Source organism: Nicotiana attenuata, chromosome 8 (assembly GCF_001879085.1).
Source record: "Nicotiana attenuata strain UT chromosome 8, NIATTr2, whole genome shotgun sequence".
NCBI lineage: Eukaryota > Viridiplantae > Streptophyta > Magnoliopsida > Solanales > Solanaceae > Nicotiana > Nicotiana attenuata.
Genome location: NC_031996.1, coordinates 26,500,177 through 26,572,265, shown reverse-complemented (window position 1 = coordinate 26,572,265; position 72,089 = coordinate 26,500,177). Strand labels below are relative to the sequence as shown.

The 72,089-nt window shown below is 37.8% G+C and overlaps 4 protein-coding genes and 1 pseudogene across 4 annotated transcripts in view; 2 read left to right on the top strand and 3 right to left on the bottom strand.

Annotated features, from left to right (window-relative positions):
• On the bottom strand, window positions 24,957–25,969 carry LOC109231589. The gene is made up of 3 exons (XM_019397239.1): window positions 25,744–25,969; window positions 25,491–25,651; window positions 24,957–25,268 (listed from the first exon to the last, which is right to left on the bottom strand). Exons 1-3 carry the CDS (start codon window positions 25,967–25,969, stop codon window positions 24,957–24,959), a joined length of 699 nt encoding a protein of 232 aa, XP_019252784.1.
• Window positions 29,770–31,174, top strand: LOC109231822 (actin-depolymerizing factor 10-like). Its single transcript, XM_019397454.1, has 3 exons — window positions 29,770–29,938; window positions 30,387–30,652; window positions 30,826–31,174. Exons 1-3 carry the CDS (start codon window positions 29,804–29,806, stop codon window positions 30,977–30,979), a joined length of 555 nt encoding a protein of 184 aa, XP_019252999.1. The 5' UTR covers window positions 29,770–29,803; the 3' UTR covers window positions 30,980–31,174.
• On the top strand, window positions 41,505–44,425 carry LOC109231821 (remorin-like). The gene is made up of 5 exons (XM_019397453.1): window positions 41,505–41,760; window positions 42,903–42,950; window positions 43,253–43,340; window positions 43,789–43,870; window positions 44,051–44,425. Exons 1-5 carry the CDS (start codon window positions 41,589–41,591, stop codon window positions 44,243–44,245), a joined length of 585 nt encoding a protein of 194 aa, XP_019252998.1. The 5' UTR covers window positions 41,505–41,588; the 3' UTR covers window positions 44,246–44,425.
• Window positions 45,143–55,849, bottom strand: LOC109231588 (annotated as a pseudogene).
• Window positions 68,799–72,089, bottom strand: part of LOC109231587 — a 5,519-nt gene continuing 2,228 nt past the window's right edge. The window contains exon 3 of the mRNA XM_019397238.1: window positions 68,799–69,751. Within this exon, the coding sequence (XP_019252783.1) occupies window positions 68,799–69,751 (953 nt within the window). The remainder of the gene's footprint in view (window positions 69,752–72,089) is intronic.

Below are 72,089 nucleotides of genomic sequence, written 5' to 3'. Positions count from 1 at the left end.
TAAAACTGAGGCTTATAAGCCCGGCCCAAGTCAACCGGCTGGCCCTTCAGGCTTGATCGAGGCTGGGCCTGGACCGGCCCGTGGGCTATAAATTAACAAATTAATTAACTATAAATATTTAATATTTATAAAAGTAAAAACTAAAAAAAACTATTAACTATAATCCCATTCCCCAACCCTAGATTGCTCATTTACCCTTCCATATCAACTAGAATTTACATTTTTTACATGCATGTAATATGACAAAATTAGTTTTCTTTTGCCTAATTAATAACGAACTCGAAAAGTTTTAGTTGGTTAATAATAATCATTTTTCAAAAGAAAATATTACTTTAAGTGGCCAATGATCAGTTTGGATTACTTTAATATACTATTAATATTTAAACTGCTCTTTAGTATAGAAAAAGATCAATTTTGAATACACAAAAAAACAATTGACGACTAGCAAATTTCAGGAATTTTAAAAATTTTATGGACTATAATGATGAAATCAGCAAACGATATTAAACCTAAATAAAAAAACCTCACCATTTAAACTTATTGAAGCAATCCCTGAATCTGAGGAAAATGAAAGAAAATCATTAAGAAAATATTCATGTAACTTTAAAAAAGAAAAGTTAGAGATATAGAGAATTTGCATTTCAATTACGAGATTTCTCGTCAAATATCAAGCTTTTTTACGCTCTAAGCAAACAGAAGTTATTTACATGACTAATCGACTATGTCACGAAAAAATATTTAAGGATTTAAAGAAATTCTTTTTTCTTAAAAACAATTGAAGGGCCGGCCCGTCCTAGCCCGCGGCCCTCTTAGGGCTGGGTTGGGCTGGCCATTTTAAGGCCCGTTCATATGGCAGGCCGGCCCGACCTAGCCCACCAAATTCAAAAGCCTGCGAGGCTTGGGCTGGGCTGACCCGTTTTGATAGCTCTACTAATAGGTTATAATATATATTCATTCAGTGAGAAAGCATAGCATCAGTTAATGCCATGCAATTTAAGCAAATAATGAGCTCCTAATATTACTCTATCCAGTTTGACCTTATCAATGCCAACATACCATTGCAAAAGTGATTTCATCATTTTCCTACAATATTGATTTTGTTTAATATCAAAATTATCCATAATGGGGACCCTATCATCAAAATCTATCTAATTGTAACTCTTAATACTCCAACTGTCCCAATTTATGTGATGAGAGCGTTAACATTTTTTAACATAAGCAAACATTAACAACTCCATTTCTTAGTTTTCGAATCAATAGATTAGACAATTAATTCTCTCCCATGAGAAGGTAGCAAAATGGTATTATCATCTTGCTAAACAAAATTTTGTAATCCGTACCTCATATATGACAGTACCGCTAGAAGTTGATGGTTGGCGAAGAGTGACAGTAGATATGACACCATTTGCTGATAAAACACATATCGATCTTGACCCTTGTTGTAAAAAATAAATTATCTTTATATAGATATCCTGCAGGAAAAGGACCATATAAATTACCAGCATTAAATCAACATGTACAGTGACATATCTGTTCTGCTTAACCACAAAGACTTGGAGCATGCTAAACTTCTTAAAAAGAGAAGAGTGAAGAGAATCTAACGCTAAGAGGGTGTTTGGCTAAGCTTATAAGCTGGTCAAACTAGCTTATAAGCACGTTTCGGTTTATCTACGCGTTTGGTAAAGTTAAAAGTGCTTATAAGCCAAGTGCTTATAAGTCAAAATAAGCCACCTTATGAATTTTTAGCTTATAAGCACTTTAAGTTTGACCAAGATTTTTACTATTTTATCCTTAAAATATTTCTTTTTAGAAAAAAACTCCTACATCGATACTCACAGCCTCAAGTATTCAACCTAAACCTCCCCCCCCCCCCCCCCCTTCAAGTCTGCAATTCTCATTGACTATTTAAGATAAGCAAATTCTCTATTCCATTGCATACTTATATTTATGTGACTGTGTATCAATCTTTGAACTATATGTAATAAATGAGGACATATCAAATTTTTGGTGTAATGCTTTCTAAGTGTTGTGATGATGAAGATAATGTCTGTTTCTCTTCAAATAATTTGTCCTATTTAGGTTTATTTTTTACTGAGAAACTTTTGTCAATTTATTAGTTATTACTATAACTTATGATTATATACTTATCATAAAATAAATTATATTCATCATAAAAATTATCTTATCTAAGCACAATTGTATTTAAAATAAAATGACAAATAGAATATTTTGTATATGAATCGATCTGGAATCTAAAATTTTAAAGAAATTACGCCCTTATAAGTGTAAACAGTTCTAAAGTTATTTAAGTCATTTTAAAAGAAAAAGAGCTTATCAGCACTTTTTTATCAAATACTGCAACAACTTATTATCAATTTTAGCACTTGTACCCAAACACGTAACTGCTTATTTATTAAACCAGCTTCAGCACTTAAAAGTGCTTTTCAACCCCTAATACTTATCAGCTACTTCAAATCAGCTAATCCAAACGGGCTCTAAATCAAGTTTACAGTCACATTCTACTGGTCAAGCGAAACATAATATGTGCCTTCACTCCACATTTAAAGTCTATAACCGACTCCATCCCCTCCCACACATGCAAAATCAGATATCCAGGCACAACTCTGAGAATGCATCGTGGTCAGTGCGATGACATTCTTATTTAAAGTTTGGTATTTGTTATTTATAGAAGCAATGATATGTAAACGGTATATATATAAATACACTAGGTTCTAATTAATGAAAAGAATAAAAAGGAGATATCCTAAGAATCTGTACATATTTTCTAGACTAAAAGTATATAGCACTAAAAGTAGTTTATATTCAAAGTAGTCTATATTTATTCTGTAACACTCCCCCTCAAGCTAGAGCATAAATATTTATTATGCTCAGCTTGTCACAAAAATAATCAACTCGAATTTTATTTAATGCCTTTGTAAACCAATCAACTTGTTGCTCTTATGTCTTCACATAGCTAGTGAAAATCACATTTTCCTAAATCTTCTCACGAATGAGATGCCAGTCCACTTCAATGTGTTTAATTCTTTCATGATATACATGATTTGAGGCAATATAAAGAGTAGCTTGATTATCATACCAGGGTTTTCCTGGCATTGGATGATCCAACCCAATTTCAAATAAAAGATGATGTATCCACAGAATCTCACACGTAGACTGTAACATAGCTCTATACTTGATTTTGCACTGGAGCGAGATAGAATGCTTTCCTTCTTACTCCTCCATGATACTAGGTTCCCTCAACAAAGACACAATAGCATGTGGTAGATCTTCTATCATTTTGTATCCAGCCCAGTCGACATCTACAAAAACACTCAAAATGTGTATGGCCTTGTGCAGGAGCTCCTTTAAAGTAACATAGAATTTGTTCCAAAGCTGCCCAATAGTTGACCGTTGGTGCAGACATGGCGAGTCACAATGAGGTAGTTTAACTTCGCAACTAACCTCTTGTATCTCTCTAGATCATCAAAAGGATCGCCGTCATCTTTAATAAGTGTAAAGCCCCACAAATTTTTATAATTTTGGACTAATGTTAGGCCTGGAAATTTTAATTCTTGAAGGATGAATCATGGATTAACCTGCAAACAAAGATGTTAGAGTGCAAATGAATCAAAAAGTGAAGTTAACGTTAACTCCCAAAGCAGTGAATCAAAGTGAAAAGGAATAAAGGAGGGGAAGAAAATTTGGTATCAAATGGATTACATTGGCATTGGCAGATCATTGCATCAAGAGGTAGCTACAGGTGATGCTCGCCGAGGTTGGTGCGACGCATCCCCATCACATCCAAATTTCTCAGCTGGGCTCGGTTGGCAATGACCTCTAGCCATAGCGCCAACCTTGGCATCTGCACAACTGAAGGGACTGGGACGCACGCTATGAAGAATACGACGTGTCCCATGCAGCGTCCGAGTTCTGAAGCCTTTTTAATGGCAATTACGAGAGGAGATTGGTATTTTATTTTGAGCATTGTCTTTGAAGGCTTAAAGAGAGAGAGGAGTTCAATACCATTAATGCATCTTCAAGATAAGAATTAAATGCCTTTCTTTGGTAGATTTGGTTCATTTATTACATCTATTTACCCTCCAACATCATGGAATTCATAGATCTTTGAAGAAAATCCCAAGGACTGTAACGACCCGGCCAGTCGTTTTGAGAATTTAAGTTCCGTTACGCGACATAAGATCTTGAGCAACTTCATATTATGTGTATCGACTTGCGTGCGTGATTGAATTCAGTTACCGGATAATTCGGAGTCGAATTGGAAGAAGGAATCTAGTTTTGGAAGCTTAAGCGGTGAGAATTTGACCGGAATGTGACTTTTGTGTAAAAGGCTCTGGAATGAGTTTAGGATCATGTCAGTAGCTTGGTAAGATAATTTTGGACTTAGGCGCGCGTCCGGATTTAGATTTGGAGGTTCGTAGCGTAATTTGAGGCAAATCGGTGAAAGTTGAAAAAGTTGAAGTTTGGAAAATGGAAAAGTTTGACCCACAATTGACTTTTTTGATATGGGGGTCAGAATGCGATTCTGAGAGTTGGAGCAACTCCATCATGTCATTTGGGACTTTTCTGCAAAATTTGGTATCATTTCAAGTTGATTTGATTAGTTTCGGCACGAGTTTTCGAAGTTGGAAGATTTGGAAGTTCATAGTTTGATTCATGGCGCGATTTGCATTTTCGGTGTTATTTGAAATGATTTGAGACCTCGAGCGAGTCCGTATTAGGTTATGGAACTTGTTTGTCTGTTTAGACGGGGTCCTGGGAGCCTCGTGTGTGTTCCGGGTGGGCTACGGGTCAATTCCTCCTATTTTTGAACTGCTGATTCTGTCTTCTGGTGTCCTTCTTCGCGACCGCGAAGTGCCTTTCGTGTTCACGAAGTGCTTCTGCTGACCACCCCAAATTTCTTCTTCGCGTTCGCGAAGGTCTGTCTTTTCCTTCATCGCGTTCGCGTTCATCTCACGTGTTCGCGTAGTTAGGCCATTCCACTCTTCGCGTTCGCGTACTGCTTCACACGTTTGCAAAGAGCAATCGTTGGGCCATCACACTTTTCTTATTCGCGTTCGCAAACGTGTGGTCGCGTTCGCGAAGTAAAACTGGGCAGCTTTCATTTTCCTTCTTCGCGAACGCGATTGTTCTTCCTCGTTCGCGAAGCATAAATACCTGGGCAGGCAGAATATTTTCCCAAATCGAGGGTTAGACCATTTTTATCATATCTTGACTTGTAGAGCTCGGTTTTGAGCGATTCTTTATGGGTTTTTCAAGCAAATCGATTGGGTAAGTGTTCTTCACCTAGAATTTAATATGTTCCATGATTTTATCTTTGTTTTTATCATTTAATTTGTGTCTTGAGTTAAGAAAAATATTGGTTTTTGAAGAAAGTTTTCAAAACAAAAAATCATGATTTGAAGGGCGAAATGGTATCGGATTTTGATAATTTTTGTATGGTTGAGCTCGTATCGTAATGGGTATTCGGTTTTTATAAAATTTATCGGTTTCCGAGGTGCGGGCTCGAGTGTTGACTTTTAGACCGATTTTTGGATTTTATTAAAGATTCAAACTTTATAATCCGAAATAGTTTCTTATGAGTTTTATTTGTGCTTTGAAGTTATTTTGGTTAGATTTGAGCAGTCCGGAGGTCTTTTCACCCGAGAGTTCATTTAGAGTATCGGTTTGTCTTCTTTGAGGTAAGTATCTTGCCTAACCTTGTGTGTGGGATTTCCCCTTAGGATTTGAGTCTTCTATGTTGATTATAGTTGGTGTACGCGAGGTGACAAGTGCGTGCTCGGACTTATTTGTGGGAAATTGGCCTTTTAGGGTTCTTAGGTCCTTATATTCACTGTGTATGAAGTTGTTCTCGGTATGACTGAGTTCCTATTTACTGGTTTCACCTTTACTTGCTTAAATTAGAAGTAATTGCTTTAGGATTCACTCTTATTGCCTATTTGACTCTTAATTGACTTAACTGAATATTTTACCTCTTCTATTGTCATGTTATCTTTTCATAACTGCTTATCTTTATTTGAAATTATCATCATCTCACCTTATAATTGTTTAGTCTGAATTGAGTTTATGATTATCTTTCCGCTGCTTATCCTTAATTGAATTGTCGAACATCCTCAAAATTGTTCAACCTTAAAAGAAGTTTAGACATCCTATATCTTAGTTGACTTGCCTTTATTTGGAACTATTTGACTCGTGTTAGCTTCCTTACTGTTGAATTGTATATTGTGGGATCGTTGCTACATATTGGTTTTTCCTTGTTGAACTGTTCTCTTTACGCCTAGCAGTCTTTACTCTGGTTATTCCTTGTTAACTGGTTCTACCGTTCCTTTGTGATTTAAAGTTCTTGAGTTGATTTACTTGTCGTACTTTGTATTATTGTCATTGTTGTTGTTGTACTTGTTGTGGTGATGCACGAGGTTTCTGCCATGCTGTAACTGTTATCTCTGTTGGTTGCCCTGCATATTTACTTTGGGACTACGGGACGGTATTCCGAGAGATCCCCCTGTACTACATATTTACTTTGGGACTACGGAACGGTATTTTGGGAGATTCCCCAGCACTGCATATTTACTTTGGGACTACAGAACGGTATTCCGGAAGATCCCCCTGCACATTTACGTTTGGGACTACGGGACAGTATCCCGGGAGATCCCCTATTGTTATCACTGTGTTCTGAGTTGTTGCCTTTCATTGATTCTATTCCTATGTAAACATTCGACGTGCTGTCCGTTCTTTTCCTTATGCTTACTAGCTGGTATGAACTATGTTAGGACACTTGAACAAGCATACACGTGGCTAAGCATATGCAGGGTATGCTTCCTCAAGAGGCTCTCAAGGTCAAGGTTCTGGTGGAATGTCTATAAGTAACTTGCCTAACTACCAGAAACCAGTCACTGCAGCTTTTGATAATAATAGAAGAAGGAGACTAACACCAGCAGAAATGGATGAGAAGAGAGCCAATGGGATGTGCTTCTTTTGTGATGAAAAACTTGTGCCTGGCCACAAATGTAAGGCAAAAAGGCAAATCTATTCTCTGAAGATAGGAGAAGAAGGCTTCACTGCACAGGAAGAACCGGAGGAGGAGGAGAAAGAATTCCTTGAGGTTCAAGAGCTTGAAAAGGAACCAACTGAGAACTGTGAGATTTCTCTGCAAGCCCTCAATGTCTCAAAGGGGTATAGGACACTCAAGATCCAAGGATTCACTGACCAAAGACCAATCAATGTTCTCACTGATTGTGGTTCTACCCATAATTTTATCAATGAGAAGCCAGCTATGAGGATGGGATGCAAAATTCATCAAATCAATCCACATGATGTCTCTGTGGCAGATGGGAGGGTCATTCAATCTATAAAGGGAAATAAGGAGTTCACACGGTTAATGCAAAGAGCCATGTTTCAGGATGAATTCTTAGTACTTCCTATAGGAAGTTGTGATATAGTACTTAGTAGGAGTGTACATAGATCAGGTTGGTTCAGATTTTGCAATTACCAAACCAAACCAATTGTATCGGATTTTTAAATCTATAGACCAAACCAACAAAAGTCGGATTTTTCAATATTGGATTTTCTCGGATTTCTCGGGTTTTTCGGATTTTTCGGGTTTTTCATTCCGATAAACTTGTGCTCCAAATATTTCTATAGTCCTAAATACAATTTTACCTCTAACAACCATTTTTTTATTTTTTAGCATTGACCTCAAGTATGCTAGTCAATAGGTTGTATGGTTCCAATTTATGTTCTAGAAAAATGATGGAAGCTTTAATCAATCATCTCTCCTTTTCCAAAGATAATTGAGCTTTCCAACTAATATTTCTTCTGCCAACGCAAAAATACCAAAAATATAAACAGAATATCATATTGCACTCTACATAAGAATTATCACCAACTTTTTACGAGTAGACATTACACCCAAGAGTCCTAAAAGATAAACAAAAAGAGAATATATTAAATTCTAAGAAGTTGGGCATCCTAGTAGACATTACAACCAGAGGAGCATGTTTCCAAATACTTGTAAAGGCATAATGACCTCACTTCCAGCCTTTGGGAGATATGTTGCAATTTTATCCTTTCCATTAGGATAATTTTTGCAATACCTGAAATATTTATAAATAATTAAATATTTTAGGCCCATGAAGGTGATAGACAACTTTTTGTCTTTCATGAACAAAATCTCATTACAATAAAGGTCCCTACTTTATAAATTATTTTCCCATGAAGCTTCTACTATTTTTGGTGATAAAGAACTCCGATAAGAATCCAGAATTCGATCACCTGTACTAAAAGCCGACTCTGATGCAATAGTAAAAATAGGAATAGAAAGAATATCCCTTGCAATCTTTGAAACAATTGGATATTTACTAGATGAAACTTTCCACCATGCCAAGATATTAAAATCCTTGATCTTCACCACATCAACCATCAAATATATCTCAAGATCAGACTTTTTTTTAATATTTCTCTCATCTTCCAAAAGTTTCTCCCACTTAGATTGCAACAAATCACCAACTTCACTCATACTAGTATCGCCTCCAATATTGTCATTAGAAGCCTCAAAAAAAGAATCATTGTAGTTATTATGCAAGCGAGTTAAAATACTTACCACATCTTCAGACTTCAATCTTCCCAACAAAGAACCAAATGCATCGGTAAGAATGAAGTTCACATACTTCACCTTGTATCTAGGATCCAACACAACAGCAACAAGCGATGACATATTCATATCCTCAAACTTACCTCAATATTTCTCAAGCTTACTTTTTATTCTTCCTGCCATATCATTCAAAGTACGATCTTCGCTTTTGGTATACTTCATAGCATTTTGAAGATTGAAAAATTCATGGAAGAAAGAGTTGGAAGTAGCATATAAACTGCCTGAAAATTTTAAAGTTGTCTGATAGAAAATATTAAGAAACTTGATAAAAGCTTTTACATTCTTCTAGTTGTCTGCAGATGGATTTCCTCTTAATACTTTTGATACTTATGGTTATCCACATACATTTTAGTAAAGGCTTTTTCAAATTTTAGAGTTATATCCAACATTATATATGTGGAGTTCCATCTTGTTTCAACATCAAGACTCACAAGACCATGAGTATCTATCTTAGCTTTCTCAACAAATGACTTGAAAGAAGCAAACCTCGAAGGAGAAGACCTAACATATTTCACCGTATTTCTTACACGATAAATAGGCTCAATTTGTTCATCTAACCCTTCTTTTACAGTCAAGTTCAAAATATGAGCATTGCATCTAACATGCAAAAACTCATTTCCAAGTATTACCCCTTTTCAATCATCAATACGCAACTTCAAATGCTTAATGGCAGCATTATTAGCACTTGCATTATCCAAGGTCACTGTAAACAAGTTCTCAATGCCCCAACCAAATAAACATGCTTCGATTCCCTTTGCAATAGTCTCACCTTTGATCCGGTGTTGGAAAAAAGTTCAAAATTTTCTTTTGTAGATTTCATTGACCATCTATCCAATGTGCAGTGACAATCATATAAGTTAAGTTTTGGAGTGATTTCTATGTATCACTAGTGAGACATACACGTTGGTTCTTAATAAGATTTTTAAGTTTTTCCTTCTCTTCATAATAAATCCTCAAACAATATCTAGCAACTGTTACACGAGAAGGTAATTCAAAATTAGATAAGGCTTTAGCCATTAATTTCTTAAATCCTTCTCCCTCAACAACTCTAAAAGGTTGCTCATCAAGAATTACAAATTCGGCAATCGCCCTCCTAATATCATCCACATTATACACTACCCTTTCAGTAGCACCCGAACCACCTTCTAGCCACCCTTCTTTGATAGGTTTTAGTGTTGATTGTCTCTTATCAATGACTCTAAAGGGAGATTTGTGACATGTATAATTTAAATGCGACCATAATGTAGTAGTCCCATTCTTGCTACCTGCAGCAAATGTTTAGGACAATAATTGCATTTTGCCTTATATTTACCTCCTTTAGCAATAAATTTGGAGAAGTGATTCCAAATCTCGAACTTCTCTTTGCCACTATTCCCAGATTTAGAATTTTCTGATGGACTCGTTCTTTTTTGCTTCTTAAGAGGAGAGCGTCGATGAGGAGTGTCTTCACTTTGTTTTTAAGTTGCCACTAGCGAAGGATTATTGACAACCACCTCCGCATTTGCTACAGAAGTTGTAGTGTCCATTCTTAGAAAGAGTTCCGGCAAATAGAACATATTCAGTTACTATTTAACTCATGGACTTTACCTTCGCATTGTGACAGCAAATGACAGATGCAAAGAAATACTCCAGCTCACACATTGAGGAATAAGACAAAATCGCATAACAATGTAAGAAATACATCACTCTTAATTTTACACAGTCCATATTATTTAACCAAATAATTCAAAATATAAGTAAAAAAGCTTCAATATATTTTTAAGTAACAATCAATTACTCATGTTAATCATCTAAGAGAAACAAAATAAATAAATGAATTCAACAATAGGGAGGAATACAACAGATTTGTAAAAAAAAAAACTTGCTAATAGAAAAAAGAAAAATCTTAGTTAGTTGGAAAAAAGCAAGGTATACGTATACAGCTAAAAGAAAACATGTAAAATGAGAAAGGGAAGAGCCTTACCGATGAGAGCAAAAGAGAGTTGATAGGGTTTGAGCTAATTTGGTTTGAGCTAATTGAGGGGTTTTGGAATGGAGCGTAGGTTTCTTACTTTTGGAGAAGAGGCAAGATGATTTCAATTGTTTAAGTGTTTTAGAACAGCTTTATGACTAGTCTAGTTCTACTTTAGGATTAGGTTTTGGTTTGGGCTCAATTATTTTTTTTTTGGGCCAAACAAAAACAAACATTTACATGAGCTATAAAACGAACTTAAAATATTGTGCTAAATACAGAAATTATAATAAAAATTAAGAAATATTTATAACTTACATTCTAATAAATATTTTTATCTATCTAATATATAAAATATGTATACAAGTGATGTCGGGTTGGTTTGGTTTCGGTTTGACTTTTTTTAGTTAATACCAACCCAACGCTATTGTGGTCGGATTTTATTTTTCAATACCAAACCAAGTCAAACCAAATCACTAGTCGGTTTTTTTTTTCGGGTTGACTCGGGTTTTCGGGTTGGTGCGGGTTATCGGTTTGGTTTGTACACCCCTAGTACTTAGTATCCAATGGTTGAGAAAATTGGGAGACATTAAGGTCAATTTTGAGAAGCTCTGGATGCAATTTGTGTATCAAGGGAATACTGTGACATTGCAAGGGATCCAACCTTCTTTTAAAACTATAGATGCCAAGGCACTTCATAAGATATCAGTGGCTACTGCTCCGATTTTCATGATCAGAGTTTGCACAGAGAAAAATGCTGAGGCTGACCAACCAGACATAGCTGTAGAAAGGACAGTGGAAATTCAGCAGCTGCTAGATGGATATAAGGAGCTATTTGAGGAGCCTAAACAATTACCTCCTTCCAGAGGAGTATTTGACCATCATATTCCCTTGTTAGAAGGAAGCAACCCTGTGAACTCAAGACCTTACAGGTACTCACCTATACAGAAAGATGTGATAGAAAAGATGGTGCAGGAAATGTTAAATCAAGGCATAATTCAGTATAGTTCCAGCTCATATGCATCACCTGTGGTTCTTGGGGGGGGGGGGGGGAGATGGCTCTTGGAGATTGTGTGTGGATTATAGAGCTCTGAACAAGGTCACTGTGAAGGATAAATTCCCAGTACCCATCATTGAGGAGTTATTGGATGAATTAGGGGGCTCACAAGTCTATTCCAAGATAGATTTAAGAGATGGTTATCACCAGATTAGAATGGCTCCCTCAGATGTCCACGAAACAGCATTTAAAACTCACTCAGGACGCTATGAGTACCTGCTAATGCCCTTTGGCTTAACCAATAATTCTTACAGCTTTCAGGGGCTAATGAATCACATTTTCCAAGAGTATCTAAGGAAATTTATCCTAGTATTCTTTTATGATATTTTGGTGTTTAGCAGGAGCATGGAAGAACATCTACAACACCTCAGAGTTACCTTTGATCTGTTGGTTAAACATCAGCTATTTGCTAAAGAGAGCAAGTGTGTCTTTACAGCTGATAGGGTGGAATACCTGGGGCACTACATCTCTGCTGAAGGTGTGGCCACAGACCCAAAAAAGATAGAAGCTATTCAGACATGGCCTGTGCCCATCAATCTCAAACAGTTAAGAGGGTTCCTAGGTTTGGCTGGGTACTATAGAGGGGATTAAAGGGTATGGATCAATCGGTAAGCCACTCACTGAGCTGTTAAAGAAGGACAACTTTATATAGACTAATCAAACCACTAACGCATTTAACAGACTGAAGGAAGCCCTGACCTCAGCACCAGTACTGGTGTTTCCTGACTTCTCAATACCAATTGAAATAGAGACTGATGCATGTAGCATGGGCATTTGAGCTGTATTAATGCAGAATGGACAGCCTGTTGCATATCTTAGTAAAAGGTTATCTCCCAAGCATCAATCATTGTCAGTATATGACAAAGAGTTGTTGGCATTGGTCATGGCAGTCACTAAATGGAATCAGTACCTAATGGGCAGATCATTCACAGTGTAAACAGACCAAAAGGCATTAAAGTTCCTTCTTGAACAAAAGCTACACACAGGTTCTCAACTAAAGTGGATCACTAAGTTGATGCAATATTACTTCACCATTGAGTACAAAAAGGGAAAATAGAACAAGGCAGCAGATGCATTGTCCAGATTACCTTTGGTGGAACTAGCTGCTTTAACTTTGTCCACAATCAAGACACACTTACTGAGCCAAATTATGCCGAGCTGGTCACTAGATGATGAACTCATTAGCTTAATCCAAAAACTCAAAGAAAAGAAATCTGACATGAAGGGGTACTCATTTGTACATGAACAACTGAGGAAGAATGAGAAGCTGGCAATAGGACCTGTTGGGAAGTTAAGGAAGGAGATCGTGAGATTGTGGCATGAATTAGTCAGTGAGTGACACTCAGGAATTGACCATACTTACAGAAGAATTGCTGATCTCTTTTATTGGAGAGGTTTAAAAGAGGATGTTCAAATATATGTTAAAGAGTGTGGAGTGTGTCAAAGGCACAAGCATGAGACAGTACCTTACCCAGGCTTACTGCAACCCTTCAAGTTGCCTTCTATAGCATGGAGTAGCATAACTATGGACTTCATTGAGGGGTTACCAAAATCAAAAGGAAAGTCAGTTATTTGGGTAGTGGTGGATAGGCTGACTAAATACGCTCATTTCATAGGGCTCTCACATCCTTACTCAGCTAAAGATCTTGCAAAGATATTCATGGAGCAGATTCATAAGTTGCATGGGATGCCAGAGAATATAGTAAGTGATAGAGATCCTATCTTTACTAGCAAATTATGGCAAGAATTGTTCTCTATGCAAAGGGTCACTCTTAGTACTTCTACAGCATACCACCCTCAATCAGATGGTCAAAAAGAGGTGGTAAATAGATGTCTAGAGACCTACCTCAGATGCTTTTGTTCTGACTCTCAAAAGGATTGGTATTCTTATTTGGTAGCAGCTGAATGGTGGTACAACACTACATTTCATTCTTCAATACTGACCACTCCCTATGAGGGATTATATGGACAGCCACCACCTCTCCATTTTGCCTTATGTGGTGGGAGACTCAACTGTAGAAGAAGTTGACAGAAGCTTACTAACAAGGGAGTTTAAGTTTCAGCTGCTGAAATACCATTTGCAAAGAGCTCAATAGAGGATGGTTGAGCAAGACAACAAACATAGGCTTGACATGCAATTCAAGGAAGGCGAATGGGTATACCTCAAAATTCAACCCTAAAGGCAAGTGACCATGTCTGGTGCTCATTTTCCAAACTTTCAGCCAAATATTATGGACCATATCAAAAACTACAGAAGGTAGGAGAAGTAGCCTACAAGTTATCATGGTCTCCTCAACTCCTCATACATCCCACTTTTCTTCTATCTCAGTTGAAGCCTTGTTACAATCTACCAGAAACAACATCGCACCCCCATGTGCTTGACCTCTCCAGTCCCTATTGTCCTCACCCTCCACAGATCCTAGACCGAAGAATGGTACAAAAGGGAAACAAGGCCATCACTCAAGTGTTAGTCCAGTGGGATCAAACAGGTCCAGAACAAGCAACATCGGAGGATTACCAATCTCTTATGACTCGATTCCCTTCTTTCCTTCCTTGGGGACAAGGAAGATTTCAACAAGGGGATCTGATACGAGCTGAAGAGTGTGTAGCTTCCGGAGGTTGTACGTTAAGCTTAAAAGATAAGATGTGTATGTTAAGTAAGTTATCTTAGAGATTGGAACTAAGTTTTGAGTTGTTCACTGAGGTCCCTTTATAATTATTTTATCGTTAGCAGTAAATGCACATTGACCCCAGCAATTGCCACATAGGAGCATAGGACAATTGTAGATTCCCTTTTCTTCTTTCCTTTATAAGCATTGTACTGGAATCTCTTCTACATAATGAATTAAACCCTATCTATTTTTTGCTCTGTATTTTCCTTTCCATAGCAGCTTTATCTTTTATTTTCTTTATTTAATTTACTGTTCTATTACAGTTCGTATCAGTATTTATGATCTAAATTTCGGATTTGTTTCATTTTTTTTAAATACAGAAACAAAAAATAGATACAAGACGCGAAAGTGAATTTATCTGGACAGCGCTTTTGTTTCTCTTTCTGTTTGTTTCCTTGCTTTTACAAAATCGGACGCTTTTGAAGTGCAACATTGATGAAACGTGACTCTAGTTTATAGCGAATTTTATGGGGTTATTGGAAGATTTGAGAAATGCTCGGCGATGGAAAAAGGGAAGAAGATTGGTAGTAAGTGAGTTGTCTAAGTCGCAGCTCAGATGTTTGATAAAATGCCCGAAAGAACAATAGGGAGTTCTTTATTGAAAGTGGAAGTTTACCATTCGGGATCGAGATTGATATATGTCGCCGGTTTCTGATATGATAATTGATGCAGGAAATAATTAGAATACTATAGGAATTGTAAAATAGGTTCCATAAATGTATACTTTTAAGAAGGTATAATACTTAGGCCTCATTTGTTTGCACTTAATGAAGGTCTGAATCTTAATCATTCAGATCTCATACATTAAGTGCGTTTGTTTTTGAATTTTGAATCTTGATTATTCAGATCTTAATCATTAAGTGTGTTTGTTTTTTTTACTTCACAACCACTTATTGGGTCTGTTAAGTTCTGACTTGGATGTGAGCTTGAAGCTCGATATTGAGCTCCAATGGAGTCGTTCTAGAAGGTTCTGAGAGAGAGAGAGAGAGAGAGTTCATCAGAAATGAGAGCAGAAGATGCAGAAAATAGAAAGCTTAGTCTTTCCCATTACTGTTGTGAATATATACACGTGTGTAACAGCTAATGCTGAGCTGGCCACTAACTACTCAACTAACACTACTCTAACAACTAACATACAAATAACACATAACAGTATACATATATAATCAACATAATTACACAACTCTCAACACCCCCCCTCAAGTTGGAGGTGTTATGTACACTGCCAACTTGCGCAATGTTGCTGAATGTTTCACTCTTGTTAGAACCTTGGTAAGGACATCAGCCAACTGGTTGTCTATTGCTACATGATGAAGTGAGATCAACCCCTCTTGTAACTTGCTTCTGACAAAGTGATAGTCCACTTCAATATGTTTTGTTCGCTCATGAAACACCGGATTTTGTGCTATATGTAGGGTTGATTGGCTGTCACAAAAGACTTCTACTGGTTTGTTAAAGGGCACATTGAGTTCTTCAAATAATCTGCATAGCCACACCAGCTCCCATACTACTTTTCTAAGTTCCCTGTACTCTGCATCTGCTGATGACAATGAAATTGTCTCTTGCTTCTTAGATTTCCAACATATAGGGCTATTCCCTAGTAGAACTAAGTACCCACTCACTGATTTCCTTGAATCTAGGCAAGCAGCCCAATCAGAGTCACAATAGGCTCTAACATTATATGTTGGATCATCTGACATGAATATTCCCATTGAGGGATCACCCTTCAAGTATCTAAGCAGGTGAAAGGCTGCTTTCAGGTGGGGTTCTCTTGGGTCTTGCATGAATTGGCTGAGGTGTTGTACACTGTAGGCTATGTCTATTCTTATGTTGGTGAGATAATTCAATTTCCCAACCAGTTTTCTGTAGTAAGTGGGATCAGGTAATGCAATCCCCTCTTTGGCTCTCAACTTCGCTGATGGATCAAGTGGTGAAGCAAGACTGCTATAATCCATGCAGTTGTATTCTTTCATAAATCAAGCACAAATTTTTTGTGTGTTATTACAATTCCATCAGCTTTATACAATATTTCCAGCCCCAGAAAGTAGTGGAGTTTGCCCAAGTCTTTGATCTTGAAGCTTTCATGTAGGAATCCCTTCAGTTATTATATTTCTTCTTTGTTAGTGCCTGTCAGTATTACATCATCAACATATACTGCCACATATATTGTTGACTCAGTTGTTTTCTTGTAAAAAAGTGAATAGTCATACATAGAGTGAGTATATCCCTTGCAGCACAGTGCTTCACTCAATTTTGCATACCACTGTCTACTTGCTTGTTTGAGACATACAAGGACTTCTTAAGTTTGCATACTAAATGTGTGTCCTCTACCACCAATCCTTGTGGTACTTCCATGTATACCTCTTCATGGAGGTCCCCATGAAGAAAGGCATTGTTCACATCTAACTGAAATATGTCCCAGCCTTTCTTGACTGCTGCAGCTATGAGAGCTCTTACTGTTGTAATTTTCACCACAGGACTAAATGTTTCTGTGTATTCGATTCCAGCTTGCTGGGTATACCCTTTGACCACCAACCAGGCCTTGAACCTTTCTACACTACCATCTGCCCTATGCTTCACTTTGTACACCCATTTGCACCCTATGGCTTGTTTCCCCACTGGTAATGGTACTAGCTCCCAAGTATTGTTAGCATGCAATGCCTCAAACTCTTGTGTCATTGCTGCTTGCCAAGCAGGATACACAGCTGCTTCCTTATATGAATTAGGTTCCTTGTCACTGCAAGTGCTTCTCACTGGGCAGGGCTGGTTGTTCTGATTTGGATACTCAGTAGGTGTGTGAGTATGGGGAGAAGATAAGGCATTGACAGAAAAGGATGCAGTAGTGGTATTGGTGTTTGGTTTGAGTTGAGGTAGTCTGTGAATATAATCTTTCAGGTATGTGGGAACTTTGTGTGTTCTATGAGATTGCCTTGGTATTAAGACATGTTCAGGTGTGCTATTGATCTTATTGGTGAGTCATTTGGTGAATATTCTGGGGTATGTGAATGTTCTGGAGTATGTAAATCTATATCGTTGGGAGAAAAGTGATGTGTGTCTATAATTCTATAGTTTCGTACATTATTTGCCTTGCATTATACATGCTTTAATGATAAATTACACTTTATTTGCGCATAATAGAGTCTATTTTATGTGTAGGTGCATCGGTAATGAAACTAGAGCTAAAGGGATACTTAAACGTCGAAAGTGCGCTCGAGAACGGTGAAAAGGAGAAGTCGGGCAAAAGCCAGCTCGACCAGGCTTTATCTAGGTGAGGCCAGCTTAAATCCAGGCCTAACCAGGCTTTATCCAGGTGAGGCTAGCTTAAAGCCAGGCCTAACCAGGCTTTATCCAGGCGAGGCCAGCTAAAAGCCAGGCCTAGGCTGGCGTTATCCAGGCGACGCCAGGCCTAAGGCCAAGCCCAGTCCGAGTTTTGAAGGTTTTAATTATTTCCCGGCTTGACTAGGTGTTGACCTACACGTTTAGGGCTTGTCCCAAACATATAAATAGACCCAAAAATGCCACTTTGAGGGACTATAGAGAGAGACGGAGAAGGGGAGATCAAGTTTGGACACACTTGAGACCTACGGAGGCAAGAACACACTAGGAGCAAGGCGGAGAATTCTTCTACGAGTTTTTCAATTCCTTCTTCCTATTTCTATTATTGGTTATGAATTCTAGTATTGTAGTGATACATACTATTATGAATAGCTAATTTGTTATCTAGGGTTTTGAGGGAACCTATTGATGGATGATTTTCTTGTTACATTAATATAGATTTGCCATAGTATTTGCTCAATTTGTTCAACTACGTTATTGTGGTTGGTTGAAGAGCTCTCAATCGACTGTGCCTATTTAGTGTGTATTACTTGGGAGAGAGTGCATATTTAGGTAGTTGTTGAACAACATCACTCCTAACGTATATGAGGGATCAATACGGAGGGTTTAAATGTGGGATTAGGGATAACGAAACCTTGGGTGCGATCCGAGTGAGCCGTACTTAATGCCAGCTAGCATAATTCAGGAGAATATGTCCAGTAAATTGTGGTAGTTACTCGGGAGAGAGTTACGACAGTCAGAGCGCTCATGATCGGTAGAGAATACTTAGGCGAATTTATAGAAAACGTAGCGGGAAGGATTTCGACAATTGGGGAAATCATAACTCTAGACCTCCTTAATCTTGTCTCCAACCCGTAGTATCTTTAGTTGTTAATCTACTACTTTAATTAGTTAGTTATTAGATACAAGAATCTTAATATTTATAACATAGGAATTGTTCGAGTTGTCTTCTTAACAATATTGAACAGTTGTAGCTAAGCCTTAGTTCTCTGTGGGATTCGACTCCGGACTTGTAAACCGGATTATATTTGCAACGACCGCTCAGTCCTTTTTATAAGGCATAGTTGGGCGTGATCAAATTTTGGCGCCGTTGCCGAGGAACTAACGGTGTAGCTGTAGGTGTACATATTTCTAGGTTGCAAGTTTGAACTTTTATTTTTGTTTTCTTGTATTTGATTTTTTTTTTAATTTTTATTTTTGACTTGAGAGACATGGCATCTTGGAATTATGAGAATTTTGATGTTGGTAATTCTACTTTTGATCCTCCTTATGCATTTAGTGGAGGAAACCACCCAGGGCAAAATTATCAAAATATTCCCGATAGCGAATTATGTGCACCAACTCAATCTTATGTGTGGAATGTGTGCGATATGTGTGGTGGTCAAGATGGTCACTTTCATGGTTGTGCTTATATTTATTATCTTTCCCCAACCCCTTACTTTGATGGTTCTTCTTTTTCTTGTGAGGATAACAGGAACAAAGAACCTAGGGAAGCTGACCTGAAGAGGATCGAAGATATGCTAAAGTGCCTTGTGGAAAAAAATAATGAGACACAACTGCGGGTACAAAGGCAAGATGCAACTATTCGCAACTTGGAGGCTCAAGTGACTCAACTAGTTGAAGCTTTTAATGCTCAATATGTCAATATTATGGATAGTAGCCAAGAAGAGCGTGAATTAGATACAGAAATTAAGGTGCTAGTGGAGGAGGTCAGAGTAGAACACCAACAATGTATCCAGCTAGAATTTGAGGATCCCGATGTTGAAGAAGTAATACTAGAGTCAACCAGGGACGTTGAAGATATAAATTTAGTTGACTCTAGTGTGATTGGTGTTGAGGAGGTTAAAAATCTTGAAGTTCATGTATTTGAGCGCGTTGGACCTCATTCCAAACACTTATCTACATTATGTTCAGATGGTGAAATGGAAACCGATCTGTATGAGCCAATGCAAGAGTCAAAGGAAGAGGTAGATGAGCCCTATATTCTGAAATTTTCAAGGCCGTCTGGGCAAAGTGACACTCCACGGTTGAAAGCCAAAAAGTTCATAAAGTATCATTTAATGTTTGGCTCGCAACAATTTGTATCACCCCAAGAGCATGATCATATAGCAGAATCAAAACTTGGGGTACAATTCATATGCTCAAAATGGAGGCAGAAAGTGATTCGCGTCGTGCCGCGACGTTAAATCAAGCGCTTGTTGGGAGGCAACCCAGCTTTACTTCTTTTTTTACTTTTAGTTTTTTATTATCTTTTTAATTGTAGTATTTTTGTAGTGTCGATTTTTGATTTTCTAGGAGCATGGAAAGCAAAGCTATTGGAAGGATGCAACAGCAAACCAGATGGTTGGAACCAAGTGTGAGGTACCAGCACGAAGGACCAAGCTTGGGAGAAGTCTGAGTACCCCATGAGCTGCTAGTGCTTCGGCCTTTGGCCTACCAGGGAGTTTCTTTTACCCTCTTATTAGTTATAATGTGCACTGGGGACAATGCACAATTTTAAGTGTGGGGTGAGGAGATTGTCTGGGTGACTTTCTATACTATTTTAGTTGTGTTAGTTTAATTGAATATTTTTTTTATTTTTTTAGAAAAACGAAAAAAAAAGATTGGACTTTTCCCGACGATGGATATCCTAGACAATTTTCTAGAGGGATTTAAGTCTAAAGAAAAAAAGATAAAAAGATTTTCTTTGTAGATAGTGTAGTAATTCCCCCTTGGATTTTCTTTGTGTCGCGGTCTCCAAGGGCTTTGTTTGAACCGGGTGTAGTTAGTTTTATCTTTTTTTTAAGAGTAGGAGCCGGTATGAGATGAATTGAATTGAAGCAACATCTCTTGACTTTTTTATGCCTTGAGAATAGTGAGTACTTTGGTTGTGACGCTTAGGCTCAGTTTTTATAAGTACCTTAAATTGTATAAGCTTAACTTTGCTTAACTGCTTTGACTAGAGTGTCTTGACGAGTCCAATCCTGAGTGAGTTAATGTGTGTAAGGTTTTGTGTTATTCTGTACATTGCATTTGATGTCTAGAACTTGCCCCGTGTGTTTGCAAAGCGAAATAGTAGTTTTGTTCAGTCTTGGAAGTGATACAGGCGTTTCTTTGTTGAGCCATATGTATATTTTACCCACCTAATTGTTATGTAACGTAGTTAACCCCTTTGAGCCTATAATCATGTTTCTTTGGCAACCACATTACAAGCCTTACACCTTTCTTTGAATTAACTATCTATATGAACCTTTTCACCTCTCACGAGCACTTGAATTGTAATGAACTTTGTAAAAGTTAAAGTGTGGGGTGGTTAGTTTGGCTTTTGAGTGGAACTAATGAGATAAGGAGAAAGGTGCACTGTTTTGAAAAAGTAAGAGCCACTTGAATTGGAAAAAAAAAGAAAAGAAAGAAAAAAATAGTTGTATTGTTGCGAAAAATATTCTTTGATAAGTGGTGGTTCTTGATGTAATTGTGTTTAAAGAAGTATGGGGTAATATACATTGATGTGAAGGTGGAGCTTTGGTTTGACATAAGTATGGGCTTGAATGTTAAAGTATATGTATTAAAGTGCTTAGGGAGGTGTAGTCACTCTTATATCTAAATGTATCCTACCCGTCCCGCAGCCTACATTACAACCAAATAAAGTCCTACTTGATCCTAGACCGAATGAGCTCGACTAGTAGAGTAGTACACTACGGGCAAGCCTATGGTGCATCTTTTGTAGCATACGATTGTTATTTCTGAGAGTGAGTGAATTCTTTCTATCTTGAGTTCCTAATTCTTCTTAAATTTTATTGTGTGTGTGGAACTACTCTCTTTTGTTAAGTGAGGGCACGTGATTCATGAAGGAAAGGTAATGTCATTGACCTCCATGTTAGAGTAAGTGAGTGAGTTGTGAATGATGCATGGTACTTGCGAGTCAAATCTTGAGGTGAAGATGTTATACCTTTGTGCTTAGTCTATTTCAAATATTCTTGGTGTGATGACTTAGGAGAATTGCTTAAAAAGGTCGTGTCTATAAGTGTAGTTTGATTGCTCGAGGACGAGCAATGTTTAAGTGTGGGGTATTGATGTGTGTCTATAATTCCATAGTTTCGTACATTATTTGCCTTGCATTATACATGCTTTAATGATAAATTACACTTTATTTGCGCATAATAGAGTCTATTTTATGTGTAGGTGCATCAGAAATAAAACTAGAGCTAAAGGGATACTTAAACGTCGAAAGTGCGCTCGAGAACGGTGAAAAGGAGAAGTCGGGCAAAAGCCAGCTCGACCATGCTTTATCCAGGTGAGGCCAGCTTAAAGCCAGGCCTAACCAGGCTTTATCCAGGTGAGGCCAGCTTAAAGCCAGGCCTAACCAGGCTTTATCCAGGCGAGGCTAGCTTAAAGTCAGGCCTAGGCTGGCGTTATCCAGGCGACGCCAGGCCTAAGGCCAGGCCCAGTCCGAGTTTTGAAGGTTTTAATTATTTCCCGGCTTGACTAGGAGTTGACCTACACGTTTAGGGCTTGTCCCAAACATATAAATAGACCCAAAAACGCCAATTTGAGGGACTTTAGAGAGAGACAGAGAAGGGGAGATCGAGTTTGGACACACTTGAGACCTACGGAGGCAAGAACACACTAGGAGCAAGGCGGAGAATTTTTCTACGAGTTTTTAAATTCCTTCTTCCTATTTCTATTATTGGTTATGAATCCTAGTATTGTAGTTATGCATACTATTATGAATAGCTAATTTGTTATCTATGGTTTTGATGGAACCTATTGAAGGATGATTTCTTGTTACGTTAATATAGATTTGCCATAGTATTTTCTCTATTTGTTCAACTACATTATTATTGTGGTTGGTTGAAGAGCTCACAATCGACTGTGCCTATTTAGTGTGTATTACTTGGGAGAGAGTACATATTTAGGTAGTTGTTGAACAACATCACTCCTAACGTATATGAGAGATAACGAAACCTTGGGTGTGATTCGAGTGAGCCGTACTTAATGCCAGCTAGCATAATTCAGGAGAATATGTCTAGTAAATTGTGGTAATTACTCGGGAGAGAGTTACGACAGTCAGAGCGATCATGATCGGTAGAGAATACTTAGGCGAATTTATAGAAAACGTAGCGGGAAGGATTTCGACAATTGGGGAAATCATAACTCTAGACCTCCTTAATCTTATCTCCAACCCGTAGTATCTTTAGTGTTAATCTACCACTTTAATTAGTTAGTTAATTAGATACAAGAATCTTAATATTTATAACATAGGAATTGTTCGAGCTTGTCTGCTTAACAATATTGAACAGTTGTAGCTAAGCCTTAGTTCTCTGTGGGATTCGACTCCGGACTTATAAATCGGATTATATTTGCAACGACCGCTTAGTCCTTTTTATAAGGCATAGTTGGGCGTGATCAAAAAGGATGAAGGAACAAAAGACAAATCTGGATGTGTGACATTTGAAACCCTTTGATCATTTGACTCACTAGTTTGCTTTTGCTCATTCTTATTAGACACAAAATCAATGAAAGGGATGGACTGGACAGTATGAGGAAATGAAGTAGTGTCCTTAGACATGCAAAAAGGGAAGACATTTTCATTAAAAATTACATCTCTAGATATATGTGTTTTCTTGGTGGCCAGACTAAGCACTTTGTACCCCTTTACCCCAAAGGGATATCCAATAAAAACATGTGGCGTGGTTCTAGGTTCAAACTTATCTCTGTGGATTTAGGGTACTGTAGGGTGACATAAGCACCCAAAACTCCTCATGTGAGAGTAAGTAGGCTTTCTGTTACACAGTAGTTCATATGGTGACTTGCCTTTGGAATGAGAAGAAGGCAGTTTGTTTATTATATAGGTTGCACATAGGATACATTCACTCCAATATCTTAAGGGTAATTTTGATTGGAATAAAAGGGCTCTAGCTGTCTCTAACAAGTACCTATGCTTTCTTTCCACTATGCAATTTCGTTGTGGTGTATAAGGACATGTCTTTTGGTGGATAATTCTTTTGGAGAGGAGAAACTGATTGGCTTCTGTATTGTTAAATTCCAAGCCATTATCTGACCTTATAGATTGGATTAGTGGTACTGAATTGGTTTACAACCATTGACACAAAGTTTTTGATGACTTGGAGAGCATTACTTTTACTGGTCAGTAGGTGAGTCCATGTGGACCTACTGTAATCATCTACCAAGGTGATGAAATATCTGAAATTATCATGGGTTGGCATATGATAGGGACCCCAGAGATCAACATGAAGTAGCTGAAATATTTTGGTATAATCAGTGGATTTTTCTGGGAATGGTAATCTCCCATGTCTTGCCATTGGGCAGACAGAGCAGGTAAAAGGTTGTTTTGGGGAGAAGGATGCTGGGATACTAGACATTCCCTTCATCTTGACAAAGGGTACATGGCCCAGTCTGTTGTGCCACAACACATTTATATCACTACTTGAAGACATCAAAGAATTAACACCATTCACAATGGAAGGTTGCACTTTATTATTTGGGGAACAAGTATTTACAACAGAATGAGATGTGCAACTGTTTCTAGACAATGAGCCATTTACAGTGGAATGATGAAAACAATGTGAGTTGTGTGTGCAACAAGTGGAAGAAACAGAACTAGCATTTGGATTATTTACAAATGATCTTGAATGTTTGTTCTTCAGACACCTTGGGNTATATATGTAGTTAAAGTAGCACGAAGTATGTGTGTTATATATATACACACACTAACATATACTATAACAAGTTATATATACGTTATAGTATTACAGTGAAGTGCCTGTGTGTGTGTATGTGTGTGTGTGTGTGTCTATATATATATATATATATATATATATATATATATATATATATATATATATAANTATATGTAGTTAAAGTAGCACAAGTGTGTGTGTTGTATATATTCACACACTAATATATACTATAACAAGTTATATATACGTTATAGTATTACAGTGAAGTGTCTGTGTGTGTGTCTATATATAACCTAGTGATGAATGAATGTAATTCATTAACTTTGTTATAATACAAATAATGAATACTATTATATCAATTAATAGAATAATATTATATTGGTTTATCAATTCATTAATTATTCGTACATAGTNCACAGCACCATTGGCATGACTTGTAGCAACTGGAGCTTTCTCCTCCTGTTCCAATTGGAAAATGCTGCAGCAAGCTCAGGATCTGTCCATACTGTTCTTTAGAGAGATTGATTTGCCCCACCTCATTTCCATCTTCTGATTCATCTTTTCCTGTTGACATTGCTTCAGAAGAAATGCCCTACAGACTGGCCACTATTCTTCTTCCTTTGTTGAACCTTTCAGCTTGGTTCAGATTCTGTCCTCTATTTGAATTCTGAGTGTATGAATTTCCAAAGTTCTGAGGGTACCCGTGTAACTTGTAACATTTGTCTTTGGTATGTCCCAGCTTTTTGCAATAGTCACAGAATGGACGAGGCTTATTGCCTCTAGTTGAATTGTTATTAGCAGCATAATTGGTCTTGTAAGAGCCAGGTCTTGATGTGTTGACACTTAGGGAGGCAGACTCAAGTAGCATTTGGTCACTTGGCTTAATCTCTCTTTGTTTCTCATTCTGAACAAGTAACGAGAAGGCTTGTGCAAGGTTTGGCAGTGGATTCATCATAAGGATGCTGCCTCGCACAACGGTGTAGATTTCATTGAGTCCCATAAGAAATTATATCAATCTTCTATCCTACTCGGCCTTGTGCATGTTCTCCTTGGCACCACATGTACAGGTACATCTACAGTGAGTCATTTTGCTCAAGGTGTTTAGCTCTTCTCATAGCTTTTTCACCTTAGTATAGTAGCCTGTAATGTCCAACACACCTTGAGACAAATCATTTATCTCCTTCTGGATCTGGTATAGTCTGGCACCATTAGTCTGCTCATATCTACCCTCCAATTCCTTCCACAGCTCAACAGCATTGCTAGCATATTCCACACTATCCGCGATATCTTTAGAAAGTGAATTTAGAACCCAAGACGTTACCATATTATCGTGTCGCTCCCATTGTCTGAATCTCTGATATTGAGGCTCCGTGGCTTACATTCTCCACTTATGAAACCTAGCTTGTTTTTGACGGATAGACCACGCATTACACTGCGCCTCCAAGACCTGTATCCAATTCCACTAAAAGGAACTAAAACGAGCATTGCTTTAGGATTATCTGACGGATGCAGATAAAGAGGATCACTTGGATCTATTCCGATGTTTGTCGCAGATGGAATAGCAGTAGCACCAACAGATGTATTTTCGTGATCTAATATGGCCATGAGTATAGAACTTTGTTGTGTTATATACTAACACCAGCAAAAATTTGAAGAATTGACTGTCGATTTTGCGATTTGAAGAAATTAGGGCAAAATCGATCTGATTGAAGAAGCAGAATTATGAGAAGAAGAAATTGGGGAAAATGAACGGAGACGAAGACAGATAATCGAGGAGAGATTCCCTTGCTCTGATACCATATTAAGTTCTGACTTGGATGTGAGCTTGAAGCTCGATATTGAGCTCCAATGGAGTCGTTCTAGAAGGTTCAGAGAGAGAGAGTTCATCAGAAATGAGAGCAGAAGATGCAGAAAATGGAAAGCTTAGCCTTTCTCATTACTGTTGTGAATATATACACGTGTGTAACAGCTAATGCTGTGCTGGCCACTAATTACTCAACTAACACTACTCTAACAACTAACATACAACTAACACATAACAGTATACATATAATCAACATAATTACACAACTCTTAACAGGGTCTGAATAGGTCTGTATGATTAAGATCTATAACAGAGACTTAATTTCATTAAGATGTTATCACATATTCATTATTAACTGCCGTCACCGCCTACCATTATCAACTACCACCATGCCGCCGCCACCACCATACTCAACCACCACCACTGCCACCACCACCTCCACCACCACCACGCCACCATCCCTCAATCATAGTCGCCACCATTATCGACCATCACCACCCACTATCCCCACCATTCTGACCACCATAATCATTCTCACCCGCAATCAATACTCATCCACCTCAACTAGCACAACTGACCACCCCATCACCATCAACAACCACAGCCGGCACTGCCCATTATTATAACCTACCACCACCAACCCACCACCTTCATCAGTCACAACTACTACCACCACCCGCCATTATTAACTATCACCACCCACCACCACCATCCTCAATCATAATCGCCACCACTTCCAATCACTACTAGCTACTAGCATGAACCACCATCATCAACCAAAACTACCACCAACCACCGCCTCTAGTCGGAATTCACCCGTTAGCCATCACCACCAACAACTATCATATTTTAAAACACTATATATTTTATTGATAGAATATTAGATTAGTTAGTATTTCATTTGATTTTTATGTTTATTAATTTTCAAATAAAGAAAAAATTTATACATTCAGATGTTAAAAATCAAACAGTCTTAATTATTTAGTATTCAGATCTTAATGCACATCTTAATATATTCAGATGTCTTAATCTTAATACACATCTTGATATTCAGATGTGTATTCAGATTCAAACGTCTTAATCTTAAAAAAATAAATGAGGCCTTAGTTAGCCTCCGAAAATTAGCATGGTTTATCAGTGCACATTGAACTTTTTGTAATGCATTACCCCTATATTTAGTTATTTCATAGGGTATGAAATATTTTTTATTTCATACCCTATATAGTATTAGTGGTGGTATTGTACTTTTTTTAATTTTTAGATTTCTATTACAACCTGTTATTCTTTCGCTTCGGGTTTCTTGCTATCTTGCTGCTATTATTGCATGTTGCTACTGCTTTTCTTTTTCATCTTTTCTTGAGTCGAGGGTGTATCGGAAATAGCCTCTCTACCTTCTCAAGATAGGGGTAAAGTCTGCATATACACTATCCTCTCCAGACCCCATTTGTGAGATTGCATTGGGTTTATTATTAGGAATTTTTACTTCCTATAGAAAAGGTTGATACCTTATTTATTTTAAATAAATACCTTTTTAAAAAATTATATTCCATAACTACCTTTTGATTTTTATAGCCAAATATCTATTTATGGTCACCTCCTACTCTTAAGCCATAAAATACGCCTTGTATTATTTTTCTCTCTCATTCTTTCAGATTTTTCTCCATCCTCTCTCTCCCAACTCCAGTCTTTCTCCATGAATACAACCACAATTCTCCCAAATACATATCGAAACGGGCAGCTTTGACTCTCAATCTGGAATACATTCAGGGCGGAAAACGTGATCACACTTTGGGATCAAACGCAGCGTTTCGTCATCCTCAAACTCGTTCAAACATACAGCACACTCCAAAGCTCCTTTACCGATATGATGATCCTTTACTTTAGCGTAGGTAAAAGTGGGGAAAGTCTCTATCACCAAATTATCGATTCCACGTGTAGCAGCAGCAGCACTATGGCGGCGCATGGAAAGTGTTTGACGGATGTTGTTACCGTTGGCGGCGCTGCGATTGCGGTTGTAAATTGAGAAACAAAACTCTATATAAATCTCCGTCTTCCTCTTCTCTTCGTCGTTCTAGGGTTCTGCCCAATCTGGGGTTTTCCGTCCCAATCCACAAGCGCCATTCAAATTCAATTGTAAAGAATAGGTTTTTGAAGCGCACGTGAGGGTATTATGGTAACAGGAACAGTGGCGTTTCGAGTCAGAATCGCGGCCCTCTCGACGAGATGACTTTAGGGTTGTTCTTGAACAAAGACGACGGTCTTTGGGGCTGAGCAACTTGAATTTTTTGTTAATATATTTTCATGTGTTTCAATGCATCTCGCTGTATTTCCGTGTATTTTATTGTATTCATTGTCTTTTTTTCAATTGTATTTCAATGTATCTCGTTGTATTCCATGTATTTCATTGTGTTCGCTGTCTCGTTGTATTCCATGAATGTATTCATATATTTTTTTAATTAATATAATTTATGTATTCAGATGTATATATGTATTCAAATTGCTCTATTTTTGTTGTATTTATCGGCTGGGAAAAATATTCAGCATATTTTCTCTGAAGATTGCTATGTTTTTGGGGTGTTTTTCGGTTGAGAATCTTTTTTATAACTGAAAATACAAATTTTGTGTATTATAATTGAGTTTGTTGAGTTATATTAGGAGTCTATTATATTAATTGATTCACTTTCCGTTTAAAAACAGCTGAATACAGTCGAATACAATAATTTGTCTAGCTGTAATCCCCTGTTTCACGCCGTGAATACAGTCGAATACAGTCGAATTCAAAAATCTGTCTAGATGTAATCCCATGTTTCATGCCTAGAAATGCTATTGTATTCATGAATACAGTAGCTTAAATACATCGAATACACTCTAAAAAACCTGAAAACACAGCTATAGAAAGTAATATAGTAAATGGTAGCTACAACTAGCTAATAACCACTAAAGCATAGTGGTTTCTGAAAGTTTCTCTTATTATTATTGTTGTATGGGGTAATTAAGAACTATCTTGAGCTTTAAGGGATGAAAGCCCTTTTGGGGAGGGTGGAAGAGGAACTCAACAACAACAACAAAAAATTCAGTATGTTTCTAACAGGTGGGGTCTGGGGAGGGTAGTCTGTACGCAGACCTTACCCCTACCTAATGCAGGTAGAGTGGAAGAGGAACTCACATGTTGCTAAAATTATCTTTTTGTCCTTTCGCTCATATAGGAAAGATCGGTTTTATGATCCATTACCGATGTTCTTTTAATTTTATGATTATTTTTATGGGATATTTATAAAATATAACACTTAGGTCGATAAATAAAATATATGAAACCTTTGTATGATCATTTTCTTATATTCAAATTGCAACTGGTTATAGGAGATTATTTTCTATTATAGTGGATGCGTGTTTTTGATAAAAGTAAATGAAATTGCACATTTAGCACCTTGACTCATTGGCCTTAATGTGCCCAAACAATAATCCACAATTATAGGAGGAATAACGAATAACCATAATATGAGGTGAAAATACTAACAGTATTGATAGAGGAAATTGGTCGATGCAAAATGATATGAAATTATGGACCATATCTTGTCCAAAAACCGTCCTATAGTATCTCTAAACTGAACATTTGTTCTGCCTTTGCAACTTCAATGCCCTCAACCCAAAATCAAGGATCTCTTTGTTTTCTCTCACACCCTCTTTTCTTCTCTTTCTTTTTGCAAAAAACAACAACTTGCTTCCCTTTCATTTTTCATAGACACCATTATTCGGCAGATATTCAAATGGTACGTTACTATGTTGTATATGCTCTATATCTCTCTTTTTGGTTAGAGATGAAGAAAATATTGAGTCCTGAATAGAGAAAGCAAACGAGTTAATATTTTATGTCCATGGTGTAACAAAAGTTATAAGAGGCATTCTCATATATGTGATTTAATAGGCATTCTCAGGAAATTAGTAATTTTCATATACAACATGGAAAATGACTTGAATGCATCATACCAAACAGAGACATTATTGAAATGCTATAACGTATCATAGGAAACGAATGAGGAATTGAAGAAGTTTATGCCCCAATGGTCCCGCTTCCCTAACTCTCTAAAGAAAATATAATAAGAAAAAGCATATATATATATATATATATATAATAATTTGTTTTCTAGTTTTTAATTGTTAATAATGAAGGGTTTTGAGCAAGTTTTGTTTTATATTTGTTTGTGGCATTATGGATAGGCCAATTCGGCGTCAGGGATAGCAGTGAGCGATGACTGCAAGCTGAAATTCTTGGAATTGAAAGCAAAAAGGAACCACAGATACCTAGTGTTCAAGATAGAGGAATCTGTGCAGCAAGTTGTGGTTGAAAAAGTAGGAGGACAGGCTGAGACACATGAAGATTTTGCTAACAGTTTGCCTCCCAATGAGTGCCGTTATGCTGTTTTTGACTACGACTGGACTACTAACGAAAATGTCCAGAAAAGCAGGATCTTTTTTGTTGCTTGGTAACCCATTCTATTCCTTCTCTCTCTCTCTCTCTCTTTTATTTTATTTCTTATTAATTAACTCATCCGTGAAATTAAATCAATATTCAAATAGTTTGACAAAGACAAATCTTGATGAATTTTCAATTTGTATGGGATTGAATAATGTGTTATTCTGCAATTTTGGAATGTAGGTCACCAGAGACAGCAAGGGTAAGAAGTAAGATGCTGTATGCAAGTTCAAAAGACAGATTCAGGAGAGAATTAGATGGTGTTCAAGTTGAGTTGCAAGCTACTGATCCAAGTGAGATGAGTTTGGACACATTCATTGGAAGAGTAACCCATTGATTTAATTTCCTATACTTTCTTTCCCACTAATTCATTACTATATATGTCTAATTTGACTTGGACCTTTATTTATTAGGTTCTAAGGAATTATGTTATTATTTATTTAACTAAGATGTTCAGTTTTGTCTTTTAATACTTTTGGTTTATGTAAACTATATGTTACAATGTGATGGGATCCTTTATAATTTTTATTCAGTTGAATTCTGTTCATATTGCTTTCTTTCCTTGACTTCATTTGCTTTTGATGACAAACTACCAAAAATTTGCAATGAAAAATAAGCTGCAAACAGGATTTCCTTACTTTAAGATTTTAAGATAGGGCCAGATCAATGTGAAATTCAGGCTTAGCTGACTTACGTGGAACCATAAAAACAATTAGTTCAGGTCATATTAATCGGATTTAAGTTATATAAACTGATAGTGTAATAAATTAGCCACACAATCAATCTTATTTAACATGCTATAAAAGATTAATTGCTTAAATAGGTTACTAATTCTACCTTTTAAATGATTTGGAAAACGTAGAAATTTTTACATTAGTAATGTATAGAAGTATTTAAACTTTTTTTCTTTTTTTAAAAGGGGAATGGCAGGGTATTATTAGGTGAGAAATTGAATCCTCACCAACAAAAGCAAAAGATCAGACAGCCAATCAACTAATTAAGCTATTATAAGAGAAGAGGTAGCTAATCTCTTTAATTAGTGATCGGTTAGAGAATTTGGGATTGATTGACTTGTCAAGATCCTAATTAGTATATATAATTTTTCATCAAATATATCTGTGTGTAAATTGATTCATCGACTTATAACCTACTCAGATGCATCGTTGAATATTTAAAACAAAACGTCTCGACCTATATTAATCAATCTGTTATAATTGATTCATCGACTTATAACCTAGTGATGAATGAATGTAATTCATTAACTCTGTTATAATACAAATAATGAATACAGTATCATATACTATAACATGCTATATATGTAGTTAAAGTAGCACGAAGTGTGTGTGTTATATATATACACACACTAACATATACTATAACAAGTTATATATACGTTATAGTATTACAGTGAAGTGTCTGTGTGTGTGTGTATATATATATATATATATTTTGATAGCCGTATGTATGTATCATCGGGTTATTTTAGAGATTGATACATATATACGGCTATCAAAGTATATATATACGGCTATATGTATCAATCTCTAAAATAACCCGATCATGTGTTCCTAGAGCTTCATGTTCTTATATATATATATATATATATATATATNCTAGTGATGAATGAATGTAATTCATTAACTCTGTTATAATACAAATAATGAATACAGTATCATATACTATAACATGCTATATATGTAGTTAAAGCAGCACGAAGTGTGTGTGTTAGTCTCTGTGTGTGTGTGTGTGTGTGTGTGTATATATATATATAACATGAAGCGCTAGGATCACATGGTCGGGTTATTTTAGGGATTTATACATTTGTAAATTGATTCATCGACTTATAACCTACTCAGATGCATCATTGAATATTAAAAACAAGACGTCTCGACTTATATCTCTCTCTCTCTCTCTNATATACGTTATAGTATTACAGTGAAGTGTGTGTGTGTGTGTGTGTGTGTGTGTGTGTTTATCTCTCTCTCTCTCTCTCTCTCTATATATATATATATATATATATATATATATATATATACACACACACACACACACAAACATACACATNCGTGATGGCGCCTACTATTAGGAGCTAGGCAAGCCAATTAATTATTAACCTTTTAGGCAAACATCGACAATATTAAGGCAATGAGACATTTAATATAAAAACGGAGATTTTAAATATAAATGAACTGAAACAAGTGCGGGAATTCAATTTCAACTTCTACCCAAGACTGGAGTCACTAACTCACGAATGTCTATAGAATACTAAAAATAGAGTCTGAATAAAATACAATACTGTTTGTTCCGGTACAAGGACAACAAACGAAATAAGGATAGAAGAGGCTCCGGGCCATGCGGACGTCAGCAAGGCTACCTCGGGATCTCTGGACTGAAGTCAGCTCCCAAATGCTCCTACTGCTGTCCAAAAGCTGCTGCTCCGGTACTGTGAGCTTTGCAAAAAGATGCACAGAGTGTAGCATCAGCACAACCGACCCCATGTNTATGTAGTTAAAGCAACATGAAGTGTGTGTGTTATATATATATACACACACTAACATATACTATAACAAGTTATATATACGTTATAGTATTACAGTGAAGTGTCTGTGTGTGTGTTTCTATATATATATATATATATAACACGCTTCGTTGTACAATTTTAACTACATATATAGCATGTAGAGTATATTTTAGTGTATTCATCTCTTGTATTACAAAAGTGTTAACGGCTTATATTTATATTATTTAGATAGTAAATATAAAAGTGATTTTTAATTTTGACCAATGTTGACCTGAAAAGAGACCAACTTTGGTCGCTAATTATCCAAAAATTAAAATTAGCGAACAAAGTTGGTCGCTACCCCTTTCGTAAGCGACCAACTTTGGTCGCTAATTTTGAATTATATTTTATAATTTTTTTAAATAATAATATAATTATTGAAATTTTATAACTGGGTCCCAGATTAGCGACCAAAGTTGGTCTCTATCTGCTTCCCCTTTTGTAAGCGACCAACTTTGGTCGCTAATTTTAAATTATATTTATTTATATTTTATAATTTTTTAAATAATAATATAATTATTAAAATTTTATAACTGGGTCCCAGATTAGCGACCAAAGTGGTCTCTATCTGCTTCCCCTTTCGTAAAATTTTAAATTATATTTATTTATATTTTATAATTTTTTTAAATAATAATATAATTATTAAAATTTTATAACTGGGTCCCACTTTAGCGACCAAAATTGGTCGCTAATTTTAATATTTCTTTGACCAAGCAAGTCTGACCAGTCCGGTCAACATTTTGACCACATTATCGATCAAAAAGCGACCAACCTTGTTCGCTAATGTATTTAGAATAATTATTTAATAATTTTCTCCAATTTAGCGACCAACTTTGGTCGCTTTTCTTGACAGATCAATTTTGGTCGCAAATTTTTGATCGCTTTTTTTCGAATTTCTAGTAGTGTCACTTGGAAGGTTATGGGGGACCCCATCAAGATACTATCGTAATCCAACATATATACTAAAATGAGAACAATAAGATCGTGCATGTTTGTCTTTACCAAAAATAAGTTTTCCAACATTATGTATTAAAGTAAAATTATTCTTGATGTTATGTAATGCACCGTTTTAATTAATTAGTTTAATTGAGAAAGAAGCAATAATTTAAAAGGCTTTTTTGAAACTCGCATTGAGACTCGCCCCTAAGCATGTACTATTAAAACACCTTGAGGCACGCGTGGAGCTTAGTTCTATATTTTTATGTTATATGCTATTTTATTAATTTATAAATTAAATTTTAAAAGTCATGAGGCTTGCACCTCGCCTCGTTTTAAGTAAAATGCATTGCCCATCGCAAGGAAGAAGCAGTAACTGCATATTAGGTGAATCAAGCTTGTTTCTTTACTCTTGATCACGCTATGAATTCAAACAATGATTTAAATAGAATTTCAATAATTGTTGTCTTTGAAACAGTATATGTTGTCACTATATTTTACATGAATCGGTATAAGAAACTGATTAACATTACATTTGCTTTACAAGTTTTTTTATTTAGTATGTAAGTTAATTAAGGCTTAGGTCAAGACCCAACTACTCGTCGTTATTATTTAATTGTTAGTAATATTTTAGGTAAATGTATGCTCGAGGAAGACCGAGAATCAGGTGGGGAGCCTTAACTAAGGATAAAGCCCAAGAGTTGGAGGGGCGGTTGTCAGCTATGGGAGCTTGGAGGAGCAGTGGTGACGCGAGCACTATGTGGTCAATGACAGCAGACTGTATAAGGAGGCCGCGAGAGAGGTGTTAGGGGTCTCGACGGGCGTCTCAGGCAGGCACAGAGAAGACTAGTGGTGGAATGAAGTGGTACAAGGTAAAGTGGAAGCGAAGAAGGAGGCATTACCGGACGTTAGTGGGGAGCATAGGTGAGGAGGAGAGGCGAGCGTGCATGGAGAGGTATAAGGTAGCTAGGAAGGAAGCGAAGCTGGCGGTCACGAGGCTAAGACTGCGGCTTATAGTCGTATGTACGAGGAACTAGGGGAAAAAGGCAGGGAGAAGAAGTTATTTAGGCTGGCCAAGCTAAGCATTGGCGGATCTACATGGAACTATATGGGTGCTTAAGCACCCATTGTCTTTGACTATGATTAGTAGATTTACATAGCAATTATCAAATTTTAAGATAAGTATCGGGTGAGCACTTATCAGTAAATTCATATTTCCTCTTCTTTCAGAATTTTTATCGACGAGCACCCATGACTTTGAAATCCTGGATCCGCCACTGAAGCTAAGAGAGAGGAAAGCTCGAGATTTAGACCAAGTGAGATGCATCAAGGGCGACGATGGTAGAGTATTGATGGAAGATTCCCAGATTAAGAGGAGATGGCAGACTTACTTTCAAAAACTTCTTAATGAAGCAGGGGATCGGATATTGTGCTAGGTGAATTGGAGCATTCCGAGAGTCACAGAGGTTGTGGGTACTGCAGGCGCATCAAGGTTGAGGAGGTCGCGGGAGCTATGAGTAAGATGAGTAAGGGCAGAGCGACCGGGCCTGACGAGATTCCGGTAGAATTTTGGAAGTGCGTGGGGAATGCAGGTTTGGAGTGGTTGACAAGGTTGTTGAATGTTATTTTTAAGGCGAAAAGGATGCCGGATGAGTGGAGGTGGAGTACGATGGTCCCATTGTATAAGAACAAGGGTGATATCCAGAGTTATAACAATTATAGGGGTATCAAATTACTGAGTCATACTATGAAAGTGTGGGAGAGGGTGGTTGAAGCGAGGTTGAGGATGACAGTGTCCGTTTCCGACAACCAGTTGGGTTCATGCCGGGTCGCTCTACTATAGAAGCTATACACCTTGTCAGGAGATTGGTTGAACGGTACAGAGATAGGAAGAAAGACCTGCACATGGTGTTTATTGACGTAGAGAAAGCGTATGACAAGGTTCCTAGAGAAGTTCTCTGGAGAAGCTTGGAGGCAAAAGGCGTGTCGGTATCCAACATTATAGCGATTAGGGACATGTATGATGAGGCAAAGACACGGGTTAGGACAGTAGGAGGCGACTCTGAGGCTTTTCCGGTTGTTATGGGGTTACACCAAGGTTCTGCGCTCAGTCCGTTCTTATTCGCCCTGGTGATGGACGTGTAAACACACCACATTCAAGGGGATGTGCCATGGTGCATGCTATTCGCCGATGACATAGTTTTGATTGATGAGTCACGAGCCGGTGTTAACGAGAGGCTGGAGGTTTGGAGACAGGCTCTTGAATCTAAGGGTTTCAAGCTTAGCAGGACGAAGACGGAATACCTGGAGTGTAAGTTCAGCGCCGAGCAGGGGGAAGTGGGCGTGGTTTGAGGCTTGAATCACAGGTCATCCCGAGTAGAGACAGTTTCAAGTACCTTGGGTCGGTTATCCAGGGGGGAGGGGAGATCGACGAGGATGTCACACACCGAATTGGGGTAGGATGGATGAAGTGGAGGTTAGCATCTGGAGTATTGTGTGACAAGAGAGTGCCACTGATACTCAAAGGTAAGTTATATAAAGCGGTGGTTAGACCGGCCATGATGTATGGGGCTGAGTGTTGGCCGGTTAAGAACTCACATATCCAGAAGATGAAGGTAGCAGAAATGAGGATGTTGAGGTGGATGTGCGGACATACTAGGATGGATAAGATTAGGAATGATGATATTCGGGAGAAGGAACGTGGCTCCTATTGATGACAAGATGCGGGAAGCGAGGCTCAGATGGTTCGGGCATGTTCAGAGGAGAAGCCCAGATGCTCCGGTAAGGAGGTGCAAACCGCTGGTTGTGGAGGGCACGAAAAGAGGTAGAGGGCGGCCTAAGAAGTATTGGGGGGAGGTGATTTGTAACGACCCGGCCGGTCGTTTTTGGAATTTACGCCCCGATCCCCCATTAACTGCTTCCCCTAAGTTCATTTCTGCTATTTTGGTTTGCCGGGACGTTCGGTGTTGGGATTCGGAGTGTTTTGGGACACTTAGTCCCTAAATGAGAGCTTAAGAGTTGAAAAATGGTCCGTAATCAGAACAGTGTGAAGACGACCTCGGAATGGAAATCCGATGGTTCCGTTAGCTCTGTTAGGTGATTTCGGGGTTGGGAGCGTGTTCGGAATGTATTTTGGAGGCTCGTAGCTCATTTAGGCTTGAAATGCCGAAGTTTGAATTTTTGAAGTTTCCGGTCCGATAGTGAGTTTTTGATCCGAGGGTCGGATTGGAATTCCGGAAGTTGCAGTAGCTCCGTCATGTCATTTGGGATGTGTGTGCAAAATTTCAGGTCATTCGGGCGAGGTTTAGTTAGGTTTTTGATCGAAAGTGTGTTTTGTTGGAATTTGAAGTTCTTAGGCTTGAATCTTTGATTTAATCGGACTTCCGGTGTTGTTTTAGGTGTTTTAAGGATTGGTACAAGTTCGAATAAGGTATTAGGTGGTATTCGTGCTTTTGGTTGAGGCCCCGGGGGGCCTCGGGATGATTTCGGGTGGTTAACGGCAAAATTTGAGACGTGTTGCAGCAGCTGAAGTTTTTCCCTTCTGGTATTTTTGCTTCTGCGGCTTGGGAACCGTAGAAGCGGCCTTAGCATCGCAAGAGCGAATTTGGGCTCCCTCAGCTTTTTTCGCAGGTGCGGAGGATCTACCGCAGATGCGGTTACGCACCTGCGAGGCTTCTATCGCAGATGCGGTCCCGAGTCTTTTGTGAGAAACCGCAGAAGCGGTAAGTATTTCGCAGAAGCGGCAACCGCAGGTGCGGTTTAAGATCGCAGAAGCGGAACCCTGGATTTTTAATGAAAACCGCAGAAGCGGCTCGTGGTCCGCAGAAGCGGGACCGCAGAAGCGGTCCCTTGTCCGCAGAAGCGGAAATGACTGTTCAGAAATATCAATTTCGAGGGTTAAATTTCATAAGTTTGAAAATCGATTGAGAGCTCGGGAGAAGGCGATTTTGAGTGGGTTTTGAAGAGAAAATCATTGGGTAACGTTTCCTTGATCCCTTTTCATTATATTTCATCATTATATAGCTAAATACATCATTGGAATTCGAATTTAGGATCAAAAGTTGGTTAATTTGGGGTAAAACTTCATTACCTAAACTATTGAGTTTTGAGTGGGCATTTGACCTCCGATTTGGGAATTTTTATATGGTTAGACTCGTGGGAGTACGAGAATTCTGAAATTGTGAAAATTATTCGATTCCGAGATGTTGGCTGGAGGGGCGTTTTGGTCATTTTACCTATTTTTGCGCCCTAGCTGTAAATTTATTAGCGGAATCAGTTGTTTGCAATATTATTTACAATGTGTAATTGAATTGAATAGATTTGGGCCATTTGGAGTCGGATACTCGTGGCAAGAGCGTGGTTTCTAGTTGATATTGAGCCGGTTCGAGGTAAGTGGCTTGTCTAACCTTGTGTGGGGGGCCTTTCCCCTTAGGATATTGTTATTTGGTATTTTGAGTGCCTTGCACGCGAGGTGACGAGCGCGTACTTGAGCCAATTGTTGAAAATCCGGTTTTACTTATGATATTGCGATTGAGTTTCTTTCATATTTGCTTTATTCTACTTGCAACTATAATCTGTGCTAGATTAGGAGAGCATGTTTAGTTGTTTTAACTTGCCTACTTGCTTAAGTTGCCTTGACTGTACTACGTGAAGCATGTTAGGCCAGTACTGCCCGTTGCTTGTCTTTGTACTTCATTTTCTGTGTATCTTCTGGTTGTGATGCGCATTTACATTGGGACTACGGATGTGGGATTCCGGTAGCTCCCCCCCCCCCCCCCCTCTTGTTTATTTACTTTGGGACTACGGGTTCGATTCCCGGTAGATCCCCCTGCACTTTTACTTTGGGACTGCGGGTTAGATTCCCGATAGATCCCCCTGCACATTGATAGTTGGACTACGGGACGGTATCCCGGGAGATCCTTCGGATATGCACATTGATATGATGGACTACGGAACGGTATCCCGGGAGATCCACTGGGCAGTTGAGAAAAGGACTGCAGGACGGTATCCTGGGAGATCCTCATTGTTACCATTGGTATTGAGCTGTACTTATTCTGTGGTTGTTCCGTTCTTGTGTATTTGCTATTGCCTTGTTTAACCTGTCTTATTTCACTGCTGTATTTATTATTTCTGTCAGATTATCATACTGTTAATTATTGTTATTACTATATTTTGTCTCAGTATGGCCCTGACCTTCCTCGTCACTACCCAACCGAGGTTAGGCTTGGCACTTACTGAGTACCGTTATGGTGTACTCGTGCCCTTCCTGCGCATGTTTTTCATGTGCAGATCATCCAGGTACCTCTACTCAGGCGCACTATCAGTGAGGCAGGAGGACTACGGAGACTTCGAGGTAGATCTGCTGCGTCCGCAGACCGACGAGTCTCCCTCTTATTATATCTTTAGTACTTAGTTTTCCTTCTTTCGGTTGTTAGAAATTCTGGAGTTTGGAACCTTTACTATACACTTCTGTAGCCTGTGTTGCCCGTGAGTTTCCAGGTTTTGGGAATTGTTTTAGACTTGTGATATTGAGTTGTACTTGCCAAGCGGCATTCAGTACAGTTTCCTTTAGATATTTGATTTGATTTTCTCTATTTTTCCGCAATTACTATATTTCCGCAATGTTAGGCTTACCTGGTCATGGGGACCAGGTGCCGTCATGACATGTTCACGGTTGGTGAACTAGGGTCGTGACATGATTAGGCGGGATATGGCGAGGCTTCAGATTTCCGAGGACATGGCACTTGATAGGAACATGTGGAGGTCGAGTATTAGGGTTGTAGGTTAGGAGGTAGTTGAGTCTTACCTTATGTCATAACTTTGTGAGACTAGTTTGGTAGGGATATTATTTCCCTTTTGCCTTGTATCTTTCTTCTTGATTTCGTGTTGTTCATATTTTTTATATTATTTCTGTGGTGTTACTGATATGGTCTCCTTTTGTCTTTTTGTCTTCTTGAGCCAAGGGTCTTTCGGAAACAGTTTTTCTACTCCTTCGGGGTAGGGGTAAGGTCTGCGTACACACTACCCTCTCCAGACTCCACTAGTGGAATTTCATAGGTAAACAGAAATACATTTGACATCATAATTTAGTTTTCCGAATTTCGTAAGGGGTTGCTAACGTAACATAGAGCGGCGGCGAAGAGTTTAACTCAGCTTGCAGTTTGTAGCTGACTTCCATGTTGCATGGCCGTGGCGTAATATACAAAAGCCACGTCCCCCATCTTCAAATGGTGATATTGAAAAGCCAATACATACTCTCTAGGCTCAGCAAAAACTTAATTACTCGAAATATTAAATTACATAAAATAAATCTAATAATTACGTTGGAGAAGATATCATTACAATTTATATAAAAATTATTATGCTGCAAATAATAATACATGAACTGGATGTGAATATTATTGTTAATATTGTTGTGACATTTTCATCTTTGAATGCCTTTAATTATACGGACTATATACGGTCAAATCTCTTTATAACAGTATTCCTATGAAATATTCATTTACTATAAAGTAAGTTTTTCCAAAAATCGAGTTTTTAAGTTATATAATTATACATCTTTATAACAATCTTTTACCTATAAAAGCAACAGTCATATTTATAAAACGCTCTTTGTAAAATAACTCCTCTATAACAGTCATATAGAATCTCTAAGATTACTAATAATAGTTCTAAAAACCTTAGTACGTTCTTTTCCATTGAACAAAGTTTTCATTTTGCATAATACATCGGATTTGAAGATTTGAACTGATATCTTTTTCATTGGACATATGCTAAAAATATTTAAATAGAAAATTTAACTGTTAAACTCTTAGATTGCCTTCAAGGAAACCTATCTGATACTTTTTTGCTAAAAGTACAAATATTCACCAATTCAAGCGTTATAGCGCTAGTAAAAGAATGAAATCTACGAAACAGACTTCAACCGTAAAGTTCTTCCATCAATCTTGAAAGAATTTATTCTTTTTGTAGCTTTAAAATATTTATCTTAGAGTTTAAAACTTTATACTTATAGTTATCAATCTATTAATAAAGTATTAGCTTTCTTTAATGTTTAATCAGTAAATATGCATATTTAGGGAGATTTTAAATTTGAATAACGTTTTATCTTTTATATATAACATGAAAAGAAAAATTAGCTTTCGGATAATTTTTGTAACAATCAAAAGTATTTGTTAATATCAAATATTATATAAGCATATAACAATTACTCACTATAAAAATTAAAAAAATATCGAAAAAAATAAATATTATAGAGGGGTTTAACTATAGCATTTTATGCTAACAACCAAACATCACATTAGTTTTGCAAATACGACATTTTGAAAATTAAATATCATGTTAGATTATCAAATTTTGAATTTAAATCACTAATCTGCTTCTAAAATGGTGGCGGACTCCTAAATACAAGGACATAGCATTAGGCTCTTAGCTAGCTCTTTGTGCAAAAATGGCAGCTGCTGCTATGTATCAAGTGGAGGAGACAACTAAACCAGTAGTGCCGCCACCGCCAATAACTCAAGAACCACCGCTTGCATCTGTTGCCACGGCTACACCAAACGACGTCGTTAAACCAACACTTCATGATACTACTACTACACCTACAGCTCTCACACCACAAAGTAAATTGTTTAAATCATCCTTAATTCTTCTTAGTCGATCACATCTACATATTTTTTCTTTTTTATAGTGCTAGGTGTTCAGTGCTATTTATCTATTTACAGTTTTGTTAACTTCTATACACTAGTTGAATTTTTTTACAGTACTAACACAGGTTATTTAACACTAATTAAGGTAATTATTGATAGTAATAGTAGCATGATTAGTTGGTAACATTTTCGTGTATATAAGTTAAACACTGATATAGTATAAGGGATTTTTATATTTTTAGAGTTTGACTTCCATAAGTTAATAGTATCAAGAATTTTTAGAACGTCAGGTTACTTGCTGAAATCTAATTAGAGGCAATTTGTGGTAGTAAACATAGTTTAGTTACCTACAAAAGAGGGTAAACGACCTGTTATAGTGGGTAAAAGTGAATTATTTACACTGTCAGTATGTATTAATTAAATTCATATTTTATCAGAAGCCAACATCATACCTTCCCTTGTTATGTTGATATTCTGGGTTTTTATGTCATTGTTTTTAGCTAGTGTGCCATCTTCATATTGACCCTTGTTGATGCTGAGTTTGTTATATCAATTTCAATTCTAGTACTTAATAGTGATTTATACTTGTTTTCAACTTCAATCAACAGCTTAATGTGTGTCAAAATAGTGTGGGCTAGCAATTTTTGGACTGGTAATTGAAAAATAGTCAGTGTTTACAAACTAATTGAAAGATTAAGCATGTGTGGGCCTATTTCGCAGTTACTGTTGGTAGCTTCTCTTCAGTATTAAGATGATAAAGGCTATACAAGTAATGCAAAATGTTAATATATATACATTTCAAACAAATTTAATTTAGCAGTAACAAGTGTTACACTGACTGATAATCAACAAGTATTAATTAGTAATGCAAAATGTAAACATTTCAAACAAATTTAGCAGAAACAAGTGTTACTTTGCCTGATCATAACTAACAAGTGTTTCATTGGCTGATAATCTTTATAATTAATTTTTTTTTTTATCAGAAGTTTCTCTACATGTCCAGCATGGGATAGTTGTCCATTGTGTGAGAAGAAATGAACTGCTTCATTTCTCGACTAGATGCTGACGATGATTTTCTGAGACCATAACGTGTTGTTGTTTCGTGATTTTGGCAGAAACTGATCCTTCATCAAAGATAAGTTCAAAAGGATCCCTTGATAGAGGTATGTATTACATCTGGACGTTAACCAGTTTTTGCAACGCTCATAACATCATATAGGATTCGAGATGTGCCTATACATATGTATATGTATATATGTGTGCGTGTGCGTGTGTGTGTATAGCAATAATTACTTAAGAAAACTTAGAAGTGAAACAATTTTATTAGTTACCTGAAATCTTGAGAGTGGATCACTTCACTGGTAGTAGTGTTGCATAGCAAAATATTCCAACTGAATGAATTAATTAGAGGGAATTACTCATATTTCCGATGTTAACAATAGCGTTGTGCCTTATTTATCTTCAGATGTTGCTCTTGCACAGCTTGAAAATGAGAAAAGGTCTTCTTTTGTCAAGGCATGGGAAGAAAGTGAAAAAAGCAAAGTGGACAACAAGTAGGATTTCTATCTTTCTATGTTCTATTCAGTGCATTGCGTAATTGGCCTATTTTTGCCGCCTATGTATGAACTTAAGTAAATGACAGATACCAATATTCTTTTAGCTATACAGAGATCTCATCTTTCTTAATTGAGTTCTTACAACTCCAAATTTTCCAGATCATAACGGTATGAGATCCACAGTAATCATTGTAATTACCGCAAAACTCGTTCCACCCAAAGGAATCTTTACATTTCTTTGATATTAGATCCACATTCCTCAAGACGTTAAGTCTTTTGCCCGCATGTATTTGAGTTGAGATGTTAACAGTTCTATTTACATCATATATAATATGATCAACCAACACACCATTCTGAATTATTAGGCTGCCACGGACGTACTCTTAATACACTATAGCTTGTTGGCAATTCATCTTCTGAGTTATCATAACCTTGTTTTTATTAGGGCCCAGAAGAAGCTCTCTGCAGTTGTTAGATGGGAAAACACCCAGAAAGCTAAGCTTGAAGCAAAACTGAAAAAACTTGAGGTAAGCAGGCTCGGGGTCGAGTATACCCAATGAAGTTTTAATAGCAAATCCTTTATTAAAGCAATGGTTTGGTATGCAAAAGTCCAAGTGGTTCAATTTTTGGAGAGGAATCAAAAGACTTTTGACCATTTTGTTTTTCTGATACATATTTGGCCGTTGATAATCCGGTGGAAATTGCAGGAACAACTAGAGCACAAGAAAGCAGAATATGCAGAGAAGATAAAAAATAAAGTAGCATTAATTCATAAGGAGGCAAATGAGAAGAGAGCCATGGTTGATGCGAGACGAGGGAAAGAAATTCTGAAGGCAGAGGAGATGGCAGCCAAGTATCGCGCTACAGGGAAGGCCCCTAAGAAGTTTCTTGGATGCTTTTGATGTTAATATGTTATGAAATTGCGAAGATCATGAAGGATAAGTCTTCTCTTTTCACTTTGTAAATTTCATGCTGCTGCTTTTTAGTGTGTGTTCTTTTATGAGTGTCCAATTTGATTTCACAGGTTTTTACTCTGTATATATACTTTACCAATAAGGTTATCAAATATCGTTCTTATTCAAGAGGTACGCAAACTTTTAAAAGATGGATAATATGCATTGGAGGTGATATATACTTGACCAGCAGTTAAAATAAAAGTAGTTTGGATAAATACTTTTATGATTAAATGTATTTTTGAAGGAATGTGCAAAAACCTTAAAAGACAGATAATATGGACCGGAAATAGTATATATTATACATATTTGGCAGCAGTCCAAATGCAGCATCATTTAAGAAGAGATATTTAGGGTTTAAGTATTAACTATTCAAAATGAACTAGCAAGACGAGCTCTCCATATGGCCAGAGCCCGGATGACCGGGATTTCTAAACATTCCTAAGGGTTAAAAATCTTAAAGGTAAGATCAATATGTAACAGAGCCAAAATATGTACTCCCTCTCTGTTTCTAAAAGATTGGCATTATTCCCTTATTAGTCTGTTTTAAAAAAATTGACACCTTTCAATATTTTCTTAATAAGAAGCATTTATAGCCGCACAAATGCAACGGCAGGTATCAAACCACAAGTTTCAAAAGTTTCATTGACACACAAATGTTATGGCTTATTTAAAACTACTTATCTCAAAAATATTCCCTTCTTTATTAAAGTTTGTGTCAAGTCAAATTAGACAATCTTATTGAAACAGAAGGAGTAGCTTTTACTACAGCTGGAGGTATTAAAATACAACCAGCTGAGAGATGTAAAAGTCAGAGGCGATACAGTTACTTAAAGATGGCAAACTTCATATTATATGGAATAGCAGTTGAAGCAGGGTACATGTTGTGTAGGTATCACTATGTCCTAAAAAGCTCATGTCATTGTTACTAGAGAAATCCGAAAGAAATTGTAATGCTGATTCAGAATCTTCCTCCAAATCGTCGGAGCTAGGAGTGTCTGATCCATGCAAGATATCTCCTGTTTATGGTTGGCAATTCTTCCACTCCCCATCTTCATTTTTCTTGCTCCTTCCAACTGACGAACTGGAAAAATTGAGGTCCATTTCGGTTGTTATGCCTGAAGTTGATCCATAATTTGTAGATGTGGACACTTGAGAGGCTGGACTTTGGCTTGTATTCTTGTCTACTTTCTTGAAATTCCTAAATGCTTCTCCAATCTCTCATATGCGCAAAAAGTAATCGCTTTCAGACCTTCCTCCTGATGATGGAATCAAGAAATGCGATTCCTTAGAAAGACGAGCTTCAGCTTGGAGCCAAGCGATTTCCCATTGTGCCATGTGATGATGGGCTGAAGGTGATAATGGTTTGCGAGTACAAGGATCAATGCCCGGCGTTTCTTCAGGTGAGTATTCCATAAGTTATTGATCTCATTATCTGTCCTTCCAGCAAGTTGTGACGCGATTGCAGCCCATCTGGATAGACTCAGTTCATGAATATTCTCAAATTATTAGAAAGTACAAGTGCTGCTGCAGATTTTGTAAAATAAAGCTGACTATATAGTTGTGTTACTGTAACGTAGTAGTGGCAAAATGGATTAAAAAAATAATTATCTATCCATATTATCCACTAAAGATGAGTTGGATAATGAACTTTTTAGAAACGGGTCAAATTATGAATAAGAACCTTATTATCCACTTAGAAAATGGATAATTAATGGGTTTAACTTTTACATTTGTAAAGGGGATCCTCAAGTTTGGGAGACTAGAAAATCTCCTAAAAGTGATCATATTCAAAAAGTCATGGATATCATATCCATATTATCCGTCGATTAACCCGTTTTCTATCCCATATGGGTCTGATAATTTGCCACCCCTACTATTACGTGTCGAAAAGACTAGGTTCATTCGAAGAAAGGCTTCATCCGCCTCTGGTCACCTTGGTAAGTTTTAAGATTCAGCAGTCACTCAAAAACCAAACTGAAGTAGAAAAGAAGTATAGAATAGCTGTTATTGAGTGAACTTAGACAGAAGCCAGGACAAATGGCGTAGCCGTAGCCGAAGCCGAAGCCGTAGCCGTAGCCGAAGCCGTAGCCGTAGCCGAAGCCGAAGCCGAGCCGAGCGAGCGACGACGACGACGGCGCGAGGCTTGCCTTCTTCTCAGCTCTTTAAGAGCTAGAAGAAGAGCAATTGCTTATATACCCATAAAAAACCTCTTCCTCTTCCAATATGGGACAATGCCCATTTGCCAAGGGAGGGGGAACTTAAAATTTCACTCAAAAATTTCATTTCCCTCCATTTCCCATTCACCCTCTTTTAAGTATTTAATATATTAATTAAATACCTTAAAAACCAAACAATCCCCCACATGAATGGGGAATGGCTATATCACGGAAGTATGCATGAAAAACTGTGTGATTCACAAGTAAGGATTAATTGCATCTGGATAAGTAGGTTTCCCTTTGAACTTTCCGTAGTGAACTTATGTCGGATATACTCGATCAATCGGTAGATTTGATATCTTTGAACCGTCGAACTTTAGTGTATACCTAGACAACCACAAGTCACACAACCAACCCTTAACCGTCTTTGGTTCTCATTGTTGTGTTCGTTTCAGCCATGAACACCGCCTGGTTTCATAAGTGCGTAGAGAACTGGCCTTACAATGTTCTCCTTGAAGCGGCTAACACTTCACACTTACATAGGTGATTCCTAAACGTGTCATCCCGTAGATACACTATTTGATATACCCCGTATCAAATTTAGAAATCATTAAAAAGCCTTAATGCTTTATCCTTGGTACTGAACATTGTCTCATCACGAGAATGGACCAAAAGTTTAGTTGACAATGTTGAACCGTCATAAATGACTTTGTTTGATCTCCTTGAACCTAGATCTTGGGATCTCCAGTCTTCTAGGTAGAGTTACCGCCACTATGACTTGTTCTCGGCCACAGTCCCATTCCCCTTGATGACTTCTCAACTACCTCTCTAGTTAGGCCTTTTGTAAGTGGATCCAACACATTATCACTTGAATTTACATAGTCAATCGTGATAATTCCTCTAGAGAGTAATTGGCTAACGGTTTTATGTCTTCGTCGTATATGGCGAGACTTACCGTTATACATAACGCTCCCAGCCCTTCCAATTGCCGCTTGACTATCACAATGTATGCATATTGGTGCCAACGGTTTGGGCCAAAATGGAATATCTTCCAAGAAATTCCGTAGCCATTCAGCTTCTTCACCGGCTTTATCCAAGGCTATGAACTCAGCCTCCATTGTAGAGCGGGCAATACAAGTTTGTTTGGATGACTTCCAAGATACCGCTCCTCCACCAATAGTGAATACATATCCACTTGTGGACTTGGAATCAGTTGATCCGGTGATCCAATTTGCATCACAGTATCCCTCAATGACCGCAGGATATTTATTGTAGTGCAAAGCAAAGTCCTGGGTATGTACTAAATACCCCAAAACTCGTTTCATGGCCATCCAATGAGATTGGCCTGGATTGCTCGTATATCGACTCAATTTACTTATAGCACAAACTATATCTGGTCGTGTACAATCCATGATGTACATTAAGCAACCCAACACACGACGCATAATCCAATTGTGATATGCTCTGGCCTTTGTCTTTGCTAATGCAAGATTCACATCAATTGTTATAAAAGCCCAAGTTGCTGAATTTTCAAGTACTGTCTTAATATAATGAGATTGTGACAATGCTAGACCTTGAGAAGTCTTATGGATCTTAATTCCCAGAATTAAATCAGAAACTCCCAAGTCTTTCATATCAAACTTGCTAGTTAGCATACGCTTAGTAGCATTTATGTTAGCAATGTCATTATCCATTATGAGCATATCATCCACATAACAACAATGACTTGTGATTTGGAACATTTTTAATGTACACACATTTATCACATTCATTTATTTAAATCCATTTGACAACATTGTTTGGTCAAATTTAGCATGCCATGTTTGGGTGCTTGTTTTAATCCGTAAAGGGACTTAACAAGTCTACAGACCTTCTTCTTTACCTGGAACCACAAACCCTTCAGGTTGTTCCATGTAATTTTCTTCCTCCAACTCTCCATTTAAGAAGGCCGTCTTAACATCCATTTGATGAATTTCAAGACCATAAACTGCAGCTAACGCTACTAACGTTCGTATGGATGTAACTCTTGTAACTGGGAGTATGTATCAAAGTAGTCAAGACCTTCTCGTTGTCTATACCTTTGACCACAAGTCTTGCCTTATACTTGTCAATAGTACCATCATCTTTTATTTTCCTCTTAAAGATCATTTAGATCCCAACGGTTTGTTTCCAGGAGGAAGATCAACCAATTCCCATGTAGGGTTGTTTTAGTATGGATTCTATTTCACTATTGACCGCCACTTTCCATAAAATGATTCCGAAGAAGACATAGCTCTTTAAATGTTTGAGGCTCATTTTCCAAATAAGAAAGTCACAAAATCTGGTCCAAATGAAGTAGACGTTCTTTGACGTTTACTACGTCTTGGATCTTCTTGGTTAAGTGTACTTTCTTTTGTTTCTTCCCGAGGTCGTTTAGATCCTTCACCAATCGACTCACATTCCTTTTTTATACGGATATATATTTTCAAAGAACTCAGCATTATCTGATTCTATAACCGTATTATTATGAATGTCGGGATTTTCTGATTTATGAACCAGAAATCGATATGCTTTTACTATTAGTTGCATATCCTATGAAAACACATATCAACGGTTTTCGGTCCTATTTTTACCCTTTTGGGTTTAGGAAGTTGCACTTTTGCCAAACACCCCACACTTTAAAATAATTCAAGTTGGGCTTCCCTTCCTTTCCATTTTTCATATGGAATGGATTGTGTTTTGCTATGGGGCACTCGATTTAGTATTCGGCTAGCCGTAAGAATGGCTTCCCCACAAGTTCTGTGGCAACCAGAACTTATCAATAATGCGTTCATCATCTCCTTTAATGAACGATTCTTTCTTTCTGCAATCCCATTGGATTGGGGCGTGTAAGGGGCCGTTGTTTGATGAATAATTCCATATTCTAAACATATTTGTTCAAAAAGGAGATTCATATTCACCACCCTATCACTTCTTATCATTTTGATTTTCTTATTAAGTTGCGTTTCAACTTCATTTTTGTATTGCTTGAATGCGTCTATTGCTTCATCTTTACTATTAAGTAAGTAAACATAGCAAATATCGAGTACTATCGTCAATAAAAGTTATGAAATATTTTTTCCACCGCGAGATGGTATTGACTTCATGCACAAATATCTGTGTGAATTAAGTCTAAAGGATTTGAATTCCTTTCAACCGACTTATAAGGATGTTTAACATACTTAGATTCCACACATACTTGACATTTTGATTTGTCACATTCAAACTTGGGCAATACTTTCAAATTAATCATTTTCCGTAAGGTTTTATAATTGACATGACCCAAACGTACATGCCATAATTCATTTGACTCAAGTAAGTAAGACGAAGCTGAAATTTTATAATTATTTTCAACAACCATTACATTCAACTTGAAAAGGCCCTCAGTGAGGTAACTTTCCTACAAACATCTCATTCTTACTTATTACAAACCTTATCGGAAACAAAAACACATTTAAACCCATTCTTAACAAGAAGTCCAGTAGAGACTAAATTCTTCCTAATCTCGGGAACATGAAGGACGTTGTTCAAAGTTACCACTTTGCCGGAAGTCATTCTGAGAAATATTTTCCCATATCCTTCAATCTTCGCCTTTGAAGCATTTCCCATAGAAATCGTCTCATCGGGTCCAACGGGAGCATAAGAAGCAAAAGCTTCTCTAACAGCACAAACATGGTGAGTGGCTCCAGAATCAATCCACACTCTTTAGGATTGCCCACAACGTTGCATTCGGAAACGCATGGCACATAAATCATCAACATCATCATGCTTTTCAACCATGTTTCTTGACCCCTTTTCTTGTCTTTCTTCGGAGCACGACACTCCGTAGATTTGTGTCCAGTTTTCCCACAGTTGTAGCAGTTTCCACTGAACCGCTTCTTGCTTGGGTTGTATTTCGGTCCAGAAGCCTTCTTCTCTTTTTTGTTCTCTCTCAACAATATTTGCTCCCATTATTGTTGAATTTCCACGGCCTCTCTTTTCCGCAGCTTTGTTGTCCTCTTCGATTCTCAACCGAACAATGAGATCTTCAAGGGACATCTCCTTGTGTTTGTGTTTCAAGTAGTTTTTTGAAGTCTTTCCACAAAGGAGGCAACTTCTCAATCATCGCTGCTACTTGAAATGCTTCATTGATAACAAGACCTTCAATGAAATTTCTATTAGTAAAAATACTAAGATTACTACTTTCAACATCAATATTAAATTGAGTTATACCTTTAGCAAGGAGATCGTGAATAATCACTTGCAATTCCTGGACTTGGGTAATAACAGACTTGCTATCTACCATTTTGTAGTCCAAAAACTTTGCAGCAACAAACTTTTTCAACCCGGCATCTTCGGTTTTGTATTTCTTTTCAAGCGCAGTCCACAGTTCCTTTGACGTTTCCACGCCACTGTAGACGTTATACAAACCATCCTCCAGCCCGCTTAGAATATAATTCTTGCACAAAAAATCTGAATGCTTTCATGCCTCAATTACGAGAAAAGCGTTCAGTTTTTCTGGAGTTTCATCGGACAGCACAGGAACATCTTCTTGATGAACTTCTGGAGACTTAGAGTAGTCAGATAGAAGAACATCTTTTGCTGCCAGCGCTTGAAATCATCCCGAAAAATTTTCCGGGTTTCTCCGCCGGTGCAATGCTGCCGGTGTCGTTCGGCTTGTTGACGCATTGGCAGTCACCATTGAACCGCTTGGTTTCTCATTCTCATTAGTCATTTCTGTAAAAGAATGACACAAACGTTAAAATCACGTAGATTTTAATAGAGTACAAAACCACAAAGGTTTTACTCTTCCAGAAACAGTAAGTACAATACAGAAAATAAATTATTAAATCTTAAGCTTGTTTATTACACTGTATTTGTAAAATAAATTCTGGAAATATAAATGAATATAAAACAGTAATGAATATAAACAATGAATATAAACAGAAATGACATAAACCAATTCGAGCCCACTGAATTCACAGTGTTTCCTTAAGGAATTTAATCCCCTCCTAGTACCCAAGGTTATGGATTATTTCCTCCCAGGATAGAACGAATTACACACTGGTGTAGTGGTACTTCAAACCCCAGTGTTTCAGCGAACACAAAGTTCGGTAGCAAATCACACCTACTTTTTGCTTTGTTTTGATGCTAAAAGTATGCAGAAGAAGGAGAGGAAACTCAGAAAATTGTAGTTAAAATTCTGAGCAGAATAGTGTTATATTTATAGCCAAAGTTGGGTCTCTTCAGAATGGCTGTTTATGCAAAACGCCCACAACATAAATGCCATTACATAAATGGTCATTTACTCAATAATAAAGAGGGAAAATAAAGAGGGAAAATTGAAGAGGGTAGTTACTTTTCTGTTACCAAAACAGAAAAACGGATTGGATTTAATATTAATATTTTGTTATTAAAACAAATATTTAATAACATTTCTGTTAATATTTTACTATTAACAAATAAATTTGGTCCAAAAAGTTAATCAATCAATTGACCGAAGCCGAAGCCGAAGCCGAAGCCGAAGCCGAAGCCGAGCGAGCGACGACGACGACGGCGCGAGGCTTGCCTTCTTCTCAACTCTTTAAGAGCTAGAAGAAGAGCAATTGCTTATATACCCATAAAAACCCTCTTCCTCTTCCAATATGGGACAATGCCCATTTGCCAAGGGAGGGGGAACTTAAAATTTCACTCAAAAATTTCATTTTCCTCCATTTCCCATTCACCCTCTTTTAAGTATTTAATATATTAATTAAATACCTTAAAAACCCAACAAAAAATAAGGACAGCAAATTAACCTGTTGCCAAGATGGCATGCAATTGAATGACAAGCTCCTCTTCCTCCTGGCTAAATGGACCTCGTTTGATGTTTGGCCTCAGATAATTTGCCCATCGAAGTCGGCAACTTTTACCATATCGAACAAGACCCTATGAATAATGGAGAATCAATCTTCACAGTACAGGTGAGAACACTTCTCTTCACATTTAATATCTATATGTTAATACAGCAAATTTACTTGCAGACGTGGAAATTTCATATTGTTCAATAGGAAATCTGAAACACTAAAAGGAGAATGAGGTGGAAAAAGTCAATGAGATTGAGTAGTACTTAACTAGTAAATCATGAATGTTTATTTAATTTAAAATAGGAGTATATGGCTTTAATTCACTTGTAGGGCTTTTAAAAGCCGATACATGAACTTGCACTTTTCCCATTTGAACACTCCAACTTGATGTAATGGATACTAATAAACACATTTGACCGTGACTATGCTTATGTGGAAGCGGCGCAGCTGACATGGCTAAATTGTGTGCAAATCACGCTGCAAAGGCGCGTGGAATGTATTGTTTTTATTTAAAAAATATGAGAATCAAAATAAAATATAAATGAGATCAAAAGAAAAAAGAAAAAAGAGACATTTCCCTTTCCCCTTCTCTTTTCCCCTCCCTCCCGCCTCTGTATGTAATTGTCACATACATAATTAAGATATCCTCATACCCTCGATCGACTTCAGTCACTTACTCTCTTTTCTTTCACGTTCGCTCTAGGGTTCCCCAATTTCTATCTCTTTATTTTAGCTTTCTTACTGTAATTCATTTTGGTGCAACTTCAATTCAATGCAATTAAACTGAATAATACTTCAAATTTCTATAACATTTGCTCTCTATATACTGGTACTTTTTATTTAGGTTTGAGAGGTGAAAAAAGTAAAGAAGAAAGAGGGTGGTGGGCGATTGCAAATGTCGAAGGAGGACTTGTTAGAGTTAAGTTTCGGTTGTTCGATGGATCAGATGTGGATCCCAGATATTTGATCTGGGTCAATGATTTGTTAACGGGTTTTTCCTTAGGGTTTTGGTTGATTTAAGAGTTGATTAATAAGATTTTTTGACTGATAAAAATTAAAGCAAAGAAAGGAGTTAATTACCGGAGAGGTAGCCGACAGTGACAGAGATACCGGAGATGGTGGTGAGACGGAGGTAATCGAAGGTGTTGAAATTGGCTACGGTCTTAGTAAAAGGTGGGTTTCGATCTATAACTGGGTATTCCGGCTTTGCCGATGCTATTATGTCTGTGTTCATCTTCCCTATTAGCAGTTGCTCTTTTGGCCAATCGCCGGCGACGGGAAACTGAGATAGTTTTTAATCAGAAAATGCAAGTGTCAGTAGTTGTATATGGTTCGTCTTTGCTATAATTGCGGGTGATACAGGTGTGAACAAATGATGTGGATGAATGGATGATGTGGCTATACAAAAATATTAAACTAAATCCATGTCAGTAGCAATTGAACAACACGCACCATTACATATGTTTATTAGTAGCCATTTTTTTAAGTAAAGGTGTTCAAATGGGAAACCCAAGAGTTCAATAGGCTTTACAAACTGATGCAAGTTTAAGTGGCCAGGAAATCATTTTGCCTTTAAAATAAAATATAAAGTCATAACTATACAATTGATGGAGGCAAAAAAATACTATTCCCTCCGTCTCAATTGATGTGGTGATGTTTGAAGTTTAAGAAAAAATAAACTTTTGAAACTTGTGCAGTCTAAAACAAGTCATAGGTGATTCTTTTCTCTATATTTGTCTGTCTTTAAACTACTATGAAAGATGAGTCTTCCTAGGAAGAGATGAGGTAAACGTAGAAAAATTGACTTGTCAAATGCAGTAAGCAGTACGAATCATAGGCTCAGATAGCAGCAGGACCAGTGGGGATGAAAGTGAAAAGCAGTTAAACTCGATCATGAAATCTCACTGTATTCATAAATATAAATAGGCAAGAGTAAAACATAGAGACATACTAGTATATAACTTTTAGACAGTAGAATAGTTATGAGTTTATTTGAACCAAAAACTTTTTACCTAAACCTTGATTTATCTGTGTAAAATCTACTGAAATTGTTGAAAATATTGAACCGCAAACTCATAACTAAAACAAGGTGATGTGTTCACTACTCGCTCCGTCTCATATTAATAATCATGGTTACTTAAAATAGTTGTCTCGGATTATTTGTCATTTTAGAAGTTCAAGACAAAATTGATTGTTTTTTTCCTTTTTTTACCCCTTAGTAATAATTGTTCTTGAAGATAGAGATAACACATAAATAGAATAAATATTCAATGAAGAGAGATTATATCTTAAGACATAAATAAGGGTAGAATAGTCTAATCCCTTTCCTAATTAATATTTCTTAAGGGGCGTATAAAAGATAAACACGACATATAATATGAGACAGAGGGAGTAGTTAAAACCAGAGTACAGAACCCATATAATTAAAATCATAAAATCTACCTCCTGGCAAGACCCAGATAACACGCTCCCCAAGTGGATGGCTGATCACGCCCAACTATGCCTTGTAAAAAGGACTTAGCGGTCGTTGCAAATATATTCCGGTTAATAAGTCCGGAATCGAATCCCACAAGAATTAACCTATTAAACACATCTACTAGACTCACACAAATTCACAAAATCAATCTTCAGAAATATTTAAGTAACAAATTGGATGTTTACTAACTAAATATTACGTAATAAAAAAGCAATAAATAATAACTAACTACGAACGGGTTGTAGACAAGAATTGGAATGATCTAAGGTTATGATTTCCCTTATTTTCAGAATCCTTTCCGCTACGTTTTCTATAAATTTGCCTAAGTCTTCTCTACCGATCATGAGCACTCTGACTGTCGTAACTCTCTCCCGAGTAATTACCACAATATACTAGACATATTCTCCCGAATTACGCTAGCTGGCATTAAGTACGGCTCACTCGGATCGCACCAAGGTTTCGTTATCCCTAATCCCACCTTTAAACCCTTCGTATTGATCCCTTATATACGTTGGGAGTAATGTTGTTGAACAACTACCTAAATATGCACTCTCTCCCGAGTAATACATACTAAATAGGCACAGTCAATTGAGGGCCCTTCAATCAACAACAATAATAATATAGTAGAACAAATAGAGAAAATACTACGGCAAATCTATATTAATGTAACAGGAAAATTATCCTCCAATAGGTTCCATCAAAACCCTAGATTAGGAGTTTAGCTACTCATACTCATAGTAACAATATCCAAAATATTTTGCATAATTAAATTACAAAGTAAAGATGAAAGGATGTAAAAATCAATGATTTTAACTCCCAACGGGTGTTCCACGAGCTATTCTTGCCTCCGGCTGCCAAAACTCCTTCAAAAGTGGCGTTTTAGGTCTATTGATATGTGTAGGAAGAGACCTAAACGCGTAGGTCAAGTCCTAGTCAAACCAAGAAATGAAATAAGCATTCAAAGCTCGGAATGTGCGCGCCCCAGACCTGGCCTTGCGAGGTCTAACGCCAGCTTGAGCTCGCCACAGGCCTGGCATCGCCAGCTTCCACGCCTGGTGGACCTCGCATTACCCATCGCCTGGCCTGCTCCAACGCGATCTAAAAGGCTCGCCCAGCCTGCTCTAACGCCCACTTTAGGCCTGGCTTCGCCAGCTTTCTCATTTGTACGCTGCTCACTTCTTTCTTTCTACTTTTCAACTGTTTTCGAGCACACTTTAGACTTTAACTATTCCTTTGGCTCTACTTTCATCTCCAATTCACCTACACATAAAATAGACTCCATTACGCACAATTAAAGTGTAGTTTATCATTAAAGCATATAAAATGCAAGGCAAATAATGTACTAAAATACGGATTATAGTCACACATCAATACCCCACACTTAAACCTTGCTCGTCCTCGAGCAATCAAACTACACTAATAGACACAACCTTTTTAAATTCCCTTAACTCATCACACCAAGAATTTTTAAAATAGTCTAAGCACAAAAGTGTAACATCCTCGCCTCAAGATTTGACTCGCAAATACCATGCATTATTCAAAATTCACTTACTTACTCTAACATGGAGGTCAACGACATTATCTTTCCTTTATGAATCACGTGCCCTCACCCAATCAAAGAGCTTAGTTCCACACACACAATGAATTTTAAGAACGTATGAACTCTAGATAGGAAAAATTCACTTTCTCATAGAAATAACATTCGTATGCCACAAATGATGTACCATAGGCTTGCTCTTAGTGTAATACTCTACTAATCGAGCTCATTCAGTCTAAGATCAAGTAGGACTTTGATTGGTTATAATGTAGGCTGTGCGTCGGGTAAGATACATTTGGATATGAGTGACTACACCTCCTTTAAGCACTTTAATACATATACTTTAATACAATAGCCCATACTTATGTTAAACCCAAAATTCCACCTTCACTTCAATTTATATTACTCCATACTTCTTGAGGCACAAGTATATCACTAGCCACCACCATCAAGAATTATTTTTCATCAATTCAACTATTATCATTTTTCTCTCCTTTTTTTTCAGGTTGCTTTTATTGACATCTTTTTTTTTTAAAACACTGCACCTTTCTCCTTATTTCAATTGTTCCACTCAAAATCCAACCCACTACCCCACACTTTAACTTTTTTACAATTCATCACAATTCAAGTGCTCATGAGAGGTGACAAGGTTCAAATATACGGTCGATTCAAACAAAGGGGTACGGCTTGTAATATGGTTACGAAAGAAACAGGATTATAGGCTCAAAGGGTTAACTACGATACATAACATTTAGGTGGGTAAACTATGTATATCTGGCTCAACAAAGAAACGTCTATATCACTTCTCAGACTGAACAAGACTACTATTTCACTTTGCACACACACGGGGCAAGTTCTAGACATCAAATGCAATGCACAGAATACATACAAAATCTCACACGGACATGGCACATAACTCACTCAGGATTGGTTTTTATCATGACACTCCAGTCAAAGCAATTAAGCAAATTTAAGAATCTACGATTTAAGGTACTTATTCTAGAGTCAAAGACTGAGCCTAAGCGTCACAACCAAAGTACTAACTATTCTCAAGGCATAACAAAGCTAAGAGATATTGCTGCAATTAAATGCATAGCCCAGTGGTTCCTACTCCTAAAAATTAAAACTAACTACACCCGGTTCAACTAAAAACCCTTGAAAAAGAATCGCGGCCCAAAGAAAAACCAAGAGGGAATTACTACACTACCTACAAGAAAATCTTTTTGGTATTTTTTTCTTTTGACTTACTTCCCTCAAGAAAATTGTATAGAAAATCCATCATCGGAAAAAGTCTAATTTTCTATTTTTTTAACTAAAAACGAATAACTAAAACAATTAACTAAACTAATAACTAAAACAAAGACGACACTTACTCAAAGAAAAAAAATAACTAAGCAAAACTCATATTTACAAGTCCCCACCTCGGTGCATAAACACAAATTGACACAACAAGAAAAATGAATATGGTGTAAGAAAAACTCCATGATCAAGTTGCGTCCTCATCTTCTAATGCTATCCACTCTTCATCTTATGATTCCTCCTTATCATCATTATCGTCCTCATCATCTGACTGCTCCGGCTCGGCCTCGGACTGCACAAGTGTGTTGATATCCTCATCATCGGGGAGTCTGTATCCATCACCTATCCCAACCAGCTGTTGGGCATGAGCATTGAGTGTGTACCGCTGCTCCAATAAGGTCCTTTCCTCAGTCGTGGCAGGCCGACCCCCTATCCTCAACTGCAAATCCATCATCCTATAGAAATGGGCCATAAAACTATCATCACGAGCATTGCTCTTGACACCTGTCAATGATGGCATGGCAGTCTCTTCTTTCATCCGGATACTAGTGATGTCCGTTTGTCGTAGGGGCTGATCAATGGTGTGGTCAAACTCTGTCTCCTCCTCAACCTCCTCGTGTCTTAAGAACTGAGTCAAAAAATTGGCAAATAGCATTCAATCGACCTTCTTACTCGTTCTGACTAAAGACATCTGGTAGCAGATTAGATGACCCACATTCACCCTTTGATCCGTCATGAGGAAGTAGAGCACACAAGTCCTCTCACGGCTAATGAGCGTGTCATGATTGCACGGTAGAAGTCGTGCATTTATCAGTTTAAGCCACACTTGAGCCTCCGCCCTCATCTTCTTCTTGGGGAATTTCCTGTGCCGATTTGTTTTCTTATCCCGGTCCCACGCTGCCGTAGAATGGACACCACAAAGCGTGTGTCTCAGCTCTCTATATGTAGGCCGGCGAATGAAGTAGTCCAATGGCTCCGCAGGAACATCCGGAGCACCTAAAAAGTTACATATGGTCGTCGCTGAAAAGTTTATCAATGTCCACGAATCGGCACCAGCTATTCAGTATCCTATGGATCAAACCCTGCATAGAATTCCCGAACTAGATTGAGATTAATATCCCGTGTGTTCTTGAATACATAGCTCAACCACAAATCATGGATGCCCCTCCAAATTGCCTGGTACTTTGCTTGCAGGCGGCGTTCATGGATAGCAGCTTCCGGATGTACATGTTTTGGCCTATAGCGCCTGTACCAGTCCTTAGTATGCGGGGGTATGCTTTTGATGCCAAACTCCCGTTGTCCTTGAGGTTGTGGACGCATGGCTGCTAGAGCTGCCACAGCTTGTGCTCCTTCACCTTGACTGGATGTAGCTTCTCTCCCTTTTCTCTTCTTTGGGGGAGGTGGGGAGGTGGCCTTCGCCTTAAATGGAGCAGTGTAAGTAGCATTTCCTTTGCCGGTGTTTTTTCTCTGAGGCATATTCATTCCTACACAAATAATCATTAATCGGTTAAAATTGCATTACAACATTAAACACATGGTCTTGCCACTCCATACTTAAGAGTTTAACACATGATTTGCAACAATTTTCGAGGTTACTCAGACTTCACCTCATATTTTCTTAGCATGGGAATCAAGCAATGACACATGGGTGCTTGCTCTAATTTTTTTTTGAAGCATTGGGCTACCGGTGAGCCACCCACACTTAAGATTTTAAAGTGGTGTACAACTACATAGCACTAGTCTTACAATCCCGTAGACTCGGGCTCCAATGGGGACAATGAATGCCTTTGAGGCATAATAACAAACACTTAGCATGCACTAGTGCCATGGGAGTGCTTGTAGAGGTGAGGGATTGCCTCACCCTCCCAAATCGGCTTGGGAGTTTCTTACTACCACTTGTTCACACAATAGCAACACCATTCATATGGGGTTCATGGCGTTGGGACACACACACACACACACACAATATTTCAATGAAGAACAACCCCCAAATTTCGTGTCTAATTGCATACCTTTACCCAACTCAAAATTGATGAAGAAAGGAGATAAAAATCATACCTTAGCTGTTTGAAGGGGAGGTATTTGCCTTTGAACTGTTGTTGCAAGTGAAGGAACTAGGAGAAGCTTGCTTGACTTCAATGGAGTTGGGAGGAGGAGTGATGGGCAGTTCTGCGTGAGTGTGTGAGGGGGAGGGATTTACTTTTTGAGCAGTGATGTGCGTGAGGGATTTTCTTTTGAGGTGATTTGCCTTAGATGTGTATTAATGTGTGTTTGATTTAGGTTAGGGATTTATTTTGTTCAGTTTTGGGCGTGTAAGTGAGGGGGTTAGAATAAAATAAGGGAACCAAAAATTAAAAACAAGCCCAAAATTCCTTACCTAGCGACGCTTGCTGGTTACCTCGCCCTAGCCCTCACGACGCGAGCTCAGACGCGAGCTAGAGGGCTTGCGGCGCGAGGTTTGTCACTTGGTCCATCTGGCCTTTTCCCATGCGATGCTAGATATAACGCGAGCTTCAGCTCGCCCCAACCCTTGCGAGGCAAGCTCCCATGCCAGGTTTCCTTCAGGCGACGCACAGTGCTCCGTACGGCATTCCAAAATCACCTGCAACCTTGTCAGTACCTAAAAACGAAAAGAAAAATTCTAACTACACTAAAAGATCAACTACGAATTGGGTTTCCTCCCAACGAGCGCCTTAGTTAACGTCGCGGCACGATGAATACAACATTACAATGGGTTGCCTCCCATGAAGTGCCTGATTTAACGTCGCGGCACGACGCAGGTAATCGCACTTAAGGCTCGCTCAACATCAGTGGCTCAAGCAAATGAGTCACTGACACTACTTTCGTGTCTTCCATGTCCAAATAATGTTTTAACTTGTGCCCATTGACTCTAAACGTGTGAGAGTCATTCTCCGCAGCAATCTTTACGGCACCAGTGGGGTGAATCTCTACCACACGAAATGGTCCTGACCATCTTGACTTTAATTTGCCCGGAAATAACCTCAATCTTGAATTGTATAGCAATACCATATCTCCGGGTATAAAACTCCGCTCAAGAATATTTTTGTCATGCATCATCTTCATTCTCTCCTTTTATATTTCTTGTGCTCTCAAAAGCGTGGTATCATAACTCATCAAGCTCGTGCAACTCTGTGACTCTACTTGTACCCGCAGCTTCTATATAGAGATTCAGCTGCCTCAATGCCCACAAAGCTCTATGATCCAAATCTACTGGTAAGTGACAAGCCTTCCCAAACACTAATTTATATGGAAACATGCCAATCGGAGTTTTGAAAGCGGTACGATAGGGCCAGAGTGCATCATCTAACTTTCTCGCCCAATCCGTTCTTGTAGCATTCACAGTCTTTGTCAAAACGCTCTTTATCTCTCTGTTCGAAACTTCCACTTGCCCAATCGTTTGTGGATGATATGGGGTGGCAACCTTGTGGCGTACATAATACTTTTCTAACAACATTGCGAAGGCTCGATTATAGAAGTGAGTACCTCCGTCACTGATTATTGCCCTTGGAGTGCCAAATCGGGTAAATATATTCCTTCTCAAAAAACCAATACCCCTTTTGCATCATTTGTAGGGAGCGCTGCAGCCTCCACCCATTTTGACGCGTAGTCCACAGCTACGAGTATGTACTTTTTTCCATATGGCTGATGAAAGGCCCCATGAAATCAATTCCCCATACATCAAACACTTCTACCTCCTGAATTGGGTTCATAGGCATCTCATGTCGGCAGGAAATATTCCCGATTTGTTGGCATTCATCACAACCCTTCACCCATAAGTGTGCATATTTGAACAATGTCGACCAGTAGAAGCCCGACTCCAACACTTTCGCATCTGTCCTTACTCCTTCTAAATGGCCACCATATGGTGATGCGTGACACGCCTGCAAAATAGAAGATTGGTCTATCTCGGGGATACATCTCCGGATCATGTTATCAACACAAATCCTGAACAGATAAGGCTCATCCCAATAATACATGCCACAATCCCAAAAGAACTTTTTCTTTTGAACAGAAGAAAGGTCATAGGGAACAATACCGCTCTCCAGGTAGTTTGCAATGTCTGCATACCATGGCGCTACCTCAAGACTTGTGGCTAATAGTTGTTCATCCGGGAAAGTCTCCACAATCACTTCCACCTCAACCTTCTTCTCGGATCCTTCCAGCCTCGACAAGTGATCAGCCACTTGGTTCTCCGTTCCTTTTCGGTTACGGATTTCCAAGTCAAATTCTTGCAGCAGTAGCACCCATCGAATCAGGGGCGGCTTTGACTCATTATTCTCAATTAGGTACCTGAGAGTAGCATGGTCAGTATAAATAATTACCTTCGAGCCTATTAAGTATGACCTGAATTTAGCAAATGCGAACACCATTGCTAGCATCTCCTTCTCGGTCACTGTGTAATTTAGTTGGGCACCACTCAAAGTTCTACTTGCATAGTAAATTGGTTGCATGAATTTATCTTTTCGCTGCCCAAGAGTTGCTCCCACAGCATAGTTGTCGCGCCCCTTTTCCTCGCAAAATCGGGTTTCGACACGTGGTAACTCTTTTATGAAAGGGAGGGTTAAAAGAGAGAGTCTCCACCTAACGATTTTTAAGGTGCGTTAGGGCACCTATTTGCAAATAACTCTGTTTTAACTAGTTAACATCACCAAAGATCGGGCAAGGGCTCAAATTACCTCAGAGAGAAGGTGTTAGGAACTCTTTGAGGTCCACAACTGTGGGTCTCGGCCGAACTCAATTATATGAATTAGTCTATGTGATCAGAGCTAAGAAAACAAGGAATTCGGGAAGTTCATTATTAAACACGAATATTTGATGAAGACAAGGTGGGGGTCCTAAATTTTATAGCCTAAATGATCACCCCGTGCAACATAAATAATACTGCGTAACTCCCTCAAGATGGGGTGTTACTCATATTATTCAGCGAGTACATACTATCATCTCCTGCTACCCGATTACTATCTTTAAGTTGTTACCTAAAGCGCACTAGTTGATTCTAAACCGTATCATATGCGTGCACTACCTGTCCCATGCCTATGGTCCAGGAGGCTTTGGACCTCTATTTAGGTGGTTCTAGACTTCAACTAAGGCTGCTCAAAATGATAAAACTAATCGTCATACAAAACAGATTGGACTTCATAAAAAAGCATTTAAGGGCTCAAGTTTACCTCCACACTTTGACAACGAATGCACGCAAACACATTGAGCATTTGACAATTGCAGATTTTAAACTATTATTGAATCTTATAGGCATGATTTCTATGTGATTCTAGATTTTAATACATGCAGCAGTTTCAGATGTAAAAGCCATTTTTCTTAATACGATTTCTACGCAGTTGCCTACTGATTATACGTATAAGAGATTAAACATACAGGCATGATGTCAAGGTAATTCACGTAGCAACTAACAATGGTATTCACAAGAATATGTTCAAAATCGCTTGACCGAGTCCTATAGGCATGGTTTCTAATGATGATAATTGGCACAGTGTTGAAAAATCTTGAAAGGGACGAGCAGGTCAACAATTAAGACTGATTTAGATCCTATAGGTATGATTCCTATAATAAGTTAGGCGCTGTATAAGTTAACAGAATCCTATGCGCACATTGAGATGTTAATCATTCAAATATCCTATAGACATGATTTCTAGTAGAACACACTTGAACCAAATTAAGAACCTATAGGCAGGATCACATGATAACTAAACACGTTTGAGCATAATGACACCTTTTAAGCAAAATAAAATACCTATAGACAGGATTTCTAACACATGATAACTGAACATGTTTGAGCACAGTAAAGCACCTATAGGCAGGATTTCTACCCATTTCAATGCAAGTGTAAGATAAAACCCATTCCCTAATTTTACTAATACCCCAGAATGTTATTACAAGAATTATTACAGACCCAGAATTGATGGAGTACATAACAAAAATAAATAACTATAGGGAGCCTACAGCAGGCCCAAAGATACACCCGGCCAGGCCAGGCCTTCATTTTCATGGTTCACAATAGCCCAGAAATTACATCTTCATGGACATAAGGCAGCTAGGAATTAAGTGATTCACCCAGTAGGTATAAAACAAAGTTTAGCATATAGAACCAGGACCCTAGTGTGTCAGAGTTCCCAAGGGCTTCAAGAACCCAGGGTAGTGCTCACACTAGGGTGGCTAATAGGAGAGATTCAGAGAATAACTAGGGACCAAGTCCTAGTGCGTCAGAGTTCACGAGGGTCTCAAATGAACCCTAAGCAGTGCTCACACTAGGGAGGTTAAAAGACAGAACCTAAGTAGCCTTGGCTTTCGGCCGGCTATGAATAAGAACTCAAAAGGACCAGATAGTAAAGGAATAGAACAAGGTTAAGGGACAACACTGAAGGATAGAATCAAATTGAGCACATAAGATAGGCAACAGAACATGCTTAGATTTAAGAACAGACTTAACAAAATTCAAAAAAATAAGTTCAACACAGAATGCATAACAAAACAAGTTGCAAAACAGTCTTATAGTAAGAAGAAGAAAGAGAATTCAGATTATGCTAAGTGTAGAAGGCTAGTGTCATAAGAAGGGATCATATCAATTAGCAACAGAACTTAACATGCTGAAAACTAATTAGGGCAATTACTAGAGAAGTCAAGACATAATGAAAACTGGATCAAAACAGGCTATATTACCGCAGATTCAGAAACAGACTTGCTATTTACTTAATGAATACACTCATACTGAGTCAACTAATGTATAGCAAAGGGATATGAGAGCATGTTCAAATAACAGGGCTAATAGCAAACTTAAACATCCAAGAGATGTCTATCAGTGACACATAGGCTAGGCATAATCAAAAAGAAAGCAATCAACTCAGGTCTAAACATATCTCAAACTACAAACGTAATGGCGTCTGGATTAGGAGAAGCTTAAAATTGAAGCAAGATGTTTAGAATTGCATACGAGAATAGTCCAGAAACATTTTGAACAAAAATCTTCAGAAGTGAAAACGCATGCTATTGTCAGGCAAGTATAAGTGAAATGACAAAGGTTTGGTAACTCACCAGTTAAATGAAAACAAGAAAGAAAAGAAGTCCACAGTGTTATCAAAGAAAGAGTTGATAACCCAGAATTTCTAGCCTTGGCTTTCAGCCGGCCAGGAACCAAAGTTGCAGAATAAGATTGTTAAAGAGCAAAGAGCACACAAGCCTTAATTTTATTTTATTTTTGTAATTTTCTTAGTGATTTCCAGAACTGTTTCAAAGGGGAATGGGAAGGGGTTTATATAGTGTAGGAATCGAACACATAAACATGGAAAATCATCGGTCAAACACTAGAAAGGAAAACACTCAAAATCAGTAAAGAAAAGGAGAAAATTTAAAACCCTAATTTTAAGTAAAGTACACAAATCGGCAGAAATAAAAGGTAAAAAATCACATGTTCGTAGAATAAGATGAACATAGACAGGAATCGAACCAAATTTCGTTCGATTTAAAAGAATCCGAAACCCTAATTTTAGGGTAAGTAAAGTCGCGGAGAAGAACAAATTTACACATAATAGGATGCATATAGACGAGATAACATTTAAAATCATAGAATCGAACCATATTTGGTTAGATCTAAAAGAGATCTGAGACCTTAATTTTAGGGTAAGTAAAAATTACAAAGATACACAGAGATTCATAGAGATTCATACCATAAAAGAACAAGAATGAACACAGACGAAAAAAGGTGAAGGAACTGAACCAGTTTTGGTTCGAAATTGAAGAGATCCGCTTGCCATGTTTAGGCAAGCGGTATATAGAAGGTTTCAGTACCAGAGGGAAGTAGTATATGGCAGGAAACAACTAAGTAATCCCATGTCCGGTGGGATTATGAGAGAAAATTGGGGGAGACGGCTAAGGTTTAGGCAGAGAAGTGAGAGAGTTTTGAGAGCGTTCGAAGGCAGCGGGCGACGGGGAATGGTTAGATTAGGGTAGGGTTTGGTTAATTAAAAGGGGAGGAGTGACATGGGCCGTTGATCTTAGAAATCAACGACCACGATTAGTCAGGGGTTTTGGGTCAGATTAGTTAATTGGTTGGGCTGATGGGTTATTTCGTTTGGGCTCAGATATTATTGGGCTGGGGTTGGGGTAGTTTAGGTCCGAAATTAGGATGAATTTAGGGCCAGATTTTAAATACCCAATTTTTAACAAATAAATAAATTATAAACGTAGTAAATAAATAACAAAAATATCTTTTGTGCATGAAATTGACTAAAATTGATTACTTAACCTTGTAAAAATATTTTTAAAAAAGTCGTTTTCTGCATAAATAATGTGATTATATATGCATATGGGTTATTATTGCAAAATGTGCAATTTAGCCTTAAAAATGCAAATGTAATTATAAAAAATACACTAAAAATATTAAAACAGTATGTTGGTATAAATGATAAGTTAAGATGATCAAATAACCATAAAATGATTTGGAGGATAATTATTGGGTATTTATATATAATAAAATGCAGAAATAAATTGATTTAAAGACTTTAAAAATTATGAAAAATTATAAAAAAATATTTGTGTATGCTTATAAATCCACATGCACTATTTTGAAAGTATATGTATATATAAGGGAAAAATTGGTTATCAACAATAGTCACTTGCGTCACACATCAGCTCAAATGGTTGCTCTCAGTCAGGTGCAACTATGATAGGTGATGTCACCGCCTCTTCTTCAATTCCTCAAAAGCTACCCTGCAGTCATCCTATAACACAAAAGGGTGATCTTTTTCAAGCAATTTACACGAGGGGTTAGCAATTTTGGAAAAATCTTTATAAACCGTCTATAGAAACCGGCGTGGCCAAGGAAACTTCTTTATTTTTGAACAACGAAATCCATAACATAAAAGGGGGTTAAATGCTAAAAAACCGATTCTAATTCTATATATTCTTTCTTATTTTTATGCCTTTATCTCAGCGAAAAGATCAAATGTCGAATCCATTTATTTTTCTGGTATTCAAGCAGGTTGGAATATGTATTATCATAATAATGGTAGAAATGGAATCATTTTTGTTTTGATATTCTATACAAAATCCTATAACTTAATTAATAAGTCTAAGTAGCAGAAGTCTGTTTCTAGGGATGTTTTATCAATTTCTTTCCATTTGTATCTGTTGAAAATTCCAATAAATTCCAATTCAATTTAAGTAGAAAATTCTCTTTCTTCCTCCGTTCATACGTATTTCATACATTCCAGATATGGAGTTGGGTAAAATTTCATGTGATTCGGTAAACAAAATGAAAATGCCATCATTGCTAGATCATTTATCTAATCTATCTAATTAGATGAAGAATGAANGTATCCATCCAGAAAGCAGAAGTGGGACCTCCCTGCCAATCTATCTAGTATCTGATCAATGAATGGCAGTGGGAAATGGTCTTTTTGGGTAGCCTTGTTCAACTTTCTTTAATCCATACAGTTTCGCCAACCTTTGACTGTTCGTGTTGAGATCAACTCATTATTCTTATTTTGCACTACAGTCATACCGCCCTTCTTTAGCACACGCTGAACTGGGCTGACCCAGTTACTGTCAGAGATGGGGAAGATGATTCCCGCATCTAACCACTTGATCACTTCTTTCTTCACCACTTCTTTCATGTTGTGGTTCAGCCTTCTTTGATGTTCTCTAGAAGGTCTGTGCCCATCTTCCTGTAAAATCTTATGCATACAAAATGCCGGGCTGATACCCTTAATATCTGCAATGGTCCAACCAATTGCAGTCTTTCACGCCATCAATACCTGCAAAAGTTGTTTTGCCTGCACATCTAACAAACTAGATGAGATAATAACAGGTAAAGTTGAGTTAGGTCCCAAGAAAGCATACCTGAGATGAGGTGGTAGTGGCTTCAGTTCCAACTTTGGTGGCTCTTCTATTGATGGCTTAGCTGGAGGAATTTTCCTTTCTTTCTAAGTGCAAAGGCTCAAATTCAAGCTCCCTTTTCCAAAACCCTTGGCCTTCAAGAGCCAGTACCCACTCTGCCAAGTCCTCTCATTGCTTCATCTAAGTTCATGAGACAGACTGCTAGAGGGTCTTTAGCGTTCAAGGTCTCATCTTCCTCCTCCAAAATTACATCCACAGCTTCTATTAGAGAGTAGTTAGCAAATTCACTTCGTCGCCGCATAGATTTCTGCACATTGAATGTTATCTCTTCATCATTTAGTCTCATTTTTAGCTCTCCAGTTTCACAATCAATTAAAGCTCTCCCAGTGGCCAAGAATGGTCTTCCCAAAATTATGGGAATCTCCTCGTCAACTCGGCAGTCCCGAATAACAAAATCTGCTAGAAACACAAATTTCCCAACCTGTACTAATACATCATTAAGGATACCTGATAGCCTCTTCACTGTCCGGTAGGCTAGCTGTAGTAACATGGATGTGGGTCTTGCTCTTCCAATGCTTAGCCTTTTGTAGATAGCCAAGGTCATCAAGTTTATGTTTTTCCCCCAAATCACACAATGCTTTAGCAAAAGCATAGCTGCCTATCATGCATGGGATTGTGAAACTCCCTAGGCTGATAACTTCTCAGCTATGGGCCTCGTCACGATTGCACTACAGGTCTGTGTCAATGTAACAGTGGACAGGTCTTGGAAGTCGAATTTGCGAGACATTAGATCTTTCATCATTTTGGCATACCCAGGCATCTCCCGCAAAGCGTCAATCAGTGGAATGTTCACTTGGATTTGTTTCAACATCTCCATGAATTTATTGTACTGCTCGTCTTTCTGATATTTGGCCAATCTCTGTGAGAATGGTGCTGGAGGTTGCTTCTTTCCTGTGATTTGAGTTTTATCTTGCTCAAGCACTGCTTCTACTGTCGTTTCTTGTGCTACCTCAGTCTCCTTCGCAACCTCTTTTTCTTTGCTTGTGCTCTCTTGTGCATGTTGTACCGTCACCTCAGTTAACCATGTTGACTCATCTATCTCAATGGGTACTGGCACAAGTGTTTCAGTAGATCGGCTTTCGCCAGCAATTTCTTGCTCTAGATTTAGGTCTCTACCATTTCGTAGACTCACTGCCATAAGCTATTTCGAGCCCTGCTCTTTTGGATTGATTTGTGTGTCTGCAGATAACGTCCCTTGGGAATGATTATTCAGAGCCATCGAAATCTGTCCTAATTGTATCTCAATACCCTTTATCGCTTATTCATGTGAGTCCACTCTCTCTTGCATTTTTCTAATGGACCCAATCAGTTGTTGCAGCATTCTGTTGTTGTTGTTCAGCATTCCCTTAAGTTTACCAAACCCATCATCTTGTCTCACAATCTGTTGTTGTTGAGGTTGTTGATAAGCCAGCTGTTGATTTTGTTGGTTGTAACCCTGTTGCCTTTGGTAAGGCACCACTTGACCCTGTGGTCGCATAGCTCCATGATTGTTGCTGTTATTGTACTGTTGTTGTGCTGGTCTATATTGTTGATTCTGTTGTCCCCAATTCTGACCACCTTGCCTCTGTCCCCCATAAATGGTCACATAGTTCATATCTTCCTGATATTGTTGTTTTTCACCTTCCGCACTCCACGAGCAAACATATGGTTGGTCAATGCAGTGTGTACATAAGCCCCTATTAGTTGCATCTACTATGTGTACCTGCTGCTTCTGGCCTGATTCATCGATCTTTTTTGTGAGGATACTCATTTGCGTCATTAGAGTGGCCATATTTTCAGCTATGGAGTTGTTTGGGTCCAAAGCCACTGAATGAACTACAGGAGTGATCGTAGAGTCTCTTGTCATCCATCCTGAGTTTTGGGCCATCTTATCAAGTAGGATCTTGCATTCTCTAAATGTTTTGCTCAAAAATGCTCCACCTGCTGAAGCATCAACATTGGCCTTTAAGCCATCTGCCAGTCCCATGTAGAACATCTGCCCCAACATCTGATCTGGAATTCCATGATGTGGACACTTAACCAGCATATCCTTGAACCTCTCCCACGTTTCTTGTAGTGATTTTGTTAGTCTCTGTCTGAAGCTCAATATATCATCAATTTGTTTGGCAATTTTATTAGGTGGGTAGAACTTGTTCAAAAATTGCTTGACTAATTCATCCCAAGTAGTGATGGAATTTGTGGGGAGTGAATTAACCCAAGTTTGAGCTTCTCCTGTCACAGAGAATGGAAACAACAACAGCTTGATTGCTTTCGGTGTCACATTAGGTTGCCTTTGCGTGACACATATCGACAGAAAATTCTTCAGATGCTGCTGAGGGTCTTAAATGTATGATCCTGAGAACAGTCCCTTGTTCTGCAACAAATGTAGCATGTAGTTTTTGATTTGAAATGATTCTGCTTGTATCTGAGGGACTGCAATTGCGGTTGCCAGGTTATCGGCGGTGGGTTGTGCCTAATCATACATTTCTGCTTCTGGCACATGAAATTGAACTACATAAGGTAGAAAATCATACGAATCATCAATACAATATTTGATTCACACGGTCCGCACACTGGTTCATACAATGCGCCGTCCGCTCTTGTATTTGTAATAACTTGTCTTGAATTCGATTAAATGTTGATGAAAAAGAACCATAACATTCTTCCTATACCTATGAATTCCATTGGACCCAGAAATGATACATTGGAAGAATCCGTTGGGTCTTCCAATATCAATAGGTTGATTGTTTCGCTCCTTTATCTTCCCAAAGGAAAAATGATCTCTGAGAGTTGGGTCCTGAATCAGAAAGAGAGTACTTGGGTTCTCCCAATAACTAAAAAGTGTAGCATTCCTGAATCTAACTGGGGTTCGCATTGGTGGAGGAACTGGATCGGTAAGCGAGAACGGGCTTTTTCGAGTTGTTCAATAGCCCATCCACGCAGTTCTTCTGAATTTCGAATAGTATTCAAGATCCTGTATTTTCGATTATCTAATAAATCACTTAATGAAAGTAGATTATTTTTCCATTCCTTTCCAAAATTCCATAATCCCTTCTGAACCAAACATGAATCTTTCGATTCATTTGGCTCTCACGCTCAATTACTTAAGGTAAATTCTCATATCTTCTTTTATGGATGTAATGAGCCTATCTTCTCTTCTTTGTTCATATTCCAAAAAAATATCAAAACTAATGTAAGACCAAAATATTCGGAGGACTCTTCTGACAAAATAAAAAATATTTAATTGTCAGCAAAGTTATTTCTTTTTTTTCAAATCCAAAAAGCTCTTCTTACTTAGAATAGGTCGTCGATTCAGCATTAGATAAAGGGGGTAAAATCCCCGTCTTAATCTGGACTTGTTTGGCTTTGTGCCTATACAGCTCGCATTTTGTAAAATTCAAAAAGACTAACATCCCCCCCCCCCTCCCCCTCTTTTCTTTTGATTTATGCTGCATCAGTCCCATAGATTGGAGTAGATAGGAGTTAATCAGTAATGGGAAGGCATTCATTTCAATATCTATAAACGGTAACAATTGCTCAGTCTATTTGATAGAATTGATAGATACGAAACCCTCCCCATTCTTTGGATTTTATCAATCAGATGGAAAAAAAAGAATAAGAATTAAAATCTTACCTTATATGGAAGCTTTATTCTATCTCTACTTATGAAAGGCCAAGCCGACACAATAGGCACAGCGATGCGAAGAGCTTTACTTGGAGAAATAGAAGGAACATGTATCACACGTGTAAAATCTGAGAAAGTCCCACATGAATATTCTACCATAACGGGCATTCAAGAATCGGTACATGAAATTTTAATGAATTTGAAAGAAATTGTATTAAGAAGTAATCTATAGAGCGGAAATCATCGAGGTATTTGTGTAAATAGATATAATCCATGTAATCGCAAAAACTATCAAAATCAAAAAAGAAGTGACAATAGTCACTATAAGTATACGAAAGAACCGTTTTTTCTAATTCCTACGATGCAATTGGGGCTTATCGGCAGAAACGAATCAATTTAGATAGTCCTTTGTGGCTCCGGTGGCGACTAGATCAACGCGTTATTGCTTCATCCTTTTACCCATTAACATCTTAGAAGATTTCACAAAACCTTTACCACTTAGATTTTGACTTTTCGGGAATATCTTAGCTGATGAATTAGTAGTTGTTGTTCTTGTTTCGTTAGTACTTAGTAGTTCCTATACCTGTCATGCTCCTTGGATTATTTTTCAAGTGGTATTCAAGCTCTTATTTTTGCAATTTTAGCCATGGCTTATACAAGTGAATAAGTAGATCCATAATCAAAAAAGTATTTGTGATTGTTCCAGAAGAAATAAAATAAAAGATATGGTAGAGCTAGGACAGTTATTGTATCCGTTAGTATGGAACATTTTCTTTTCCGAGTGAAATTCCCTAGTATATAAAAGAGTGAAAAAGTGCTTTCGTTGTTGAAGAAGAAGCCTTCGTATCTTAATGCACGTATTTAATTTATTCGGAGCTATTAGAGCGGGATCCACTTTTTGAGGAATATGAGTCGAATAAATAACAAGAATATTTCTAGTTATTA

What these genes read in the sequence shown, in the direction of transcription:
- LOC109231589 (XM_019397239.1), bottom strand. Translation starts at nt 25,969, where the DNA reads ATGGCCATATTAGATCACGAAAATACATCTGTTGGTGCTACTGCTATT. An exon ending in AGGTTTCATAAGTGGAGAAT is followed by an intron (nt 25,652 to 25,743) that starts GTAAGCCACGGA and finishes CACTTTCTAAAG; the next exon opens with ATATCGCGGATAGTGTGGAA. An exon ending in TTACAGGCTACTATACTAAG is followed by an intron (nt 25,269 to 25,490) that starts GTGAAAAAGCTA and finishes TTACTTGTTCAG; the next exon opens with AATGAGAAACAAAGAGAGAT.
- LOC109231822 (XM_019397454.1), top strand. Translation starts at nt 29,804, where the DNA reads ATGCCCTCAACCCAAAATCAAGGATCTCTTTGTTTTCTCTCACACCCT. An exon ending in ATTCGGCAGATATTCAAATG is followed by an intron (nt 29,939 to 30,386) that starts GTACGTTACTAT and finishes CATTATGGATAG; the next exon opens with GCCAATTCGGCGTCAGGGAT. An exon ending in AGGATCTTTTTTGTTGCTTG is followed by an intron (nt 30,653 to 30,825) that starts GTAACCCATTCT and finishes TTTGGAATGTAG; the next exon opens with GTCACCAGAGACAGCAAGGG.
- LOC109231821 (XM_019397453.1), top strand. Translation starts at nt 41,589, where the DNA reads ATGGCAGCTGCTGCTATGTATCAAGTGGAGGAGACAACTAAACCAGTA. An exon ending in AAAAGGATCCCTTGATAGAG is followed by an intron (nt 42,951 to 43,252) that starts GTATGTATTACA and finishes ATTTATCTTCAG; the next exon opens with ATGTTGCTCTTGCACAGCTT. An exon ending in CAAAACTGAAAAAACTTGAG is followed by an intron (nt 43,871 to 44,050) that starts GTAAGCAGGCTC and finishes TGGAAATTGCAG; the next exon opens with GAACAACTAGAGCACAAGAA.